A 72,089-nucleotide genomic window follows, 5' to 3' on the forward strand; every position below is an offset into this window, starting at 1 on the left:
TGCAGCCACAAACATTTCACTTGCACTGCACCATCTAGGCTTTTTGAGTAAAATTATCATGGCATCATTATACGCTACTTGAAGTTTCTGAATACTTGCTTTTTTGTAGCTTGACCACAAGTGGGCAGTGTAGAGTGGTGTACAGTAAGCTCTAAATAGAGTAATCTTAACTGCTTCTTAACACACTGAACTTGCGTGCGAGGGTGTTCGCCTGTGCATACATCATACGACACTGTCTGTGTATATCATCATCTGTCAACTCTTCTGTAATAAAATGTCCAAGATATTTGACTTTACTACAGACACAGAGAGTGTTAAAATATAGTTTATCATAATCAGGAAATGTTTGACTTTTGTCCTTTTGTTCTACAAATAAGAACAACACTCTTACTGGCATTATATTTGATATCATTCTCAATGCCATACTCAGTACATAGGCTATGTCGAGCAGCTGCTGTAGTCCAGCGCTACTTGGGCTCAGTATGACTAAATCATTTGCATACATCAAATGATTGACAAGATCATTACCCAGCATACAACCAGTGTTACAAGCATTCAACTGTTTCGACAGATCATCCATATATAAATAAAAAAGAATAGGCGACAAAATTCCTCCCTGTCTGACCCCATTGGTGACCCCAAATGGGCCTGATTCACTATTGCCCCACTTGACTCTCATGGTTTGGTTGGCATACCAATAGGCCAAGATCCTAACTATGCCCCCAGGCACCCCTCTTAGGCTTAGTTTAATAAAAAGCTTTCAATGATTGATACGATCAAAGGCTCTCGACGCATCAATAAAAGACATAAGGACTGTTGAGTTTTGCCCTCTATATTTGTTTACAATTTCCTCCAAAGCATATACACAGATCAGTGCCATGCTTGGGTTTGAATCCAAAATGATTGTCTGTGGAGTCAATGTACTCATTTATCTTGTCCAACAGGCTGGCTAAAGCTATAGGTCTGTATTGTCAACGCTACTAACTTTACCAGCCTTATCCTTTATAACTGGGACAAATACAACAGAGAGCATGGAATCAGGAAGTATACCATGAATCATAAAACCAGTAAAACACAATCCAAGGAGAGGAGATCATTTTACACTGGCATATTTAAGATGCTCAGCAGCAATGCCATCTAGGCCACTAGCCTTATTATTAGAGAGATTATGTATTGCTTTATACACCTCCTGTGTTGTAATAACCATAGAGTCATCACTCTTGACGTTGTCTGATTGATACAGTTCACTGTGGACACCGTTGAAAAGGTTACTATAGTGCTTGCGCCATACCTCAGCTATATTTTGTGCCCCTGATGTTCCATCTACAGAGCATGGCAATGATGCTTTACTTTTATTTAAAAGTCTCACTTCTTTCCAGAAGTCAATAACGTTGTTATTTAATAGTTTATTTGCCATGGAGTCAGCCCTCATGGTTTGTTCATTTTTTTTGAATGAATCTTACACCATACTTAAATCTGGCATGGGTGAGCTTTTTGTGCTCAAGCTCCCTTGTCTAGGTCTACCAGCCCTGTCCCAGGTTTTATAAGCTTCCCGGGCTTCTGCATGATGCTTAGCTACAACCTCATTCCAACCAGCAGGTCTGATGTTATATACACTATTTTTGTTATGCTTGTGATATGGTCTACTGCTTTCATGAGAGCACCCACTATAGGGAAAGAGAAATGGGCGGAGTTTGGGCAGAGCCTGCCTTAGAAGGACTCATTCTGGGCACCATGTTGTTTGTTGGCTTGCTCTGAGGCTACAGTGTTTAGTACAGCTAGCGACCAGTGACACCATTGACAGCTAGACTCACGACACAACAGATTAATACTCATTGGTAATGACAGAAGATGGATCGAGCAATTTATCACTATCTTGTTTATGGAATGAGGTTTTGCACCCTTGTTGACTTTAACAACAAAACAGCCAGAACCAAGCCAGATAATGGACATGGTGATATGGTGGCTTGACAAGCAGACATAGTAGTTGCTGCTGATGTTGTTTATTATTATTATTTGCAGTCTTTAATGCCAAGTTCACTTTTTTTTTTTTACTTTATTTGCATGACTAACACAGATTGTATTCATCAATACGTTGTACTTTCTGTAAATAAATGTGGCAACTTTACATTTAAAGCAGACCATTATTTGTTCACTCAAACTGAACACTTACCAAAACTTGTCAAAATACCACCACCTTCAGTTTGTGAGCTTGTGGATCTGCCATTTTCAACTGTGCTAATAATTTGGGAAATTAGTTTAATTTGTGTCACTGGCTGTCATTATTATCAGCTAATGTTTACAGATCCTCGTCCCATGCATTTACTGTACCTTCAGTGATACATGCAGACAAAATGAATTAATTGAATGTCAGTCTCCAGGTTTTCTTCAGAATACATATGACACTGATTTATACAACACACTGGCACATTAGGTCAACACAGTCAATGAGCATGCATGCAATATAAGAAGACTGCTATGGATTGAAAACCACTTTTATTAGAACCACAAGGTAAAAACAACTGAGTCAGAAGTACTTCAATTAGGTGCAGACAAAAATAATCGCCTTTCCTCAGCCAACATGTAGTTGATCTGCTCATCCTTACAGCATAACATGTCATCCTTACGGCGACATGTCACAGCTAGGGAGCCTCTGGTTCTGGTTCCACGTGTTGTTGTGCAGTGATGCCTTCAACTCTGTGTCTTATGACGGTGCTTGCCGTTGTAGACAGTTTTACCTGAAAAGAACAACGTTTTGTTGCTTAGTTGTGTAACCAAAATAACAAAACAAAGTGCATATTATCATTATTATTTCGTGTAGTAGGGGGCATGATGCCTCACGTCTCTCATGAACCACTTACGTGGCCGTTTAAGAATAAATGACGTTAGAGTTAGTGTAGCTACTGCAGTGCAATGATCTGATTAAATGTGATGTTGTCCCTTTCAGTGCATCGATAGCATTAGAACCACTGAACCATGGAAGCATGAGTTCAAGTCCGTTGCTCTCCCCATGTCCCCAATATATGGGGACTAGGTTGGCGGAGGGTGTGTAGAGAGCCCAGGATCACATTAGATAATTGGCACAGGGGTGAAAAAATGGGTTACAAAATCGAGGGATAAACATTTTAGAGAACCACTGAACCATGGCTAGAACCACAACAACCAAACAATATCGCTGATAACTTTATTTATTTTGGCTACATAAACACTACAGAGTTTATCTCAAGTACTGATTATTATCATGGAATTATTATCCATGCAGGAGTCTGAATAAGTAAACGGGACATGAGCTGTCTCATGAGCCAAGCTAGGCTAGCCCAGTAGAATCAGAATCAGAAGACTTTATTGCCATGACATGTAAACATGTTAGGAATTTGGTTTGGTGGACAGCAGAGTGCAGTTACAACATTAGGACAAGTGCAAAACAGGACAAGAATAGTGAATAAAATAAAGTGCAGAGAGTTCAAGTGATCAGTTCAGAGCACAAGTCAGTCCATTCCACTCTGAGTGGGGGTGGAGGGAGGATAAAGGGGGGTCAGGGGGGGACACCAGCAGCGTTGAGGAGCCGGATAGCTGTGGGGAAAAAGCTGTTTGAATGTCGGGCCTTCATAGTCTTTAGGGACCGCAACCTCCTGCCTGAGGGAAGCGGGGCAAAAAGACTGTGGCTTGGGTGTGCAGGGTCAGCCATGATCTTCCTGGCCCTCCTCGAAGCTCTACTCCTAAACAGGGCCTCAAGGGGGGGCAAAGGGCAGCCAATCACCCTCTCTGCTGATCGTATGACCCGCTGCAGCTTGGCCTTGTCCTTGGCCGCTGCAGCAGGGAACCAAACAGTGATGGCGAGGGTGATGATGGATTCTATGATGGCAGTATAGAAGCTAACCAGCAAGGTTCTTGGGAGGTGGAATTTCCTCAGCTGTCTCAGAAAAAACAGTCTCTTCTGGGCCTTTTTTGTGAGGGTGTCAATGTTGGGCCCCCACTTCAGGTCCCGAGAGACTGTCACCCCGAGGAAGCGGCATGACTCCACTGTGGCGACTGGAGTGCCTCCCAATATGATGATGGGGGGGGGGCTGGGGTCCTCCTGAAGTCCACGATCAGCTCCACCGTCTTGAGAGCATTTAGCTCTAGGTTGTTCCGGGTGCACCAGGTCAGCAGCAAGTCGATCTCACTCCTGTAGGCAGACTCATCCTCCCTGGAGATGAGCCCTACCAGGGTGGTGTCGTCTGCAAACTTCAGAAGTTTGACCGACTGGTGGCTGGAGGTGCAGCAGTTGGTGTAGAGGGAAAACAGAAGGGGAGACAGGACACAGCCCTGGGGGGAGCCGGTGCTGATGGTCCTCAGCTCGGAGATGGACTTCCCGATCTTCACCCGCTGAGACCTGTTGGACAGGAAGTCTGTGATCCACCTGCAGGTGTAGTCAGGCACCTGCAGCGCAGAGAGGCCACTCTCCAGTATGGGAGGCAAGATGGTGCAACACCGAGCTGAAGTCCACGAACAGAATCCTGGCATAGGTCCCCGCAGTGTCCAGATGTTCCAGGACGTAGTGTAGAGCCATGTCGACCGCGTCGTCCATGGACCGGTTGGCTCTATAATGCAGCACTGTCGTGTAAACAAAGGCTAGAACCACGTTATATGTAAATAACAGCGTGTAGCATTAACGTTTGGATTCTAACTTACCTGTCTGAAAATGCCATAAACACACAAAAATGTTGTTGAAAGTTATGTTCCAAGCGATACGATACGACGTTTCTTTGATAACTCCGACATCTCATGTCCTTGGTTTTGCTTCCACTTTGCATTCCATCCGACACAAGTAACACAACGCTGGACTGCCGTATGCGGTCGCGTACAATCTAAACAGAGACGTCAAAGATAGTAGAGAGATGGAAGATGGTAGGCCTATACACAATCCAAGTTTTAGTTTTTTGCTAAACATAGATAGTGGATTGATGGAAGATCGTGTGCACTGCCCGAGTTCAGTGCATTCAGTGCTTGCTCTGACTACAGAGTGACGTAACAAACAACATGGCGGCCGAGTTATGCCGCCGTCGGCCCGAATGTCAACCATCTCGTCACCTCGCTCTTTCCCTATACATTCATACATAAGACACAGGGCTCGCCTATGCTCCTCCTCTTTACAGTTAGCATCCTTGCACAGAATAGCGTCTTTGCATATTTCTACATTATTTAAATGTGTTTCTGTAAGAGCATACAATTTTATAAAATCTATTGTTGTGCCCATCATCACATGATACATTCTTAACTCGCTCTTATAACCACGTTTTCTATCGTAACCAATACCACGATCGCACACGGCGTACCTCAATGTCTCGGGTCACTCACGGCGAAAACAAAAATCGCATTCGACTTTTACTTTTTGCGACAGCAATTTGTTCGGACATACGTTCTCTCATTGAGAGTCAGTGTGCTTTTAACTTTCAATAGTGTTTTCATTTGCATAGACTAGCCCAGGTGAAAATGATACTTTGTTAATGATTCAAGGTCAAGTTGACCACCTCTCACACACGCGCACACACGGACGCACATGCACGCACATGCACGCACATGCACACATTGAAAGTCAATGGAGAAAATCGGGGAAACACGTAACTCTGTCATTTCTCAACCGTTTCGGACGCGGGGCGGCAGAACCGGGCCGCCCCCCTGAGCGAAACCAAATGGACCCCTTAGCATGTTAGCATTAGTATGTTAACATGCTAGCATTAGCATGTTAGCATGTTAGCATATGTTAGCATTAGCATGTTAACATGTTAGCATGAGCATGTTAGCATTAGCATGTTAACATGTTAGCATTAGCATGTTAGCATTAACATGTTATCATGTTAGCATTAGCATGTTAGCATTATCATGTTAGCATGTTAGCATTAGCATGTTAGCATTAGCATGTTAGCATGTTAGCATTAGCATGTTAGCATTAGCATGCTAGCATGTTAGCATTCGCATGTTAGTATTAGCATGTTGGTGGCAACGTAATGCGCAATAAACTTAGACAAAATAACCCATTAGAGACCTGGCTTACCAGGTCAACCAAATGGACCCTTACAGGGTTTGAGAGGCTAAATGTCATCACATGGTGGTCCGTGGCTCAAATGCTGCACAGACATGGCGAGCTGCAGGCACCCAGTCAAATTTCTTGAAATGTGTTTCTAGTTGCTTAATGTAAATCGCTCTGGATTAAGAGTGTCTGCTAAATGCCTAAATTGTAAATTGAAACTAGAGGGCTTATTCAGGTTATCCTGTTTGCATTATTTTGAATAAATCTGTTCCATTGTGCTTTTTTTTGTCAATCTGTAAAATTATTCAATCAATCAAAAAAAGTCACGCCAGGCCCCACAACAGGGGCTGCAATTGATTGGAGCAACAGTGTTCTAAAGGTTGGATCATGAGTTCTAGCACTGTTCTAAGACAATGGTAACTGTCTCATCAGCTTCTCATCTGACATATGGCCCCTACACACTGTAGTCGGCCAGTCATCAGATCGTTGTGCATTTGAAACTGCAGGAGTCTTTTTTTTAAAATCGGCTGTCATTATATCTTTGTGGCTTTCACACTAAACGATTGATCGCCGACCAGGGATCACACACTGCAAGAGTTCACCAAGATGCAATCCAGAATTCCAGACCCGATACATATAGGCAGCGGCTACATCATTTGTTTTTTTTATTCCAATTCATTTTGACATGCATGTGCAGGATGCGGTGATACAAGCGCGAGACCCACACAGGGCGCGCACACACACACACACACACACACAGCGCACAAGGTCCAAACCAAAAGTTTGCTCTGCACTGTTGATTCCGAATCCGATGCAGTTGTATCAACATTATCAAGTCAAATGCGTAACGGCAATATTGGGCTAATATAGGCTACCAATATGTGGGTAGCCTACAGGGATTTACCGACGGAATGAAGGTTATATAAAATAAATATATATTAAAAAATGCTCCCCGACAGCATAATCGGAGCAAATATTGGGCAGTGTGTACGAGCCATTAATCAACAGGCACTCATCATGTGACATGTGAATTCCTCTGATGACTTCAGAGTTGTACAGTATGTGTGTATGCCTATCATATAATGTATTGCAATATGAATATGATGCCACTAATGCTACTGGTCTGTTACAACTGAAACACCTCAGCTTAGGTATCCTACTCTTTGTTGCCTTTACGTCTGTCTTAACATGGTAGTTTGCAGGTTTCACTTTGGTTCCTGCCGCATCATTACTCTGGCCTCCAAGTTGGGGAATGACCTCTGACCTCACCAGTGTTGATTTTGGCAGCACATTTTTATTTTAGTTTTAGTCATAGTCTCTTGAATAGTTTTAATTTAGTTTTAGTCACATTTTAGTCACCTGGAATGTTTTAGTGTTAGTCTAGTTTTAGTCGACTAAATATCATAAGATTTTCTCAACTAAATCTACAGTTGATTTAGTCGAACAAAATGTATTTAGGCGGGCCTTGATGCCGTCGTAATGGCTTGCTGAAAATAGCTGATTTACAAGCCCACATCGTGTCGCAGCGTGATGCGTTGTTTTCAGCATGGAACTAATTGTAAAATGACTTATACTGGATCTCTTGTCCACTAGTCCCTTCCTAACATTTTAGTTTAGTTTTTATTTGTTGACGAAACTGTCAGTATATTTAGTCTTAGTTTTAGTCACCATAGTTTTCATTTAGTTTCCATTTAGTTTTCGTCAGTGGAAAAACGTAGTCGACGAACATTTTTCGTCTTAGTTTTAGTCGACGAAAACAACACTGATCATTACTGGGGGAATGCGAACATTTTTCGTCTTAGTTTTAGTCGACAAAAACAACACTGATCATTACTGGGGGAATGACCTCTGACCTCACTCTGGATGGATTATGACAGCTCCGTGCTGCACTCAAAAATGCTTTACATACAAATAAAAGTTAAAACAGGGTAATAACAGAGGTAATGGGTTTAAATCTGGTCAGTATGTAAAAGTAACACAATTAATTAAAATTGAAAATGATTAGTAGTAATAGTACTAGTAGTAGTAGTACTTGTTTACTTTACACTGTCTATTTATGGCTTCTTGTCTTTTGGCCAGTGATAGATATTTTATAAATTAACTAATTAGCCACAAGAGGGCAGCATTGTTTTATTTGTTTATTTGTTTTATTGTATATTTTTTATTAATTTTTTTTCACTTTGGTCGGTCTCAGCTGTTCATGCTAATATTTTTTCACCAGATTTATTACTGTAACTCACCAGTGGCCATGGTTGTTTCTGGAGTTGGCTTTCTGATGAGTATAAGTTGGTTGGAAGTTTGGGTGGGATGCTAAAGCAGATCGGCTTGGTGGTCAGGGGATTTTAGTATAATCTTATCTGACAGAAGGAATTGACTTTCTTTAAAGGGTTAGGTTTTTTTTATGTTGAATTATTGAGAGTAATCAAAATCTAAACGCAATATTCTTTGTGAAATGTATAAAGTTGATTATATTATTTTCAGCATTATTGGTAGTTGACATTACACATACACCTAACGGCCGGGCTCCACCGGGCGCGTCAGCGTCGCGTCTCCGTCACCGTCAGGGAATGTTCCCTTTTTAATCAATGAAGGGTGGCTCCACTGCCCGCGTTGACGGAGACGCGACGCGTGCATTAAAATTGAACCGGTGCGTTTTTTGACGCGACGCGACGGAGACGCAACGCGTCCGGTGGAGCCCTGGCGTAACCAATCATGATCTTAAAATATTGGTTGATACAGTAACTCACTGTCTTTGATTTTAGACAAAACAACCAGTGTTTCGGTAGTGACCACAGCATTGTCTTTACAATGCGGTGCTAAATATTAACTCTTAAGATGCTTTACATTTGCTCAAGCTACTACTAAACTACTACTACTGCCTGATCACTTCGGTGCTAGGTCGTGTGGAAGCCCAACAAACCTCTCCATCTCCTTTGCCTGCATTCTCACCCTCAGTCTTTCTCTGCCACACTTTTTACATTTGGTTTTGGTATTTTGGACCACATGATGAAATAGAAATCAGAATTAAGTACATTAAAAAGCATAAACATCCAATTTTGTCTTTCGGTAGTGACAATTTTATCTAGTTTTTAACTTAAAGGATCAGTTCGCCACTATAACATGGCCTTTGTCATGCTTTAGTATGACATTCGTTCATGAAAAAAATCTAAATATTTTAATTTGGCGAAACAGCGGCTGAGAACGAGTCATGTAACCAGCCGAGGCACTGTAATATAATTTCCTACAGTACCCACAGTGCATTGCGCGACATCCGCTCCCGCGAAGCAAAAAACGTGCCGCCCGAGTCCGCCCTTTGTAGCGTGTAGGAGTTTTGAGAGCAAAGTTGGAAGCCGTAGTTGGAAGCAGTAGTTGTGATAGAAATAGTAAGTTATACCTTTAGATTTAGACATTTAGTAGTAGTAGTTGTAGCAGCAGTAGTAGTAGTAGTAGGAGTAATAATAATAATAGTAGTACACTCATTCTTGAGATGAGGGACAAAAGTGGAAAAAATGTCCCACACATAAGAGCCTTATTTATGTTAAAAATAAATTAATTCATAAAAATAAAAGCACTTGCAAAGTTAAATGTAATACAGTTGTGTATTCTTATGCCATTAATTTCATTATATATTTTTTCATATGCCATCTAAATGAGTTAAAAGCAGGTACTGTACCCAAAAAGGCCTGTATTTAGCCTGTCCCCAGCAAGTTGTCACAATTTCAAACTGCCAAAAAAGTGTCTAATACTGTCACAATCACATAAATATAGTTAATATACATACTAAATTAAAGTAGATTGTCAACAACATAGCAAACAATATACACAGTTAATTTTAAATATCTCATATCAAATGTGTGTCCCACGTCTCCGTCAACTCCGTCAGGTTTTTTAAAAGTCTTAAATTAATCAGAAAATATTGTCGACAGATTTAGCCTGAAGACTCCTTTTCCAAGTCCTGTTTATATTTGTTGCAACAGTGGAGCACCTGGTCTGACAAGCATTCAATTGTTTGATATTTTAAACAAACAATGTTGATATCAATGTGGTCACAGCTTTTACATGTCAACTCCGTCAGGACATTATTATGATCTTTGTTAAGAATTCCAAAATAATGTTTAGTATTTTAGTTTAGGGTTAGGTTTAGCTAACAACTGAAGAAAAAACTAAATGGATAAATTGTACTACAGAGGGTTAAGATGAAAACAAATGCCATTTTGTCAACTCCGTCAGACGTCAACTCCATCAGGTTTTGTGTCTGACGGAGTTGACAAAAGTGTTCCCAAAACAATAAAATTATAGTTTTTGAATAATGGGAAGTATTCTAATTTGGCAGACAGTTAGAGCATGCCTTAAGGAACATTTTTGGCTATAGGGCCATTACAGATTTGTCTCGTGGTGACCATGGCAGCCATCTTCCAAAATGGCCGCCACCTGATGTTATTTTACAATAACTCAAGTTCTACACCACCTAGGATCTTGATTCTGGTGACTAATATTACATTTTCAAGGATGAGGGATACAGTGGTACAATATAGATTTTCCCTATGACCATGGCAGCCATTTTTCAAAATGGCCGCCACCTGCTGTTATTTTACAATAACTCAAGTTTTAGACCACCTAGGATCTTGATTCTGGTGACTAATCATACATTTTAAAAGATGAGGAATACAGTGGTACTATTTAGATTGGTCCTGTGACCATGCCAGCCATTGTTTTTCAAAATGGCCACCAACCTGCTGTTATTTTACCAATAACTCAAGTTTTAGACCACCAAGGATCTTGGATCTGGCGACTAATCATTACATTTTCAAGGATGAACTTTCTCTGGGAGGGGTCAGGGCTTATTTCAGGTGCAGGTTGAGTTGCTACTGACAGGACATTACAGGAGGTGGGCTTTATGGCCTTTGACTTGTCCCTTTCAGGCACAGATGCACAGTTTGACTTCACTGGCCACTGCAGGGAACTGTGGGGGAGAAACTTTGGTCTCTTGACACCCCGATTAGGTTCAGGGGCTTTTTGGTAGAGACTTGCCTTTCATGACATCGTTGCTGCAGCAGTTGATCTCCTTACTGCGAGCGGTGGCACACTCTGGGTCTCTTGGGCGTTGTATCTTGGTGGCCTCCTGCCAGTGTTTCTCCGTCCTCATGAGCTCTGTGTTCTGGGGCTCTTACATTGTCTTGGCTGGAGATTGCTTTCCTGCAGGGTCCAGCCCAGTCTTGTGCAGATGGCTGCTGGCCCACCTGGAGGACCCAACCTCAATTGTTCGGTTGGTGTGATTAGGTGGGGTGGTCTTCCCCAATCAGGATGAGGGGTTTGACCCTTTCAAACCGTTGTAGCGGCAGTCTGGCCAAGTGTCTGTATTTAGTTGTGAGCCCAATGAGTGTTTTCCGTGCATAGCTAATGCTTGGAATGCATTCAGAATCATGAAAACCCCCTAGTTTGACATGTCACATGCTATAAGCATAATGAACATTTTGCCTTATATTGGTTGTTGATGGTACCCCAACTTTCAGCAGCTGTCAAAAGTTCCCCTAGGGTGGTTGAATATAAAGCAATGTGGGATAGGTTAGTAGACACCCTTCCAAACACATTGGTGAAGAAAATTCTTGGTAAGGAATTTATTACCAGATTTTATTAATATCCCCATACTAAATAACTCATGTTCTAGACCACCTATAGACCCGACTTCACCAACAGAGACCCGGGTGACACCTAAACAACAAGTTTGGACAGCCCCACCAATTAGTGTTACGGAAAATAGCAAGTGTCTTGGAGGCAGCCGACATCTGTCGAGGCGATGGGGTGGCCTTTGAGAAGTTTGCGCTTCAAGTACAGTCGCTGGTAGGCATGCTAACAACCCTAGGCCCAGAGGGAGACACAGAACTTAGATGCGGCTCACAAGTTGCACGACTCCTCAACAATTGCTGCCACCAGAGATAAGAGTTGAATTCCGCCGCACAATGCTCTGCGGCCCAGGAGCAACCAACACCCTGTTGGAGTTCTCGGAGTGGTTGAAGCACGAGCCATATAGCCTGTGCAAAGGCAAACACCTTGAAGTCCTGCTTGAGGTGAACAGTGAGCGAAAGACTGTGCCTCAACGGAAAACCTGAAGATCTGCCTTCAGAACTATCAGGCAGGATGTGCAGACACTGAAGGCATCAGTGTCGTTCTCTGTGTCCCCAGCATGTCAACCAAAGCAATGTTACCAAATCAAAGGAGCCTTCACCTCAAGTCACCTGGGGCTGGGTGAGCAAAACACTGGGTGGGTGAGAAAAACACACCTTGGGCTAAAAACGGCCATAGCCGTCATCACAAATGTGATTAGGTCAACACATTTGGGCAAGTGGATATGGCCGAATTTAGCCCAAGGAGTTTGACCCCTAGTTTGGCCATAGACCCCCTAGTTTGGCCATAGCCACTTGCCCAAATGTGCCCAAATGTGCTGACCTCATCACATCTGTGATGATGGCTATGGCCGTTTTTAGCCCAAGGAGTGTTTTTCGTGCAAAACTAATGCTTGGAATGGATCCAGAATCATGAAAACCCCCTCGTTTGACATGCCACATGCTACTTAAAGCATAATGAAATTTAGAACATTTAGCCTTATATTGGTTGTTGATGGTACTCAACTTTCAGCAGCTGTCAAAAATTATCCTAGGGTGGTTCAATAGAAACCAATGTGGGATATGTTAGTAGACACCTTTACAAACAAGACAATTCTTGGTAAGAAATGTATTCCCAGATTTGACATTATTCTGATAATATTCCCTGACTAATTGGTAAAATAATAGCAGGTCCGCCATTTTTTAAAATGGCTGCCATTGTCACAGGATAAATCTAAATAGTACTACTGTATTCCTCATCCTTGACAATGTAGTATTAGTCACCAGAATCAAGATCCTAGGTGGTGTAGAACTTGAGTTATTGGGAAATAACAGAAAGTTGGCGGCCATTTTGAAAAATGTCTACCATGGTCACAGGACAAATCTAAATAGTACCAATGTATCCCACATCCTTGAAAATGTATGATTAGTCACCAGAATCAAGATCCTAGGTGGTGTAGAACTTGAGTTATTGTAAAGTAACAGCAGGTGGCGCCATTTTGAAAAATGGCTGCCACGGTCACAGGGCAAATCTAAATAGTACCACTGTACTATTCCTCATCCTTGAAAATGTGGGATTAGTTACCAGAATCAAGATCCTAGGTGGTCTAGAACCTAAATCAGTTCAACTTGTCAACTCCGTCAGATGTCCGTCAACTCCGTCAGACGTTGGTCACATGATGTTTTTGTTAATTTCCAAAGAAATAGATGATTTGATGTCAAATATTTTGTGCTTATGTATTGAAACACCAACTGAAATACTACTTAATGATGCTTTTTATTTTTTTTAACATGGTTTTTATGTTATAATATTGAAAGTAAAGGTTGAAAATGAAGTATTTGAGAAATGGGATATTTCATAATAGTGTGATATTGGAATAAAACAATATTAAATTAATTGTATTACTTAACTTGACTACTAAAAGCCATTATAAGATAACTGAGGACTTTATAGTATTGTTGAAATTATCAAATTTAAATAAAAGGGATTTTAGTGTGTCTGACGGAGTTGACATAAATCAGTTATAAAGTGCATAAATGTTCCATTTTAGAAATAAATGTTATGCGAAAAACCTGTTCCTTCTCAAGATTGGTAGTTGAGACCTGTGTCTTAAATACATCCATTTCATTGTAATGGTTCTTAAAAAAAAAAAAATCTGATTTGAAAAAGGTTTTGTCCCTTATCTCAAGAATGAGTGAGTAGTAGTAGTTAAGTAGTAGTATTAGTAGAGGAGACGGAGGAGTAGTATACGGAGGAGGAGGAGGAGACGGAGTAGTAGTAGTAAGTTGTACCTTAGATTTAGACATTTAGTAGTAGTAGTAGTAGTAGTAGTAAGTAGGAGTAGTAGTAGTAGACGGAGTAGTAGAAGGAGTAGGCAAGTAGGTGTAGTAGAAGGAGTAGGCAAGTAGGTGTAGTAGGAGTAGCAGTAGGCTAGTAGTAGCATAGTAAGCAGCACCAGTTTGTGTGTCGGTGGACTCGGTGATCAACAGACAACATGCCTATGTTTTGTGTTGTTCCTGGGTGTGACGACCCCAGAAAGAAGAAGAAGGAAGGAGTACTGTCGTATCACCATTTCCCTAAGTCGGATCGGCGGGAGCTTTGTAAGCAGTGGCTGAGAGCTATTAAAAACCCCCGGTACGACGAGAACACGGATGAAGGCATTCTCTTCCCTCTTCGCGTGTGTAGTCAGCATTTCACAGAAGATGACTTCACCCGCAATATAATGGCAGAGTTGATGGACAAGGGAAAACGTAGGAAAGCAAAGACATTGCTGAAGGACGACGCGGTTCCCTCAGTATTCCCCCACCCCCAGCCTGGGGCATCAGCATCCCTGCCCCTCGTCAAGAGAAGCACAACAGAGGTATGATTGCCATACTAAGATGTGTATTAGTAATGTAAAAGCAAAAGCTAGCCACTTGACTCGTGTAATGTAACACTGGTTGTTCTGTGGTTCTAACACTGTCATGTAAATGTACAGGTACCCTACGTGACAAACACAGTCAATAATATGTTGTATGAATTGATTCTTATACATTCTCTCTTGGGTTAACTTATAGCTTTTAAAATAATAGTGATTAAACTCTTCTTTATTTTGCTAGGACCTCCAGGGGCCATGGAGAGACCCTGTGCTTCAACTGCTGACCTGACCCTGGCCAAAAGAAGTAGGAACGAGGTATTTTTGGAGTTAAAATGCTGTAAGCAGCAACCTATGTGTGTATATTATAATGTGCATATATATATATATATATATATATATATATAATGTGTAATATACAAGCAAAGGCTAGCCACTTGACTCGTATAGCACTGATTGTGTTGTCAACCTCTTCTCTGTAGAGTCGCCCACCTACAGAGGCTTCAAATGAAGAGGTCCTCTTTAGAGAGGTAAGAAAGTCACTGTTTAAGTGTTTATTAGTGTCTATTTTGAGACCCACTGCCTAAGGGTGTGTAGAATGAACCAGGTAACAGACACTGGCAAATGGCGATTGCATAACCTATGGGTACATATGGTTATTATTGTGATATCTGTAAATGAATTTGACCTATCGAGAGTCTCTGATGCTGACTGTGAGAATGACATTTGAGAATGCTAATAACTTTTTTATTGTTGTTTAGTTTGTAGCTGGAACACCCTCCTCTTCGACACCAGGCACGCCAATCCCATATGGGCTACATATGCTAGGTCAATCTGTAAGTACCAGTTTACTTGTCTCAGTTTGAACTAATTCACATAGACTCTCTGTGTAAATGTGGAATCATGGATAAGTAGCTACGGTAATTGTTTTTCCATTGCACTTGGGAATTGTTGTTATTTTCCACATCAAGCTGCACTACAAACTGTAACTCTTAAAACCGGGAAAGCATCTGTGTAATTTTATGTATTTGCATTGGCTATTAAAATGGCAGATATATGTTATGTATATGTTCAAGAATAGCAGATGTATTTCTGAACCCCTGATTTAGAAGCCATTTGTAGAATCTGCCTCAGATGCGGTTAGAGTGAGACATTATCAACGGCCATTGTTAGTGTGGTCAGTGTGTTAGCTTATTTTTATTTTTTGCTCTACACTTTCTTTGTAAATTAGGCTCTTATGGACACCAGTAGCAGCAGTGTTGACCCCAACGATCCACCATATGTCACTGAAGATGACTCGAGCACCACTGCCACCCCAGTGTCATCTCAGGAGGTGAAGGTGGAGGTGAATGGTTGGCAGGAGCCGAAGGTGATCATATATGAGTCCAGGATCAAAGAGCTTTTTCGGATGTGTCAGGAGTGTGGAAAGCGCATCAACGACACACACGTGACCTATGTCGGGGCACAGATGAAGGTTCGATGGGACTGCCTTGGAGGACACTCTGGTACTTGGACTTCATCTCCTGAAATCAGAGGCATGCCTGAGGTGAACTTGCTCAGTGCTGCCTCTGTGCTGTTCACAGGGAGCACAATCACAGAGTTGGTGGATTGGGCCGCACTAATGAATCTACATATGATCCAACCCACCACCTTCTATGACGTGCAGAAGTCATACCTCGGTCCTGCCATAGAGGCACAATATACAGCACAGAGGGACGAGATTCTGGCCAGACTCTGTGTTGAAGAGGAGGAGAGGAAAGATGGAACCGGACCATCCATACCAGTCCACCTGTCCGGAGATGGAAGGTGTGTACGAAGAATATAAAGGAAACATCAGAAATAGTAGTACTTGTGTGTATATAAAATGAAAACAGTATTAGTTTTAGATTCATTGCATTGATTTTTTTTTGTTTGTTTTGTTTTTTTACTGCATCACCTCAGATGTGACTCACCAGGGTTTTCGGCCAAGTACTGCCATTACACCATGATGCTGGATGGCACACAAGAGATTTTGCAGACTGACCTAGTGCAGGTAATTTAGGTCGTTATTGCATAACGTAATCGACTGTTACTATATATTTTTCCCCGCCCTTCATCCCTCTAACTTCTTGTGCTTCTTGCAGGTTACAGAAGCCTCCAGTTCAGTGGCCATGGAAGCACTTGGCTTCGAACGGGCACTCAACACGCTCCTAGATGTGGGACTGCAGGTGGAGGTGGTCGCAACTGACCGGTCACCATCGGTGAGGAAGATGATGAGGGAGCAATATCCAGACATCGATCACCAGTTTGATCTCTGGCACACTGTCAAAGGCAAGTGCAAGATAATGTGTAAATGGATTGTGATTCATAATCTCTGATTTGATATTTTCTATGTTGTATTCTATGTTTTGTATTTTTAGTCTGGAGGTGATGATTCATAAAATAAACCCAACATTGTTTTCATATTTAAATTACTATTTCAGGTTTCAATAAGAAGCTGATGGCCAAATCCAGGAAGAAGGGTCGGGGAGAACTGGCTGACTGGTCAAGGTAAGGACAGATGTTCATAAGACACCCATAGCTACACAAACACTCACGTTGAGTAGAGGCAGACATCTGTAGCATGTAGCGTACAGCGGCAAAGTGTTGTCTGAACTTCCAAAAATAGTCAAATTTGCAGATCTACAAGCTCACAGTGCGTCTGTCTTTTTTCCTCTGTAGCATAATAATATGAAAATAATTTATAGTTGCACCGCTTGTGTGTGTGTGTGTGTGTGTGTGTGTGGGGGGGGGGGGGGGGTTGGGGTGGTGTCATAGGGCATTATATCTACGTTTTCAAGCGATCAAATGTACTAAGGTATATTGCCTAAGGGCCGATTCATACTCTTATTTTACCACTGTTTCGGCGTTGTAGTGCCGAAATGATTTCGGCTCGTCAGAAGTTTTCAGTAGCACCGAAGAGCCGAATTTAGGACGGTCCCCGCCCCCCCCGAACCTCAAATTACGTCACATTGTTCGGCTCTAAAATAGGAGTATGAATCGGCCCTAACACTCATGTGTCGCACACTGCAAAGGAGTGCAACTTGTGTATTGTTTCACCAATTAGGTCTCTGAACAACCACCTGTGGTTCTGCTCTGCTTCATACGGTGGCAACACACAGACTGTGATCATCATATCGTTGCTGTTGGGAGGAAACGACCCTTTACGTCTGTGTTGAAAATATTGAACCAATAGAAAGTAGTACATTCTTTGGATAATTATTTTATAATATTTTTAATTTCCTGTAAAATTAACATATTGGTCACAGAGGTCCATAATTGCATAATGTTTTTGATGCAGGAGCTAAAACGTTGATGGCTGTCCATACTGCACCACGTCCAAGATGTGCACAGCTGGACTGAGGGAGAACAGAGCTACAAGTGTCTCCATCGCCCTCTGATTCCAGAGATGCGGAAGAAAAAAAATGGCTTTCAATGGACTCCCCGGTATAGTATTTAGATACAATTTACTTTTTGTATGTTACTGTGTTAGGGCTATAAAGAAAACTACACACAGTCTGGATTCATAGTTACATCAATGTGATCTCATTTTAAAATATTAGTACTACTCTCTGCAATTATAATGTTGCAACAGAGACATGCGATGACACAAGTAAAAAAAATAAAAAATAAAATAAAGGTGTCTGAATTGAAATTGCAGGTATACCAGGATCTGGAGAAATTGGTCTGTGACAAGCGCCTCCTGAAAGACCTTGATCAGTTGGGCTTATTCAAACATACAGGTAAAATAAAAGCTTCATGACATCGTCATACTGGTGAAAAGTAAATGTAGTGAGTAATGTGAACAACAATATTATATTGTATCCATGCTTACATTATGTGTACATTTTATAATGTTCTTACAGGTGCCTTGGAGGTCTTCCACAGTGCGCTATTAAAATACATGCCCAAGAGACTCCACTTCTCCTACACTGGGATGACAGAACGAGGCATGCTGGCAGTCCTCGAACACAACGAGAACATTGTCAAGAGAAGACAAGCCACCCTTGCCACAGGTTATTGTAATACATTTTCCGGAATGTTGTATGGGACATTTCATACATTTGACTGACTTCTACTCGTGCAAGTTTGTTATAATCTTTCCACCAGCAGCACTTTGTCTATTTGCACAGCACATGTGCCTTCTTTTCTGTCCATATCATTGTCAGTAGTATTGTTCTGTAAAGATACATGTCTACCTGTCCTTTTATTTCTAAATGTGACTTAGCTAGGACTTTACAAATAATCTATGTCTTGCTCAATTTCAGGTGGACCCCGCACCAAACAGGCGTTCTGCAAGAGAACAAAGGGGTGGGTTGTGAAGACAGTCTACGAGCCTCACACACACACCAATCATGCCATTTCCCTGAGGCATGATCCAAAGGTGAATTACCAGGTGCTGACGTCATCGCTGGAGCGGAAGGCTGTAGCACCAAACATTGCTGCAACACCAAAGTCCCCGAAGGAGCAGGCAATTCTTGCCCACAAGTCAAGATTTGACCCGAGAACCTGAGTCATCCGATGCAGTGCTGCTATTTATACCCCAGTGTCCCATCTAGTGAGTGTGTGCCCCATCTAGTGAGTGTGCATTTTTAGCATTGTAGCAGCAGGCAGGCCCTTTGGTGCTTTACTGCTCAGGGTCATTCTGCTGCCTGCTAGTACCCAAGGGGCCAGTGAGGCGCTCCAACGTTGAAGCACTGGGCCCTAGTGGTAAGAGGAAGGACTGCAGGCGGACTCGTGCTTTAACACGTAGGACCATCACTCCCTACGTCACCCATACGTCACCCGGACCTCAAATTTGAGGCAGTCTTCCGGGTGCTTCAAAACGCCACTGAGCAACTTCATCGAAATGAATAGCTTGGGGGTGGGGCTAGTGCTCCAGTTCGATCTCTATCCTTTATATACTCTATGGCTAGTACTCGCTCTCTACTGTAAATGTAACAGAAGCACAAGCAGGTGCTTCCCACAAACACACACACACACACACACACACACACACACACACACACACACGTGAACACACAGCTTGATGTCGAGCTGTGAGTCACGCAAAGCTGGCTGTGTTGGGTGTTTTGTGTGAGGTCATTGTGTTCAGAGTGCGACAGGGTGGTTGTGCTCTTGGGCAGTGGTCAACAACAGCAGGCTGTTTGTTTACCTCTATGCTTTAATTGTACTGTTCCACATGTTTCTAATCCACACCATACTGTCCATGCCCAACAGAAACAAACTTTTCAGTATTACCCGTATTGCTTCCAAGATAATCAGACTTCCTACACCCAAACTTTCTTATATGAACAATAAGGCCATCACACGGTTAACACTTTCAATATCAAATGACACTGATCATCCCCTGTATCGCTTTTTTAACCACAAAGATACAGAACCTTGCCATGGAAATAGGTCGGATTTATGTTTTAGTAGGAGTTTTGTCCCCTCAGCCATCGCGGCATTAAACAAACTCTGATCGGATGGTTCTGTATACAGTGGGGACCTCATGTATTTGTATTGTCTGTTTTGTGCTCTGTTGTTTTGATGTGGGTGTTTGAACAGATCTGTGAAGACGAATATCCTTCGGGACAATAATGATTATTATTAGCGCTAGCAGCAGGCTGCTCATTTAAAGGTATATTCAGTGATTTCACTTAATTAAAATATCACTTATTTTTTCTTATTTTTTGGATAATCCTCCCTACTATAAAGTGCGCTGACCATATAAGGAGTTCCTCTGTGTCCCCAGTGAGCCCCTGGGGGTCAAGCAACCCTAGTTTCGGTTTGGGCTTTGGGTGGCAAAGCCTTCATCCAATCAGGATGAGAAGGGCCTTCCTCCAATCATGATCGAGTGGGGCGGGCATTGGTGCACATGCTGTTGGTCTGTTGTACTTCCCCCACTGTAGAGCGTGTGCATGTGCACATCTTGTTACCGGGTGGACCGGGTATTTTTCCAAATCACCCAAATCACTGAATGCTCCTTTAAGATACAAATTGATTTTTTTATTATTTTTTCCAGAGTAGTCTAATAATGACAAATATCGATGATGTCATGTGAGTGACAGCAGCCCTGGTGATCACATGACATTTGTGGAAATGTACATGTTCAAATATTTCACATTGAAAGCTTCCAACTTTTGATCAGATCGCAGCTTTTAACTAAAAATGTAATGTTCCCCAGTATTGTAAATATAAATTGTTGGACATTTATTTGATTGACTTTCCTGTAATTAATCTCAATGGCTTCTCAAGTCACTTTTCGATGCATACGTACACCATGTATTCTTCTTCCATATAGTCTTCTAAATCTTGACAGTTTTCTGAAAAACCTCATATTTGGTTCTCAAACATTTTCATGTCAAGGACCCCAAATATTATATGCAATTCAAGTTTTGCCTACATAACAGTCCACAAGGGCACTTCAGCAGGTAAACCACAAATTTGTAATGCAGGTAATAATACTATTGACATCAATCTTTTTACCTGAATGTGGATGTAGAATATGATTCCCTCTAATCATTGCATTGAACACAATTATTACATGGATAATTACCCGTAGGTAATTCTGACAGTGGGACGGAGGAACATAACAGTCTGCTCTCACTACAGTCTCTCTTACATTCTTGGCACGTTTGTGCAAAAACTTTGTACATGTGCCCCACATGAGGATCACTCGATAATATGTACCAGTACTTCTTTATCGCATTTTTAATATCCTGACAGAGGAGAATAAGTTGTAGATAAAACCATTTTAGACTCACCTGTCTGAGCAGGTTTGGGAGTCAACAAGCTAGCTCTCTCTTTTTCTGTGGCTCTCTCTAAGTTAGTATTCAGCACTTTGTCACTAGAACCTTTGGTTTTGAATCGCTCACAGTAATTCACTGTAAAGTAGACTCCTCTTTAATCCCGAAGGATGATAACTTGAAAAATGTAAGTCATTGTTTCTGTCAGTTTGTTTTCTGTAAACACAAGTAGTTAGGTTCTCTCCCTCTCTTTGTATTAACACATCCAAAAATGACAGACTCTCTACTGTACTCCAAAGTAAAGGCTATTGAAGCAATTCTAGTATTGACATAGTTTTTGAACTCCCCCAACTGCTCTGCTGTACCAGAACAAATAAAAAACACATAGTCAATTAACCTAAACCAACATTTTAACCAAGGGTTAAAGGGGTTGTTGTAAATTAAATCTGTCTCAAATGTCCCCATAAATAAATTTGCATAGTTAGGGGAGCAGGGACTCCCCATACTCACACCTTGACATTGTAAATAATACGATTTTTCACATTTGAAGTAGTTCTTATTCAACACAAGTTGTCATGTCAACGAGAAAAGCAGGGGGGGGGGGGGGGGGGTCTGAACCTCACTGATTCAGAAAATAAGTCAGGGCCTCAAGGCCCTCTTTATGAGCCATGTTGGTATATAAACTAGTGACATCCATAGTAGACAGTAAATCAGAGTTAGTCGTATTCTGTACCAAATCTAGTCCATTTAAAAAGTCTGTCTTTAATGAAAGACCAGGTTGGATACCAATTGTTTGATTTGTAGATCAATATATTTAGACAACGGCTCAGTCAACGGCTGAGTCCCTGCAACTATAGGATGCCCAGGAATGGGCTCCACCAACGTTTTATGTATTTTTGGGAGTGTATAGAAAATCGGCCGAACAGGATGTGTTTGAACCATAAAGTCATGTTCATTTTTCGTAATCAATTGATTGTCCAACGCACCCTTGAGAAACACTTGAATCTCCTGTGCACTTGAATCTGAGTGTACAATAAAACACAAACCTTGAAATCAAATGTATTTTAATTGTACTGTGCATAGCAGGCAGGTGGTCTTGCAGGCCACGGAGCTGGAACAGGAGTCATGCTGTGGCAAAGAAGAGGTGGTGAAGGTCAATTCACTGTCTGTGTACAAGTGTGAAACAGTATAATCTTAAATCTTCTCATGTCCCTTGATGTATATGACTATTTACAGCACAGTTAACTACAGATTTGATCTGACTGTAGAGCACTTTGGTTGACCACTGGTCTTTGTACAGAGTTTGAGTTGATTTACTCACCATCACAGTCCATGAAAGAGGTCCTCAGCGTCAACGAATCCTCTGTATGTACCATCTGGGCTCGGGTATTTCTGTCTCACCTGGTGAATGGACACGGGAAGAATGGGGTGTTAAATTGGCATGTTTTCCAAAATGTAAAAGGAAAAAATATATAACAATAGTGTGAAGTAATGTAATACATCATACCTGGTTAATTACACACGCTGGCAGAGGAATGCGGTTATGTCTGCCGAGCCGTACCCTAGGTGAGGGCATATATGAAAAAAAGGCACCTTACCCTAAAAAAATTGCAACAGAAGGTTTCTCAACTGTTTTGTGTAGTATTAGGTGTCCTTAATAACATACTAAAAGTTTACCAAAGTTTGACCATGCGAAAGGTGTTATTTTAGCATAATATGCATAATATGCCCATAACATCCTATATAAGGCAAAAAAGTCCAAATTTCATCATTCTTTAAGTAACATGTGACATATGAAACTAGGGTGTTTGCATGATTCTGAATCCATTCCAAGCATTAGTTTTGCACAAAAAACACTCCTTGGGCTAAATTAGGCCATATCCACTTGACCAAATGTGCTGACCTCATCACGTTTGTGTGGCCGTTTTCCTCCCAAGGAGTGTTTTTTGTGCAAAACTAATGTTTGGAATGGATTCAGTTGTAGTCAGTGGGGTCCTTGCAAATAAAATGAGAACCACTGTAGGCCTACTGGTAGACTCCTAATGTGCCATAGTGTGTGGTAGTAAATCAGTGTCATACAGAAATAAGTTATGATTCCAGTAACGCCAAACTGGGAACACTTTTGCACTGGGTGACACACACACACACACACACACACACACACACACACACACACACACACACACACACACACACACACACACACACCACTTACTTTTCATTCAGTGTCCCTCCTGGTCCAGCAGGCTTCGGCTGTCTCTTCCAGTTGATTTTGGGGATCCTAAAGTATGTCCCGAGTACACCGCGATCTAGGTGGGCATGAAAGCTGGTGTGTGACCAGAGCTTCCCTCTTCTGTGTCAGCAGCCAACTCGGCAAAAATAAATTGGGCGCGGGTCCACTCTCTGCAGCACAGCGACTCCGGTTCTGTTGGCATCGCGGGGCAACGTCCACACAGACAGTGAGCATTACTGTTAGCCCTCCTGGGTCTGTCCTCAGCGGCAGCAGTCGCTGCAGCGGTGGCCGCCTCAGCTTCCCTCTGTGCTATGTCCCGCTGCTCCATTTCCTCCTCTGTGTATTCTGGCTCATACAAATAAGGCTCTACAGTGGATTCTGCCAACATGTTGAAAAACTCCTCGTCGTCATCCATATAGTCCTCTGCAGCAGCCATAGCCAACAACAACAACAACAACAACAACATGTTCTAATACTACTACTATGTCTCCTACTACTACTACTACTACTACTACTACTACTACTAAAATAATATAAATACAAGCTACTGATGCTTTGTTTGCTTCCAAACTGTGCTTCCAACCAAGCTATGCTTCCAACACAAACAATGCTACAGGTGCAACAATGCAACAGCGACGACGAGTCCCGTTCGCTTTTTTCTGCTAGTACGGGGAGCCTACCTGTCCATAGTACCTGTAGGTCCTGACAGCCTACCGAGTGTCCACCACCTACGTCATTTTTGGACAAATACGTACATGGTGGACAGCTTTGGAAGTGCGCCCACGGAGCTACAGAACACCAATCATAATAAACGGGCGCATTTTAGCATATATGCTAATGATTAAAAACACACAGACTAGGTTGAATAGTGGCGAAGTGGTCCTTTAACTCTACAATGCTTGGCAAAAAATGGCTAAGAAAAAACGCTTTGAACTGATGTACATGGATAGAAACATCACATTTAGCAGAACAAACTAAATTGTTTATAATTTAGGAGAAACTATGTGTTTCGGTAGTGACACTCCTTAAACCACACACTGATTTTCAGACTGGAAGACATTAATTTCAGACTATATCATTTGGCCATGATGAACATGAAGTCTGTCACTTCTTGGTGAAGAGTGTGGGGGTGTGGCTCCATCTATGGACTTAAACTCTTTCTGTTTCGGTAGTGACATGAAAACATGGGACAGCATTTTTTAATAACGTTTTTTAATTTAAAAAAATCTACAAAATCAATTTCATTATTTCAACTTCCCTATAAAAAAAATCAAATGGGGGTATTAAAAATAGAATTGAAATTTTGGGGTTAGAGATTGGGACAGCCACCTTGCATTGTGATTAATTAGACCATACTATGACATTACTACAGTGAAAAGTCTGAACACTAAATTGTTTTTCATTGTGGGACTGCAATTTGAACCAATTCGGTAGAATGGCCCATATAGATCATGCCGCCTCTACGGAACGGTATGAAGCGAAAAGGAAAGTTCGGGTAATCGGATTAAACCCCATTTGCTGCTATGGGGTGATGAACTGAACGAGCAAATGGAATCGCGCACGCCGCACAATGCCTGGCACAATGCCTGGCACAATGCCTGGCACAAATAACTTCTTTGACTATACAATTATATAAACACAATGGACACAAGGAAGTGGCAGGCACTCACTTCTGCTGATTATAGGAAAATTACAAATGACGCAGCCTGCACTACGCACATCTCCATGCAGGCTTTTAAATTCCACTATGCACCTTCCCAAATGTGTGTGACCAAAATAGCAATTTAGGGGAAAGCGTGCCGGCACGGCCATGACCACACCTCTAGGCGCAAATACCGGTATCGGCAAAATAGATAGCGGGTGACACTGGACCAAAATACCATTAAGAGACAGAGCAAGCTCCTATATTCGGAATTTTCGAGCAGCGGCTGAATTGCGGGCCACGTCGTGGGTAAAGGCGTTGACAAAAATGGAGCCCTAAATATATATCTGAAAATATCAGATCTACAAGCTCACATGTTGACGATGCATTGTGTTGTGTGCTTGTAGAACTGCTATATTCTGTTAAAGGTTTCCACAGTATACGGATGCTAGGTTAAAGGTTATTCTTTCCTCATAGTTTACATTGCAATAATGGCTCAATAAAATCACACCCGTGTGAAGTGAGGGGCGCTAATATATTAAAGTCTAACTCATGTTGATTAGGTGATGTAATGGTGATGCAAAGCAAACGGTGCCAACACAAACATTAAATGCCATTAACAATAAAAAAGACAATATGACGTAATGAGGTAAATTATTACATAAATGTTCCCTTCATTGTCAATGGTGTTTACAAAACAAACATTGAACTAAAGACAAACATTAAACCTGTAGGAGGGGCTAGCGCCCCTCAAAAATAGTGTCACTTGTCTGCTGCGTTTTATTTTGCTGTTTTGGCAAGAGCTGAACTCTCTTCAACAGGGTGAATAACGTACATTGTGTATATGAGAGCCTAATTTAAAATGATTCACTAAAATCAAAATTGTTTATACCATCCAGAATTTATTTCAAGGTCCCTGCAGTATACAGCAAACATTTGGTGGTATGTCCTTTATATGTCGGACATTTGTGCAGGCTCCAGACCACACACACATAAGCGAAAAGAACATCTCTAGATGTACTTTTTCCTCTAAAGCTACTGAATATCGTCGCTGTCAGACAGAAATCTTGTATCTCCATATTGTTTTTTCTTGTTTTTTAAATTTACAATATCCTACAAGCGTGTCACTCAAAAGTAGCGGAGATCTAAACGTCTATTTTCTTGTCTATTTTCAACGGTATTGGATATATGTTCAAAATGTAACGGTTTTGGATATATGAAGTTTCCACCTGACAGCGACAAAATATCTTAGAAAAATCAAATAAAGCAGTAAAATATTCTTCCATAGACAGCAACATTCCCAGTAAAATCATCATAACAGGTTTTAAAACTCGCTCAGTAAAATAGTGAAAACAGACCACAAGTTAAGGAAATAAGTGTTATAGTGTGCTGATGGGGAAACCGTATCAGTTTGATTCTTTAGCATCTTCTCAAGCCATCCAGTTTGAGACTTTCTGAGGTCCATTTTACTTGGACATTACGTAGTCCATGGCCTTCTGAATGCTGGGGAGAGAGAACATGTAATGTAAAGAATTAGTAGAAAGTAGAAACAATCACACTTTAGATGAAAGGGTAAAGAGGAACACAATGGGAATGTATGTTTTCAATTGCTGATTATAATAAAGTGACTAGAGAAAGTATGTTTTGTGCTTTTACTAAACTTAAACAGAAGGCGGTGAAAACACATGCATTCATGCACGCACAGTAGCCTACCTGTCAATGGAGTATCCTCCCTCACAAAGGTTGACCAGAGCATAGTGGTGCGTCAGTGCATGCTCATACTGAAACACAAGATTATAGCCCTATATTAACATCACTTCATAAAGTCCCATACAACATGCCACAGTCAATTACAGTAATTTCAGTTCAAAAGAAAAGTACAAATTAAAGGAAGATAACTTAGATTTCCCCTGTTGTATTGGGCTGAATTAAATGCCAGGCAAAGAGAATTGTACCTTGCCCAAATAAACAGCTACGGGACGGACGAGCAAGGTGTTGCCTAACAACAACCGCTGTCCAAAAATGGATTTTAGTGATCGAGTTTTATTTCATTAAAAAGGACCTAAAGTCGTGTATACATCTGAGGTATTATTTGAGAGGACTTAGCATCCTAAGTGTTTGGTTGTGTTATTAGACGTTCCTGTTCTCCCTTTGAGCTTCTTCGGTAGTGGGTACTGTATTTATGAACGTTGCATGTCTGTCCTGCTATTGTCTTGTATTTATTGTTACTGGCAGAGCTGTGTTACTTATTTCGCCTCTTCTCTTGGCCAGTTCACACTTGTAAAAGAGACTTTAGTCTCAATGTAGATTCGTAAAGGTTAAAAGAATGTTGCTGCTGTACCTCCATTTTGTTCCAGTTGAAGCAGCTGTGCTTGTAGTGGGTGACTGCAGATTTGTAGCACTCATGCTGGGAGAGCTCCATTCGGTCATTGAGAATCTTCTGAGCCTTGAGTTTATCGCCAGTCACCCTCTCCACCACTCTGTGCATAGTCTCTTTTAGCATCTCCCTCACCTAAACAAGATTAATTTTAGTATACACTTAATGTTCTTGTTTGTACTACAGTTACGAGCACGCATGTTGATTTTCGTTGTTTCTTACACATAAAGACGAACCGTACGCGTGCACACTTGCACGCACGCTCTAACACACACACACACACACACACACACACACACACACACACACACACACACACACACACACACACACACACCTCGCAGGGCTAAATAAAACAACACACTAATTCTCCATTTACCTTAAGATGGGCGTCGATCTCCTTAAGCAGCCCTCTCATAGTACTCATGTCATCGGAGGCCATCAGCGTCCTCTTGAGGATGCCCAGGGGAACATCACGGCTGGGGATGATGTCATCACTCCCCACCTTGTGCAAGGTCATTGGTTCAGCTGGCAGGGCACCTGCGAAGCTGTTACCTTGGAACTCCATCAGTGTCATATGGGACACAGTCTACAAAGCAAGCACATGAACCACTTACACCCTACTGTATATACACTAAGTTGACTGGGGTCCACCAGGGCCCCGGTGAAATTACAGGCTTTGCGTAGGAGGAAACACCTTTAAATTACTTAGCAAATTCCATCTTAGCCTGTAGCATTTGCCGGAGCACTTTCCCTAGCCTTGACAACCTTACAGATGTATGCAAAGGCTCAACTTATCTAACTTAGATAGCCACCCACCCCTTTTCCCCCTCACTGTATATGTTTCTTTTCCCTTTTTACCTCCTTTATGATGAATTCCTGTTCTGTTCTTTGGCTATATAGAAGTGTCTATTTGTACGTCTCTAAATGTTTTGATGAATTGAACAAGATCGACCCTCTTGTAAACACGTGTAATGCTTTATTGGGTCGTCCACTCACAGTTAACAGTCTTTGTATTGAGTTGTGCTTGAAATGTACTGTAATTCTGCAAACTGTTTTCAGTCAATCAAATATTTCAATCAATCAATCAACCAAGCATAACAAACAAAACAAAAAGTGTTCTATCCTGCCTTTTTTCATCTTTTAAATTATTTGAAAGGCCCAAAACATTGTGTTTATTGTCATGATTTGTCACAACTCGAGTTGGCTTTGTCCGCAGCTTAAACGTCTTTAAATAAGGGGAATATGAGGAAAATGAAGGGGGAATTATTTTCCGGGTCTCTCGAGGGGGCGGGACTGCGGCGCTCTATAGTGTACAGTATATTGTGGTGTCTCAGTGGTTAGTTATCACCCAATATGCAAGCGCCGCTCTGGAGAGAGAGGGAGACAGAGAGCGCCAATAAGCCGCCGCCTTTTAGGTCGGGTGATTGACAGCAGGTACATCCCTCATCATCAACTCAGACAACTAGGAGCACCTGCATTCATTAGCGCACCTGAGCAAAGCAGTATAAAGGGGCGAGCTCTCTGTCTCTCTAACAGATCCACTCTCCAGAGACGAGGCGAGGCTGAGGGCAGCAGCATTGGGCGGTAAGCTAAGACACCACTATTTCAAATACCATTCTATGATATATGATGAAATCCTTAGACTGACGAGTGTATTCTCTGTATCTCACTCGCAGGCAATATACCGGGCACGCGCTCCATGGCCGAAAGGCGCGTGCATGAAACCGGCTAGAGACAAGTGACTATCGGCCTATGGAAATGGAAAGGGCAGTAACCAGAGTACAGGAGTATGGAAAAGGAGTAGAAATACGACCCCAGTACACAGCGTATACGGAAGGAGTACATCTACTCAAGTACAGGCTGAGCAGAAATACTTATCCCTCTGAACCCCCCCTTCTGAGGGCGAATATTGACTGTTATCCATCTGTCTGGCTAGACCTGTTGATACCCCCCTGTGGGAGAAGAGGAACTGAGATTAAGAGCTACAATAGGCCTGAAACTATCTGTGTCAATCCCGTATACTCACCTGTGGAATCCCTTGCAGGAATACTTACCCGATCCCCCGGGGAAAGTACTCCAAACCTACCTGTGACGTCCAGCGACGAAGTCCAGCGACGAAGATCCTCCTATTAACCTGGAAATGAACTATGTGTTGAAACTTACCTTTGACTGCATTCCCCTGCAAAGAAAAAGAGACAAAGTTAATTTCTGATTTCTGATATCTGATTTCTGTTTCCCGATTTATATCCAATAAATGCCCTAGTGAATGGGCAAACCTGACTCTCTGCTCCTGAGTTGTGTATCAGTCGCCACATATGGTGGAGAAAGCGGGCACGACTGATTCACGCTGAAACTCACGCATTATGGAGCATAATAATGCGATCGCGGTTCTCCTGCACAACCAGGCCGAACTACAAGCACACATGATACAGCTAGCGAGACAGGGCACCAGGAACAATGACCAGCCACGACCACCAGGGGTCGTAATCACCAAGCTCTCCCCCGAGGATGATGTCATCGCCTACCTGGACCTGTTCGAGCGCACGGCCACCAGAGAGAGATGGCCAGAGGCAGAGTGGGGCGACATATTGACACCGTTCTTATCCGGAGAAGCACAACTGGTATGTAGAGACCTACCTATTGATGAAGCAGAAGATTATCAAGCATTGAGACATGCTATACTAGCCAGTCAGGGAGACAGCCTGCCTGGCCGGGCACAGAAATTCCATGATTGGGCGTATGACGCCGCACTACCCCCCCCCCCCCCCCCCCCCCCGAGCCCAAGTGGCGGCGCTGTCGCGGATCTCCAACCGGTGGCTGGGGAACCACGGTGAGCTCTCCGCCCCTGACAGAGCCACCATTGACAAATGTATTAGAGAATTGCCGCCCGATGCCCGTAAATACGCTGCACAAGTATGCCCATCTACAGTAGAGAGATTAAGTGAATTGCTAGAGAATTGGCAAGTAGCATGTGAGTTAATGAAACCTTCCCGCACAGAGAAGAAGACGTGTGATGACCGGCCGGGACGGAGTAGGAGGAAGACCCCGAGCCCCGGCCCCCCCACTCAGCCCCGGGACCGTGGCCCCGCCCGCAGTGAGCAGACCCGCCACTGCTACGTATGTGGAAAAGTGGACCACATCGCTTGGGCCTGCCCAGAGAGGATCAATGGACGAGACACCCAGGCGATGCTAGACTCAGGAAGTGCTGTGACGCTGGTACGAGCGGACCTGGCGGGGTCCCTCTCGGGAGAAACCATACCAGTGACCTGTGTACATGGAGATGTGCATCACTATCCAATCGCCACACTGAGGATCCAGACCCCACGGGGCGATGCCGTGGTAACTGCAGGGGTGATACCCAGGCTCCCCGTGCCTCTCCTCATCGGATACGACTGCAGCCTCTTCGATCGATACTGGCACCCTGGCATGAGAAGCGGCCCGCCGCGCAGACGACGCCGACAGCACATCCGACGCCCGCCGGCCGCCCCACGGGCCGCCTTCCCTACCTTTGGCGAAGTGGAACCCCCGGCAGAAACAGACAGCAACGCAGCTAGTGCAGAGACGAGCGGTTCTGACGCGTCGCTGCCCGGCGAGGGGGAGATCCCACCTGGGGAGGACCCCCCCCGGACACCGAAGAGACGTTCGCCCGAGTTCCCCGAGGCCAACGACAGCCCCACCCCAGGACGTGGAGAGTTCGCTACCCTCCAATGGGAAGACCCCAATCTGAAAGGCGCTCGTGAGCAAGTGAAGGCCATAGACGGCAAACTCTGCGACGGGGTGAGTGAACTACTACCACCCTACTTCTGTGTCCACAAAGGTCTATTATATAGGGGATGTAAAGATAGAAGCGGAACTATTATTGAGCAATTGTTAGTACCGAAGTCACATATAAATAGAGTATTATATCTGGCACACTCACATCAATTGGGAGCCCACCTAGGAGTACAAAAAACCTATGACCGAATTCTAGAGAGGTTTTATTGGCCAGGCGCAAAACGAGCCATTGAAGAATTCTGTAGAAGCTGTCCAGAATGTCAACTCACAGCCCCGCGCCCGGCCCAGCGCAGCCCACTAATTCCGCTTCCTATAATTGTAATACCATTCTCTCGTATAGCAATGCATATAGTGGGACCACTGCCCAAGTCCACACGGGGGCACAAATACATATTGGTGATTGTTGACTACGCTACCCGGTACCCCAAAGCCATCCCGCTGCGTGCTGCCACCGCCAAAGCAGTAGTACACAAATTATTCATGCTGTTTAGCCGGGTCGGGATACCGGATTCGATCCTGAGTGATCAGGGAACTTGTTTCATGTCACAAGTAGTCACCCTATTATATAAATGGCTCAAAATCAAACGTATCAAAACCTCAGTATACCATCCACAGACAGACGGCCTGGTAGAGCGATTCAATCAAACCTTAAAAAAAATGTTGGAAAAACTACCAGACCTAGATGGGAAGGATTGGGACAGATTGATACTGTTTGTCATGTTCTCTATCCGTGAAGTAGTCCACAGGGTTCTCCCTGTTCGAGCTGTTGTATGGCCGAAACCCCCGCGGCCTATTGGACTTGGCTCGGGAGAGCTGGGAGAGCCAACCCTCGCCCCATCGAAGCGTAATCGATCATATAGAGCATATGCAAGCAAGGGCGAAGAAAGTCTGGCCCATGGTGAGAGAGCACATGGAGCGCGCACAGCAGGAACAGTGCCGGGTATACAACAAGGGCGCCACCCCGCGGGAGTTCAAGGTTGGTGACCCAGTACTCATATTGATACCAACTAGTGAATGCAAATTCCTAGCTAAATGGCAGGGCCCCTACGAGATTATAAAAAAAACGGGTCCTGTCAATTACAAAGTCCGACGGCCGGGACGAAGAAAAGGCGAGAATATATATCACATCAACCTGTTGAAAAGGTGGCACCAGCCCGAGGAGATACCGTTACCTGCGCTACTAACCACTATCTCCCCTCAGAGCCCGCTGGAGGTACCCATCGGGGACGAGTTATCCCCCCATCAACTCCAGGATGTGAGAGAAATATGAAGCCGGTACCGAGACCGTTTCTCCGACCTCCCGGATCGGACTCACATGATACGCCACGACATACAGATAGAGGCGGGACTGACGGCAAACGCGAAGAAATGCCAACTCGGCCTGACGGAGACCGACTACCTGGGGCACACCATAGGGAGAGGCTGTATTAAACACCAGACGAGGAAAGTCGAGCGCATCCGCAACTGGCCGCAGCCCATGACCAAGAAGCAAGTGAAATCGTTTCTGGGACTCATGGCGTACTACCAGAAGTTCATAAAGGGCTTCTCGACGATCGCAGCCCCCCTGTATGAACTGACACGGCAGAAACGGCCAAACCATGTGAAATGGACCCCCGAGGCAGAAGAGGCATTCCAGCGCCTGAAGGCGGCGCTATGCGCGGAGCCGGTGTTGAGGGCACCCGACTTCGCGCGGCCATTTGTTCTGTACACCGACGCCTCCGGCACGGGCCTAGGCGCGGTGTTAGCCCAGGAGATGGAAGGAGACGAGCACCCCGTCACCTTCATCAGCAGGAAGCTCCTGGACCACGAGAAGAACTATGCCACAGTGGAAAAAGAATGCCTGGCCGTGAAATGGCCGATCCATCACCTCCGATACTACTTATGGGGACACCAGTTCACGGTCATCACTGACCATGCCCCCCTGAGATGGATGGCCAGCAACAAGGATACGAATGCCCGAGTGACAAGATGGTTCCTAGAACTACAGAACTACAAGTTCAAGGTGGAACATAGGCCAGGCCGTAACATCCCCCATGCTGACGCACTGTCTAGACGGTATGAAGAACCCGGGGAAAGCCCGGGCCCCAAGCAGAATCTAAGTGGAGGGGTATGTGGTGTCTCAGTGGTTAGTTATCTCCCAATATGCAAGCGCCGCTCTGGAGAGAGAGGGAGACAGAGAGCGCCAATAAGCCGCCGCCCTTTAGGTCGGGTGATTGACAGCAGGTACATCCCTCATCATCAACTCAGACAACTAGGAGCACCTGCATTCATTAGCGCACCTGAGCAAAGCAGTATAAAGGGGCGAGCTCTCTGTCTCTCTAACAGATCCACTCTCCAGAGACGAGGCGAGGCTGAGGGCAGCAGCATTGGGCGGTAAGCTAAGACACCACTATTTCAAATACCATTCTATGATGTATGATGAAATCCTTAGACTGACGAGTGTATTCTCTGTATCTCACTCGCAGGCAATATACCGGGCACGCGCTCCGTGGCCGAAAGGTGCGTGCATGAAACCGGCTAGAGACAAGTGACTATCGGCCTATGGAAATGGAAGGGCAGCAACCAGAGTACAGGAGTATGGAAAAGGAGTAGAAATACGACCCCAGTACACAGCGTATACGGAAGGAGTACATCTACTCAAGTACAGGCTGAGCAGAAATACTTAACCCTCTGAACCCCCCCTTCTGAGGGCGAATATTGACTGTTATCCATCTGTCTGGCTAGACCTGTTGATACCCCCCTGTGGGAGAAGAGGAACTGAGATTAAGAGCTACAATAGGCCTGAAACTATCTGTGTCAATCCCGTATACTCACCAGTGGAATCCCTTGCAGGAATACTTACCCGATCCCCCGGGGAAAGTACTCCAAACCTACCTATGACGTCCAGCGACGAAGTCCAGCGACGAAGATCCTCCTATTAACCTGGAAATGAACTATGTGTTGAAACTTACCTTTGACTGCATTCCCCTGCAAAGAAAAAGAGACAAGTTAATTTCTGATTTCTGATATCTGATTTCTGTTTCCCGATTTATATCCAATAAATGCCCTAGTGAATGGGCAAACCTGACTCTCTGCTCCTGAGTTGTGTATCAGTCGCCACAATATGCATAGTTTCATTATATAAATGTCTCTCTTCAACAATAATAATTTCTTTCCTGACCTTGTCTCCATACTGCTGGACGTGGCTGCCGTTGGTGTGCTCCTTCACAAACTCAAACTGCTGGAATAGGGTATTCTTTGTCAGGTCAAACTGTGAGCAAATAGTGAAACACAAAACCATCAAAAACATCCCTATTCTGGAGGAAACCTTGTGTCGCAACACGCCACGTTATGAGCTTGTAGATCGGCTATGTATGTTTGGTGAAAGGATTTGAAAAGAGTGGACCGAGTACAGGTGATGTTTACTACGTATAGAGGCTTTACGTGGTTAAAATATGTGGGACATGCTGGTTGCTCAACCAGTCGGTGCATCAACCATTCAATCACAATGTGTGCCTGTAATGTATTGCATGTCAACACTTCTTTACCTCATCACCTTCCTACAATATGTCCAAATAATGTGCCATGAGAATATTATTAAAATAAAACAGATGTGTAGCTACACAATATGATCTAAGGCTTCAAAAGGCCCTTATTGAGTTTCATGAGTGTCAGTATGTAGTAGTATCTGTTGTAGGCCTATTGGTGGGGGTAATACACTGGACAAGTTGACGCACCACATCTGAATACCCCATCCAGTAGTTGCTGTACACACTTCCCAGGTAAGTCCGCCTCTCCGCATCATAGTAGCAAGCATAAGCAGGTTCAGACGCATTGGCAGAAGTGGTGGCATAGACTGTAAAAGGATAGTTTATAGATTATGATTTTATTATGGTCATCATATATAGTGACAAAAACATGTTTTACTGTCACATAAAAATAACAATGCTTTAATATCCTTTGTTACTACATTACATTACCTGCCAATGCATGGGTTCCCAAACCTTTCAGCCCGCGACCCCAAAATAATGCTGCCCTTGACTCGCTGACCCAACCTAACCCCGGAAGTAATTTTATGCGCATAAACGTGCACGTTTGGTGCACATTTGTCCACACACATAATGTATTAATCCTAGGACTATAGAGGTTTTGTAACAATAATTATTAAAATTTATTTGTAATCAATTTTGCATTGCATTTCACTCATTCTGTTGAATTCTATTCAGGTGTGAAAAATATTGTTGATGACACAAAATCATTTTGCAACCCCACCGTCAGTGTCCCCATGTACTGCTCATCTACAATGACAAGCTCATAATGTGTCACAACTCACAAGATTGTATACCTGCTACTTGTGGTGCACAACAACATCATTGATGAAGTATACATAAGCATTAGCCGGTAGAGGGGGGCTAGTAGCCTTGTTGCGACCGAAGGTCGCAGTTAACTATGCAATTGTGCATTTCCCGTCAGGGTGTCGGGCACCAGTGTGTGTTGGTCTCATGTCTCATCATGTGGCATCATCAGGGATGGAGATGTGGAGACCCTGATGTCATAGTCCAGTTCCCTATGTTCAGCCATATGAGTTTGTAGGCTGAAGACGAAGATTTTTAAAACTATATATTTTTGGAAACCTTATAGCCTAACGAATCAGAAGGTTCGAGGTCGGTAAAGCAGCCATCTTGGAGCTTTAAAAATGGCTACTTTCAAAAACGAATTTCTCAATATCTCGCCTCCTAGATGACCTAATATCAAGATTGCAGTGGTTAAATCTACATTTTTGGGGGCAAGTAATCCAATGGAGCTGATTACATTCTATATGAGGCATGTATGGGTGGGTATTTCACATTTTTACATGATATATCACGTACAAATGCTAATTTCCCACATTTGGGAACCCCCTTTTTTAGATTTCTTCATTTGCCCTGCTATAAAAGGTTGGCCACCAGAAATAATATCCATGAACCAGTAGGAACACAACCTATATGGACAACCCGGTCAATCGGTCATCTTGCTGCTGGAAATCCAATATGGCCGCCTCAATATTGGCCCCTATCAGAAAGTACCTTTGGTGATAACTTTTGAACCAGATGGGATAGAAATGCAAACTTGGTAACTATTTCATAATTTATGAGCATGGGAAACTCATTGGAATACTTATCTTTATGATTGGGTGTGCCTGTACCCCTAATTAGCATATTTCCAAAATGGACGCCACCTAAAAATGAGTTTTACTGTGACTTTTACAGTGACATCCGACTGTTATGGCAAAAAGATTGCTTTTTAAGCAATGTGAGCACATATGGTCAGTTTGAACTTTCATTTCTATATTGACAATATGGCTGCAGTCATAAATAATGTATGGTATTGTAGTCCGGCAGCCGACAGGCTTCTTTTGTTTAAAGCGGGAAATTTGGTATATAGTCTTTTTTATTGGCCTAAAATATTGTCTACATACATACATACATACATACATACATACATACATACATACATACATACATACATACATACATACATACATACATACATACATGAATCCACTTGCTGACCGGCTGTTAGTATTGGGCAATCTTTTTTTATAGGGGTTTCTTGTGTGACCCTACCATTAACATCCTATGGCTGGCAAAAATGTCAAATTTCCCTTTTGCTTTAAGTAGCATGTGAATGTCAAACTAGGGGTTTTTCATGATTCTGAATCCATTAGGGGTTTTTCATGATTCTGAATCCATTCCAAGCATTAGTTTTGCACAAAATACACTCCTTGGGCTAAAAGCAGCCATAGCCACTTGCCCAAATGTTCCCAAAATGTGCTGACCTCTTCACATTTGTCATGATGTCTATGGCCGTTTTTAGCCCAAGGAGTGTATTTTGTGCAAAACTAATGCTTGGAATGGATTCAGAATCATGAAAACCCCCTAGTTTGACATGTCACATGCTTGAGATGACATAGAATCCACACAACAGGAGGCTGATACAAGAATACTCCACACCCTACAGTGTCCAGAATGGCAATGTTGACAGAGTTGACATCCATGCCAATGATACAGACATCATCATCATGTGCCTTTACTATGCAGCAACCCACCTCAGATGCCTTCCAGAGCAATATGCATACCTTCCTGTCCATCAAATGGTATCAGCACTGGGGCTTGCACAGTGTCGTTGCCCTGCCCTTTATCTAAGTGGTAACGACACCAGCATTCACTGGCAAGAAGGCATACAGTAGTTCAAGGCCAGCATGTGTCTGGATCTCCCTGCACCTGAGGAGTTTGATGACGTCATCTGAGAGGGAATCAGAATAGTTTTCACCAATCAGGCACAAAACCTCACAATTGCTGTATATACATCCAAAGCTGACCACCCAGAGGATTTTGACCTTGGGTAAGCTTATAGTGTACACGTTCCTCAATAATAGATCAACCCTCTGAAAGCTGCTACCTCTCTAGGTCTCTCTTGCCCTCCATGCAAGTGCCTTCCTCACTTTAAGATCTTGCTCTGTTGAATTGACCCATGCGTGCAGGTACTTGAAGTCCTTGACTTCCTTCAAAGCAGTGCCTTCTGTTGTTGTCAGAAGTGGATGTTGCAAAGGGATGTTATAGTTGATAACTTCAGTTTTCTTGGCATTCAGCCGAAGGCCAACCATGGCGCACACTCTTGTCAGGAGTTCCTGAGCTTGTTCCACGTGGTCGGAGAGCAGGTTGATGTCGTCTGCGTAGTCAGGTCTGTCTGACAGTGGGGTGTCTCTCTCGTGCTCTCGTCCACTGATAGCCTTCCTTAGCGCGTAGTCCAGGACTATGACTAAGAGGAAGTACCCCAGCCAAGATGTCAAACTCCTCGCTGTTGCCATCTGGGGTCAAAACCTTGGCCCTTGTTGCTGTGTACATGGTCTCTATTGCCCGGAGTAAGGTGGGAGGGACACAACAGAGAATGCCTTTGACCTGCACCTGAGATGCCATAATGGATAAACGTGCACACATCGCCATGCCAGATAATCCTTCTTTCACAGAGTATGGATCGTCTCTCAGTGATGGCAATGCAGTCCCCCTTGCATACCGAGCCAACCTGACCTATGTCAATGAACAATGCAATATCCTGCAGCTGTATCAAAGGCTGACAGAAAAACTGTTCCTGTGCAAAGAAGGTAATTTCATGCTACTTAGGATGCCATTGCCAATGAACTGGAGACACGATGCAGCAGGATCAGTGCAATACATGACAACAGTGACCGTGAATAGCATCATATACCATAGTATAATTGGCTTTAGAAGCAGGCAAGACAGCACCATAGAGGTAAACATGAACCTTTTGTAGGCAACCTCAACACCGCTTCACTCAGTTTGTCACTAAGTAGTCTATCTTTTGTTCTGTTACAAGCATAACACTGTGTGTGTGTGTGTGTGTGTGTGTGTGTGGGCCATCTTAAAGTTACTGTAACGAAGACTCTGACTAGGACGTTGGGCTATATGATATATGACATGTTTAGTATGACAATCCCTATATTTGGGCCCGAGCCGACCTAGTGCTGATATCGATAGATATGGTAGAACCATATATGGATAGAACCATATATGGATAGATCTAACTGGCTTAGTCATCGTGACAAGCCTGGTCGGAGAATATATAGAGGGTCGGCTTCAGGGAGAAGGCAGAAGTCAAAGCATCCTGGTTTAAGTTCTAACCGGACACCACTGCGGGGGTCCTAAGCTAAGTAATCAGCAATACAGCCTTGAGCTATTTTATAGTTACATTGTGGGCGTTTTCAGATTTTTCTTTGCAATCATCCCCACAACTCTAGATAGAATCAGAGGGAAGAAGACAATACCATGCATTATGACTGCAGCCATATTGTCAATATAGAAATGAAAGCTCAAACTGACCAAATGTGCTCAAATTGCTTAAAAAGCAGACTTTTTGCCATAACGGTCAACTAACACTGTAAAAGTCACAGTAAAACTCTTTTGTGTGGCATCCATCTTGGAAATATGCAAATTAGGGGCCCAGACACACCCAATCATAAAGGTAAGTATTCCATTGAGTTTCCCATGCTCATAAATTATGAAATAGACACCAAGTTTACATTTCTATTCCATTTGGTTCAAAAGTTATTGCCAAAGCTACTGTACTTTCTGATAGGGGCCAATATTGAGGCGGCCATATTGGATTTCCAGCAGCAAGTTGACTGGTTTGTTCCTACTGGTCCATAGATATTATTTCTGGTGGCCAACCTTTTATAGCAGGGCAAATGAAGAAATCTAAAAAAGGGTGTTACCCAAGGTGGGTATTTTTACATGATATATCATGAAAAAAAAAGTATCATCGAAAAAAATGGCAACAAACATTTTCTGATTCGTTAGGCTATAAGGTTTCCAAAAATATATAGTTTTAAAAATCTTCGTTTTCAGCCTACAAAATTACATAAGGAACCTGACTAGTAAATGCGACCTGCTGTCATAGTTAAGCCCATATATGGAGATCCCTGATGTCATCATTATGGCCAGCAAAACCCTTAGATCTCCATATATGGATATATGTCATAACTTTTTTTGGATGTGCAGGAGTCACCTTTTTTGTCTCATATGTCAGAACCTGTTCTGATCCTTCCCTATCCATCTGAATAAGCCACTAGGCTTCTGAATCTTAATAAAAATCACACCCCTGTGAAGTGAGCGGTGCAACTGTTCTCTACAGTTGCACCGCGCAACTGTAGAGAACAGTTGCACCGCTCACTTCACAGGGGTGTGATTTTTATTATTACAGTAGAAGTTTACAGACCAAACTGTAAATAAAAGGTTTACATGACTTTCTGCCTCAGTCCGTATATAGCGAGCTGTATTGAATAAGCAGAGAACAGAATATGGGACAGAGTTGCACCACTCACTTCACATGGGTGTGATTTTTATTATTACTACAGTAGAAGTTTTTGAGTGGTGTAAACCACTCGTACAACTGGCTTTTGTGTGCAGAAAAAATGAGCATGGTTGCTATGTTCAAAAAAATTTCTGACGTAATTAAATCACACCCGGGTGAACTGGATGACCGTAGCAACCATGCTCATTTTTTCTGCACAAAAAAATCCAGTTGTGAAATCACATCCGGGTGTGATTTACGTCAGATCAGAGCTGATCAGGCTATATAATACCTTACACCACTCAGTTCACACGGGTGTGATTTTTTACTTATGAAAGCAGAGAGTCTTCTGTTTCATACGGTATATAGTATTTATATGTCGCTATAGGCCTTATTTTGTGAATATTGAGGAGTTCACGTCCATGTCTTCTCTGAAGTTATCTGGTGGGCACAAGCTGCATTCAATAACCAATTACTGTCTAACTGTACATGGGATCAATGTTTACTCTTTTCCTCGTAAAAGTACACATTCAGGGCTTTCATTCGGTGTATAGGATGTATAGGATATTTATTGGGTTCAATTTTATATCTGCCTGTCAATGTCTCTGACTTTAAACCATCCATAACTCTGCTCGCTGTTCAAGATAACCACTTCCAGGCAAATGCAGGTGTTGCAAAAAGGTCAATATCTCCAGAATGGAACATGGTAAAATCAAAATGTATTTTTTAAATTGAAGTGGACAAGTTCAGCTTTCTTTTGATGTATGCGTGTGATTCTCGCTATAAGAGAACATTTTGCTGTGGGCCCCCAAACAAGGCCTTTGTGCAATGTTAAGCGGTAGCAACATCCAAATAGGCCTGCCGAGATCTTGTAGCAATCAAAGTGTTAAGACCCACCTACTCCCTGGGGGGGGGGGTAGGACATGTATATAAGCTGAAGTCTGACTGAGTTGTGTTGAGTCAGTATGGCGTTCCATTGCAATGCTGAACCTGACTCCGTATTCGAATACAAGATTCTAATACTCTTAAACTCTGAATTGTGTCTGTCTCATTATTTTGTTTAACTGTTATAAGTGCTCTCCAAACAGATTTCCTTAACACCACCCTCAGGCGTCTTACTGGTACATGTCTAAATGTGGATCATATTATGTGGATATGTGGATCATAATTTAAATCACTGAATGTGTGCAGGAACCTCCCACATTCTAGTGTAAGATTTGAGGGTTATCAATTAGTAAATTAATCCCTGCATTTGTGTGTTCTTTGGGTGGAGCACACATGTTAAATGTGAATATTGGCAGATCATGTTAATTTCATTGTGGGAAGCCAAAATCATGATCAAGATTGAAATGTGAATACTGCAGCCCTAGCATTGTTACATGACTGCAGATTGTTTTATTGACTTCATCATCACTATGTTTTGTTTTGTTCTGGGATGTGATTGTGATTCTGAGTAGGAGAAGTGCAACTCACTGTCAATGTCACCAGGCAGGTCGGTCATCATTGATCCGGAATCACATGCTTCAATGTAGATCACCATCTGTGCATGTGTGTGCAGGAGGAAAGGGGTGGGTGAGGAGGAAAATCTGCCTCAGCCAATTGATTGACATGGCAAGTTGGCAACCCCACACCTGCTATTTGATTACTTAACCAGTCCACATTTCACAGTCAGGAATTGCATACTAGGTTCCCAACTTGCATCGTTCCCAAGTAGGTCGGTGGTTGACGGGCACAGGTCTAGTAGGTCTAACATTTAACCACTTAAGCTCTATTCATAAATTAAATTATGTCGAACAAGCTCTACAAGCTCACAATGTTCACATTTATTTTAAGAAATATTCAAAAAATGTGGCTACCACATAAATTACATGCACCAAATAGGCTTTCTCACCTCTTTGTACTTCTTGTTTTCATGCATGTACTTTATGGTGTCCTTGAAGTCTTTAACATGGAGCTGGGGAGAAAGAGCGAAAAGCCTTTGTAGAATTCAGTCACGTCACTCAATCACAATTTACAATTTAGGCATTTAGACACTCTTAATCCAAAGCGGGTACAGGTGGGTGATGGCCCCATACAAAGCCATAAATTTGCATTTATATGGCCATGGATCCCTTCACTGAATGGACAGGCGATTGTCTGTGTCCGTGACGTGATGGACGAGGCGTCAATGGACGGCAGCTCCAACAGAGTCCAGCCCAGCTATTGTTGTCGGAGGAGGGGTTATATTTGTTGGATTTCTTTGACGGCACACACTTGGGCATTTCAGACGGCACAGTAAAGTGCCGCGGCACACAGGTTGGGAAACACTGCACTATAGAATGCTATAATGTATACATAATAAGCTATCTAAATTACATAATTTTGCCTTTGTATATGACTATATGCCTGCAAGGACGTCGAGGCAAGTGCTACGACAAGTGCTGCCATGTGAATCACAATATCACATGGACAGCTCTGGAGCAGGTACTGTGTGGTTCGGTATCTTGCTTTATGACATGCGGATTGAACATGTGACTCAATTACTTAACACTTCCTCAAATCTTTCCACAAGTTTTTAAAAGTGCAAACTAACTTGAAAACAACAGTATTTATTTACAGTCTGGTTTAGATTTCTGGGTAAGAATTGGGTGATTCTTTCTGTGTGGAAAGGTCAGGGAACAATAACACTGACCAAATCAGGACGTAAACTAGAAAAAGTGTCCCTCGGGGCACAGGTCACCAGGATAATAGCGTTTGTGATGTTTGGACAAAATGTGTAGGAGTATTACAAGTAAGATGCGTAAATGCGGGAAGCGAACAAAGCTGTTGTGGCAGTCTGACACACACACACACACACACACACACACACACACAAACACACATGCAGAGACCTGTATCCTTCCAATTTCGTATTGGTTTGCTCCCAATCTTTTGCCCTCTGGTGGCGGACGGGTGGTGTTACAGCGTGACACAGACACACACACAGACAGTTTTGGCCATCTTCTATAGTTAGTGCTCACTTCGTTCGCAATCACTTCGTTCGCAATAAATGTGTTTTGTTTTGTTTTTGTTATTTTTCAATAATCTGTCATCTGGTGGTTGTATAACAGCCAGGACAATACAAATAAATATATAACACTTAACAGAGTATTCATATTGTGTAGTGTGCATACAAAGTTGTACACAGATCGGTGCAGTTATAGGTGTAAAATTTAAGTTGTATTTCTTCCTCTGCCTAGTGGGAATGTGTGTGCATAATGTCACCGAAATTACACGCTGTGTTCAAGATTTGAGGCGTTTTGTTCAAAATGGACCAATTCTGCAAACTTTGGAAGGCAATCTTAGCCAATCAGGATGGAATATGGGAAAGTGGACAGATGTGTGTTGATCACATGACTATGGAGATAGTTTATACCGATTTGCGTGATGTATGGATAAAATGTTTGCGAGTAATGTACATAAATGTGTTTTGCCAAAATCGGCCTCATGGTGGCGCTATAACCGGCAGTTGTGGGATTTCTTCTTCGGCCTAGAGAGAATGTGTGTACATACTTTCACGGAAATCGTACGCTGTGTTATGATTTAAGGCATTTTGTTGGAAATGGACAAATCCTGCAAACTTTGGAAGACAAAAATATGAAAACACTGTGACTTACGTGAGCATGAGGGAAGACTAGGATTCCAACTGCGCCATGATCAGCAAAATAAACAAACACATGATCGTTGGGGCCGCTGCCATGAGAATAAAGAAATGGAAACCGTGAACGACCTGATAAACCAGCAAGGTGATATTCTACACATACGTTGCATTCAACCATTCACTGAAATAGGAATTCGTTCAGATAATCAACCCCTTTTCCAAAGGAAGTAAGCTCCGTTTTCAAATGAAACACTTTTTTTAAATTTGTATTATTATTATTAAGCTTAGGCAGATACAGGCTTTGTGAAAAAAATATTCAAAGAGCCTATCGGTGATCTGCAGCTATACTCAGTCGGGGGTAAATAGAAACTGAATGTTGGATGATTAAAAGTCCTTGAGCTTTTCAGTTGCCTTCGTTTTCCTCCTCACTCACCTATTCAGGACTTTGCGAGAGCCACCTTGAGAGTCACCTTTCAGCACTGCCAGGAAGTTTTCAGGAGTCACAGCCTTTCAGGGCACCATTAACACAAACAAGAGAGAGAAACAAAGCAAGGGAGTGGAGTTTTAAAATAGACCTACTGACATCAAACCTATCAAATGGAAAATCTTGTTTAATGTAGTGCCTATTCTCATGCCATTTTATGGTCGGTCAATCAATAGCTATGATTTGTACTGTACTACAGTATGTGCATGCACACTATTTGCACTGAATTACTCACATCCCCAGTGTAGTCTTTGGGAACTCCCTTGTACACATCTGGACCATTTGGCCTGTTGATTATGATTCCTGGTGTGGGGTTTCTGAAAAAAAAAGACACAAAAGTTTGTCTGGGGAAGTGAAAGTCAGGTGACAATTAAAGCATGAAGACAATGACATTGCGAAAAGGTGGATTATTCACCAATCAGGTAGCCTCGGAGACTGCAGGTAGTCCGGCAGTCGAGGTGGAACGGGTGGGAAATGTGGTATATAGTCTATTTTATTGGCCTAAAATATTGTCTATATTATATATATATTAATGAATCCACTTGCTGACCGGCTGTTAGTATTGGGCAATTATTTTTTATAGGGGTTTCTTGTGACCCTACCATTAACATCCTATGGCAGGCAAAAATGTCAAACTTTTCTTTTGCTTTAAGTAGCATGTAACATGTCAAACTAGGGGTTTTTCATGATTCTGAATCCATTCTAAGCATTAGTTTTGCAAAAAATACACTCATTGGGCTAAAAACAGCCACGGCTGCGCGTCGCTTCCTCCTCCGTCACTGACAGAGGGGAAGCGAGTAAGCGACGCCGTCAGAAGCCCCCTCGCTCAGGAAGGCCCCCTCTCTCAGACCAACGTGTTGTTGTTGCGACAATAACATACAGCCTATAAGCCAAAAGGAATATAAAGATCTTGGGTCTTCATATTTACCCTGCTCTAATGCAACAAAAGTGTGTTCTTACATCCTCCATTTCACGATTTCAGCACTCGTGAGTAAATTAATTTAATTGCCATTATGAAAGTTTTCAGTGACACCCACAACTTGGTTGCATTGCCGTCAATAATGAATCTGTCTTTAAAATGTTCTAATATTAATATAGCATATTGGCATTGTCTGTTGGTGCACAAATGTTATGTGGACCATGTAACAACATGGTGAACAGCACTGTTTGCAAATGTAGCTACATTGTTGGCCACAAAGACAATTTAGACAAAATATGCTGCTGCCTGCTAATGGAGCTTGTAGATATAGGCTAATAATTTTTCGGGAAAATTGCAGATAGTTGAGTGGACCGGTTCCATGCCAGTCTTGCCAGAACAGATATGGTGACTTGTTTAGTAAATCTGAAAAACGGTATTAACAAAAGAAGTGGAGCTTTTCAAACTCTTTCTCAACCGTCCGGTTCTGTAAAAGAAAATACATGAAACAGCATAGTTTTTTCCACATGTCATCATTCATGCCATGCATGTTTCTTGTTAATGACTGTATTAATAACCATAAAGTAATATCCTAGTCCTTACATAATAGTTTAGCAGAGACTGAAGTTGGAAAGGCTGTGCCCAGTGCATGGCTGTGTCTTGTGTGTCAGCAGGCAGCACAGGCAGTGGCACGCTAAACGCATGCATGTTAATTAATTAATTAATTAATTAATTGGCTGAATCTGTAGGGCCTTTTGATTTGGTGAAGCGCCAGGGCCTTGAGAGGGGTTGATCCGTCACTGCACACACACACACACACACACACACACACACACACACACACACACACACACACACACACACACACACACGTCCCTGAGGATTTGTGAAGTACAAAGGAAAACTGAACTCACCTTTCATTGTACGCAATGTCGTCGTACATCATGACCACGATCTGCTCATCAGGAATGCCATTCTTATGAACGATCTGATAGGCATGGCAAGTTTCGGCCTGCATGGGAGGGAGTCAAGTCATTCATTATAATCAACTTATGTGCCTATTTTAGATTTCGGTAACTGTAAATGGCACTTTAGATGTGCCATTTACTTTCATATTTGTCTGTGCCTACTGTAATTATGTGCACACGTAGCACAGGTACCGTCCTAAAGTCGGCTCTTTGGTGCTACAGTGGTAAAATAGGAGTATGAATCGGCCCTTAAAGGCTCAAGAGACACACCCACATGCACAGAGCCGAGATTCATCTGAAACATCAAACGGAATCTCATATTTCCTCAGGCCTAAAAACGATTTTCATATACCTCTCACATTTTCTACCTGTGATTTGTTATGAAATGAGGAGACAGGAAGTTCTACAAGCTAAACTAGTTTTGTGTTTGTCAACGTAGCTTAAATAGTTGGTGTCAGTCCATTAAGGTGTGGTACTGTACTCTATGTTGATGAGAAAACTGAGATTCCAAACAGATAATTAAGTACATGATGAGTGATTCATGAAGGCCATGTCAGGATTTAAAGGAATGCAGTGTCAATAGTAGTTTGATTAGGGTGCCCAACCTTGATCAGAGCTGAGGAGGAGGTATGATTTAGTTGTTATTGTAATTTGACACTTTGAAACACTTTCTCTCAACTGACAAAAAATATAACTATTTACTTGTCCAGTTCTGCCCTCTTTAACAATCATGTCATGCCATGTTCTTTTCCACTGTGGTCATACAGTTGATTTGACTCACACATACCATGACAAATGTGGTACCGATATCGCATACAATACCACAAATCTCCTGCAACATATTTCATGTCACCCTGACACTATATATTTAAAATTGTGAATATTAAAAAAAAATCACACCTGTGTGAACTGAGTGGTGTAAGGTCTTATATAGACTGATCAGCTGTGGTCTGACGTAATGTCTGACGTAATGAAATCACACCCGTGTGAACTGGGTGACCATAGCAACCATGCTCATTTTTTACGAACAGACAGACAGACAGACAGACAGACAGACAGACACGTAAACTAACAAAGCCAGTTGTAGGAGTGGTTTATACCACTCGAAAATATATACGGACATACGAACAACGTTCACTGGAGTTCACTGTGTTGTTGTGGAGCATTTGCTATAACCAAGTAGTGTCATTGCTGTAACTTGGTATCTGCAATGTGTTCTGTTGCTGCAGGGTGAACTATGGGTAGCATTATAGTATAATGGCCTTCATTTTTTCCAACACATTTTTCCAGTTGGCTTCTTGTCATTATTTTGGAGGACAACTAAGGCGCGATTCATACTCATACTATTTTAGAGCCGAATAAAAGTCGGTTCGGCTCTGTAGAGCCTACAATGTGACGTCATTTGAGGTTCGGGGGGGGGGCAGGTACCGTAAAGTCGGCTCTTTGGTGCTACAGCGGTAAAATAGGAGTATGAATCGGCCCTTAAAGGCTCAAGAGACACACCCACATGCACAGAGCCGAGATTCATCTGAAACATCAAACGGAATCTCATATTTCCTCAGGCCTAAAAACGATTTTCATATACCTCTCACATTTCTACCTGTGATTTGTTATGAAATAGGTTTGCATTCAGCAGTCAGCAAGTTTTTTTTGTTTTACCATATTTTGTCCCTGTGGAGCATAATTGGTATATTTCTTTGCATTTAAAGTTATTTAATTATTTAGTATACTGTATAAAAAGATCTACATTTGCTGAATATGTGTGTGCCTTTTTCTCATGCACTTTGAGAATTCTGCTATTACCTTCCTTAAGAGTAACCTTGTGCATTGTCTTTATTTCAATTTTTATCTTATCTATTATTTTCACTGTATTTTTGTCATTGACATTGTCAAAGATATATTTTCTAACATGTTTCATCTTTTCAAAGGAACCAGTGCCCAGTCAGAACCAACTTCAAGCCTAAGTGGGTTTGCCTGTGGGATCCACATGGGCCAGTCTTAGCCCATGTGGATCCCATGTGTGGGCTTGTGGCTTGCAGAGGTGGAGCTATCTCTCTCTGCATGGAGTTAGTTGTAGAGGAGTCTTTAGAGACAGAGAGACGTGCTGTGCCTGGCACTGAAGCAGAGAAGCATTGAAGCAACATAATTATTAAAGTTTCTTAAACGTAAATTTCAAGTGAAGTTTATGGGAGGAAACTTTTAAGAGAGGGGACAGAAGTCTTGCGCCTTTCCTGAGTTGCCTCACTGCATGTGCGCACTGCGCAGCACGAGCATTGAATCAACATGAGACGAGAGAGGAGGAGAGCGAAAGTGTGTGTGTGTGTGTGTGTGTGTGTGTGTGTGTGTGTGTGTGTGTGTGTGTGTGTGTGTGTGTGTGTGTGTGTGTGTGTGTGTGTGTGTGTGTGTGTGTGTGTGTGATCACGGCGTAGGGTCCAGAGGCCCAGTCAGTTTAGACTAGCTTGCCAGTCTAACTTCGAAGAGAGGTGGTGAAAAAAACAACAAATGATAGCCTACTTTGGCAGCCCATGTGCATGCAAATTTCTGTTAGTAGCAAACCACAGCATGCAAGCCGCCTTTGTTTTCAATGATTCGCACGTCGGCAAACCCGTTCTCACATATCAGAGTGTGTGTGTCTCTCAGATATGCTTTTATTTGTTATTGTCAGTAGTTAGTAGTAAGAGAAGTAGCCTACAACACTATTGCCATGGGTAAATGTAGAATAGATATATTATTTAAAATAATCACTATATTCACTATATTATCCACAAAATGGCTCAATAAAGGAGAGGATGTTACAATATTCATTATACATGTCTTAAATTGACATTGAGCTTTTTTGTTAAATAAACATTTGACATCTTTAAGTTATTTTATACAATTTTGGAACCAAAATAGGGAACCGTTAAGAACCGGAATCGATAAGCAGAACCGGAATCGGTACCGGACTCGTAACGATACCCATCCCTACTGATCATACATATCAATGATATTGATTCAGTTTAGAAAGGTACTAAAGTTGTGATTGTTTTTATTCAGTTTGTTCAGTTTTGTATTTTTATGCCAGATGCAATCTTATCATCCTGTGGCATCTAGTTGCACATGTCAAGTTCCACTTGATTTACCTGGTGCCTGTAGTTGAACCAGCCCCAGGAGCCAGCTACAATCACCACCCAGTTCTTCCCCTTGCAGTCAGTCCTCTGTGACATTCCGTCTTTCAGTGTTGTTTCCTTACTGTAAGTGGTAAGTTGACAGAATGACAATATAAACATTGTAAACATACACAAAAACACACAAGCTAACTGTACGATGTCACATGATGTCGACGATGATACTCTTCTTTGGAAATCTAACTAGTAGTATTAGAAAGTCAACCTCTAAAACCCTATGCTAAAAACCCTGATGTGGTGGGAGAAAAGTCGTTATTTACAATTTATGCATTTAGCAGATGCTCTTAATCTAGAGCACTTTACAAAACATGGTAATAATAACAATGTAATACAAATACAATGAGAGAATTATTTTATTCACCTTCTGTTTTACAGAGTATCTAGATGAAGCCGCTGCATGTATGTACCAGTCACTGTCGTCCAATGGTGAATATATATAGACGTGTGATGTCGGGAAAACAAGAGACTAGAGTTGGAAAACCAATCCCGTCGCTGAGGAGGCGGGACTTACTGTAGGCTACCTTTGCATGGGACTGTCCTAGCCTGGTTAACCACTCCCTCTTGAGAAATAAAATGTTTTCAAGAGGAAGTGGTTTACCAGGCTAGGACTGTCCCTCATTTCCAAGACTATTCAGGCATCCCACAAATTGAGACCCTGTCCCACATTGTGACTGGCAGGCATCAGCGTTCAATAGTTGGTCCCCTAATAGTTGGATTTATTTTTGTAAAGTTCTCCTATTGTCTCTTTTCCTGACAGATGTATTTTTAAGCCTGTTATAACATGAGAAATATTCAGTTCAGTTTTATTTTCGCAATGTTGGACATGCAGTTCATACATGCATAACAAACATCATTTTCATAACAAACATCATTTTAATTTTTTTTTATTTTGAGTGTTCGTTGTTGTATCCTGTTCTTAAATATCCAAAAAAGTAGCCTATATTTAGATGCCAATGTATGAAAATATAAATAAGTCAACTTTTGAATACCAGGCCCTTTACTTGTAACAGTATTTTATATTGTGGTATTGCTACTTTTACTTTAAGTACTTCCACCACCAGGTGGACATTGGGTTTGATGATATCATCATCTACATGCTAAACAAGGTATTCACACACATTGACACCCTGGGCAACACAGTTAAAATCATGCTTTTTTAACTTCTTCAATCACAATTAACTGCTTGCAGAAGTTTGCGTTGATGGGGGTGGACCATGGTTTGGTGGCATGGATCTCAGGCTATCTCTCGGGCAGACCACAGTATGTGAGACTGCAGGGTTGTCTGTTCGGAGGTGCTGGTGAATATCACTAGGGCACAGTTCTGTCACCCTTCCTGCTCACCCTATAAACATCTGACTTCCGCTTCAACTACAAGAACTTTTCAGATGACATTGCAGTGGTCAGCTGCATCCTTCCATCTCAGGTCACAACACTGTTGAGCACACATGGTTAAGGAGGTTGTGCACTGGAGCAAGGCCAACCGCCTCTGGCTCAATGCTAACGAGACCAAGGAGATGGTGGTGGACTATATGACACGACCAATAGGGTACCTCCAACATAAATGCCGAGGTAGTGGAGAATGTAGACAACTACAAGTTTCTAGTTTCCTTGTGCACCTGGTTTAGGTGCATACAGCGAGGAAGCTGTACGCCATAATGACAAACCTGAGTGTTCTAGATAGATTTAATCATGAATGAATCATGAACATTCCAATGTTCCAATTCCAATGATAAAAAAAAATCGACTCCAAATTTGCCAAACGTGTCAAAAGTTATAACTCGTTTTCACATAGCCCATGTGAAAACGCCCACATAGCACATCTTGGAAATATGAAAGTTAGGGTTCCAGACACACCCGATTGTAATGATAAGTATTCCAATGTGTTTGTAATGGTCAAATAACATGAACTAGACACCAAGTTTGCATTTGTAGCTCATCTGGTTCAAATCCGTTTTAGGTGGCAGCCATATTTGATTTGGCCGCCATGGTGACCCCAAAGGTCACAGGCTCTGGCGCACTAGCTTGATCATTAGAGCATGCCCTGGGCTACATCTGGGACAAATGTCAGATGCTGTGACACTTTGTATGTATGAAACATAAGCTTTTGGCTAAATGTACTATGTGTATGTTTCATTGTGCTAGGTGCCAATCACTTTAGTTGAAGCGTTCTCTTTAACAAATTTGATACATTTCATGGTCTAGATTCACATAATAGTAAACTAAGGCACCAATACTTGTTTCAGATGTTAGGTATATGTATTTATGAGATTTGAGAAAGATTTTGTGTTGCCAAAATCAATATGTAATGACAGATTTTACAAGCAAAAACAGCAGCACAAGATTTTCGTTTTTTGGTTATATACTTCTATTTACATTTCTGGCTTGTGACAAAATACTGCAGGATATTATGAGTAGAACTTTTAACCCAAAGTCCAGAAGGGTATTATCTATGCAAAAATGCGTAGTGCCCATGACGCGGGAACGAAATTCATTTTCTAGGCACTTTTTCTGGGGTCCCAACAATGGGGGGTGAATAGGGGAACATTTTAAACTGAGAGATATTTCCACAAAACTTCTCAGGTTGATCAATGATATGAATACGAACATTTTTTGTATTGCAAGTTTCCATGAAATCCAATATGGCCGCCACATTATTAGCACGAGAAAATAAGCTGAGGCTTCTGCCAACACTCCCTTTTGGTCAACAAAAAACCGAATACATTGTATATGAAACACATGGGTAGTAGCCTACCAGGAAATTACCAGTTGTTACTAGGTAATTTCCTGACAACTACCATGTAATTACCTGATAGGTATCCAGTAAGAAAGGAGGAACTGTACTGTGAAAGGAAGTGTGCTCTATTTCCATGATATTACCATGTACCTACCTGGTAATTGTAGATTATTATAATAACTAGAAACAAATTTCAGGAAATTTGACTGGGTGCCTACAGCTCGCCAAGTCTGTGCAGCATTTGAGCCACGGACCACCATTTGATGACATTTAGCCTCTCAGACCCTGTAAGGGTCCATTTGGTTGACTTTCAACGGGGTATTTTGTCTAAGTTTATTGCACATTACGTTGCCACCAACATTCTAATGCTAACATGCTAACATGCTAATATTAACATGCTAATGCTAACATGCTAATGCTAACATGCTAAAATGCTAATGCTAACATGCTAATGCTAATATGCTAATGCTAACATGCTAATATGCTAATGCTAATGTTAACATGCTAATGCTAACATGCTAATGCTAACATGCTAACATGCTAATGCTAACATGCTAATGCTAACATGCTAATGCTAACATGCTAATGCTAACATGCTAATATGCTAATGCTAACATGCTAATGCAAACATGCTAACATGCTAATGCTAACATGCTAACATGCTAACATGCTAATGCTAACATGCTAACATGCTAATGCTAACATGCTAATGCTAACATGCTAATGCTAACATGCTAAGGGGTCCATTTGGTTTCGCTCAGGGGGGCGGCCCGGTTCTGGCGAGCCGCCCCGCATCCGAAACGGTTGAGAAATGACAGAGTTACGTGTTTCCCCGAATTTCTCTATTGACTTTCAATGTGTGTGTGCGTGCACATGTGTGCATGTGCGTGCATGTGCATGTGTGCGCGCGTGTGTGAGAGTTGGTCAGGTGACCTTGAATCATTAACAAAGTATCATTTTCACCTGGGCTAGTCTATGCAAATGCAAACAGTATTGCAAGTTAAAAGCCCACTGACTCTCTATGAGAGAACGTATGTCCGAACAAATTGCTCTATCGCAAAAAGTAAAAGTCGAATGCGATTTTTGTTTTCACCGTGAGTGACCCGATGCATTGAGGTACGCCGTGTGCGATCGTGGTATTGGTACGATAAAAAACGTGGTTATAAGAGCGAGTTAAGAATTGTGCTTGTGATGAAAAAATTGCTGACTCATTCAGGAATTTAACATGGAGTTTATGACACATTATGATGGTACACCTGTCGCTTTCAGGGCTGTAGTTCACGTACTGTATGTATCTGGGCTATGGTTGTGACATTGGGTGAAAGAGGACGAGTGGGGCTACAAAACTACCGAAACCCATGCGTGTAAAGTGAATATTTTGGCCGTGAGGACGATTTGTTCGGAGAATTTCGGTATAGTCTTCACATTGGCTTCTCACTCTGATCCGCTCTCTCTCTGGGCGTGCGACACTCTGAGTCGAGAATATTGCTCAGACCACACACACTTTGAACTGCGATAGCGGGCAAACCGTGCAACGTATTCGAATTCCGTCTGAACAACCACAAAGTCGATGGCCTCGTGTGCTGTTTGACGTTTAAATCGTGTTTCTACGTAACAGTATGCCAGAGCAATGTGGCTCCAAAGTAACGTGTCGTTTTCTGTTTTTACCCGCGTCTCCCCATCGACTTTGAATGGGGCATTTTCGCGTCGTTTATTGCGAATTACGTCGGCACGGTAACACGAATCGGAAAGAAAAGCACAAGCACACCATTCCCGGCCGAGCCGCACGTTTTGATGTATATATTGCGGGGCTTTGGCAAACCGTGCGGCCGGCCATAGACGTCGAAGTTTCGCGTATTGGTGATTATAATAATTACGATTAAGTATGCGTTTTAGATTTCAACCTGTGTTTCTGCCATTGCATGGCAGGCACCCAGAATTATAATCAATACGCGAAACTTCGACGTCTATGGCCGGCCGCACGGTTTGCCAAAGCCCCGCAATATATACATCAAAACGTGCGGCTCGGCCGGGAATGGTGTGCTTGTGCTTTTCTTTCCGATTCGTGTTACCGTGCCAACGTAATTCGCAATAAACGACGCGAAAAATGCCCCATTCAAAGTCGATGGGGAAACGCGGGTAAAAACAGAAAACGACACGTTACTTTGGAGCCACATTGCTCTGGCATACTGGTACGTAGAAACACGATTTAAACGTCAAACAGCACACGAGGCCATCGACTTTGTGGTGGTTCAGACGGAATTCGAATACGTTGCACGGTTTGCCCGCTATCGCAGTTCAAAGTGTGTGTGGTCTGAGCAATATTCTCGACTCAGAGTGTCGCACGCCCAGAGAGAGAGCTGGTTAGAGTGAGAAGCCAATGTGAAGACTATACCGAAATTCTCCGAACAAATCGTCCTCACGGCCAAAATATTCACTTTACACGCATGGGTTTCGGTAATTTTGTAGCCACACTCGTCCTCTTTCACCCAATGTCACAACCATAGCCCAGATACATACAGTACGTGAACTACAGCCCTGAAAGCGACAGGTGTACCATCATAATGTGTCATAAACTCCATGTTAAATACCTGAATGAGTCAGCAATTTTTTCATCACAAGCACAATTCTTAACTTGCTCTTATAACCACGTTTTTTATCGTACCAATACCACGATCGCACACGGCGTACCTCAATGCCTCGGGTCACTCACGGCGAAAACAAAAATCGCATTCGACTTTTACTTTTTGCGACAGAGCAATTTGTTCGGACATACGTTCTCTCATAGAGTCACTGTGCTTTTAAGTTTCAATACTGTTTGCATTTGCATAGACTAGCCCAGGTGAAAATGATACTTTGTTAATGATTCAAGGTCACCTGACCAACTCTCACACACGCGCGCACACATGCACATGCACGCACATGCACACATGTGCACGCACACACACATTGAAAGTCAATAGAGAAATTTGGGTTAACACGTAACTCTGTCATTTCTCAACCGTTTCGGACGCGGGGCGGCTCGCCAGAACCGGGCCGCCCCCCTGAGCGAAACCAAATGGACCCCTTAGCATGTTAGCATTAGCATGTTAGCATTAGCATGTTAGCATTAGCATGTTAGCATGTTAGCATTAGCATGTTAGCATTAGCATATTAGCATGTTAGCATTAGCATGTTAGCATTAGCATGTTAGCATTAGCATGTTAGCATGTTAGCATTAGCATGTTAGCATGTTAGCATTAGCATGTTAGCATGTTAGCATTAGCATGTTAGCATTAATATGTTAGCATGTTAGCATTAGCATGTTAGCATGTTAGCATGTTAGCATTAGCATGTTAGCATTAGCATATTAGCATGTTAGCATTAGCATATTAGCATTAGCATGTTAGCATTAGCATTTTAGCATGTTAGCATGTTAGCATTAGCATGTTAGCATTAGCATGTTAGTATTAGCATGTTGGCATGTTAGCATGTTAGCATTAGAATGTTGGTGGCAACGTAATGTGCAATAAACTTAGACAAAATACCCCATTGAAAGTCAACCAAATGGACCCTTACAGGGTCTGAGAGGCTAAATGTCATCAAATGGTGGTCCGTGGCTCAAATGCTGCACAGACTTGGCGAGCTGCAGGCACCCAGTCAAATTTCCTGAAATTTGTTTCTAGTTAGTAATGTGTTCTACAAGCTTACAACACATCATAACATGTTGTGAGCTTGTAGATCAGCTATTTGGGATGTCAATAATTGAGTCTTATCAGTGGAGAACGTATGTGCTTCCATCGCTAAGCGGCCACTGAGTGGGTGCTGATGACGAGTGATTAATGATGGGCATGACAGGACTTTAAAGGAGCATTCAGTGATTTGGGTGATTTGGAAAACCACCCAGTCTGCCCCGGTAACAAAATGTGCACATGCACGCGCTACAGTGGGGGGAAGTGCAACAGGCCAACAGCATGTGCACCAAGGCCCACCCCACTCGATCATGATTGGAGGAAGGCCCCTCTCATCCTGATTGGTTGAAGGCTTTGCCACCCGCCACCAAAACTGAAACTAGGGTTTTTTGACCCCAGGGGCTCACTGGGGACAGGGAGGAACTCCTTATATGGTCAGCACACTCTATAGTAGGGAGGATTATCCAGAAAAAAAGAAAAAATAAGTGATATTTGAATTAAGTCAAATCACTGAATATACCTTTAACTGAGTGCAGTGTCACAATAGTTTGATGCTCTGAACTGTGATCAGGGGTTGTGTAAGCTGAATACCTGCTAAACGACACATGAACATGTTGTGGTACTTTTACTTTTCTGGTCACAACTTACTATAGGGTAAATGGAACCAAAATGGAGCTGTTAGGGTCCATTTGGTTCCATTTGTACACTCTCAGAGTTACAGACCCATAATCCATTTGGTTCCAAACTATCATTTAGCTGGGGACCCCCTGGAACTCCCGCAGGTACGGTACCCCTGGGGGTCCCCGGACCCCACTTTTGGAACCACTGCTATAGGGAGCAACTTCATACAACTTCAGACACATCCTCCTGGGTGACGGCAGACTGCTGGGCGAGCGCTGGCGCTTTTGCATGGGGGGGTCAGATCAACATACTGTATGGAATGAATTTTGTACTGGCCATAAATGGAGCGTGTCTTCTTGAGTGTATAGGGTTTGATGAGGTCAGATCAACAAATGGAATGTCAGAACAAGTGAGCTCCTCTCACTTGCAGGACGCATTTATTAGCAAACAAACAAACAGACAAACAAAAAACAATCTGTCTTGTAGTCCGCACCTGATGCAATAATGTGGCAATGTTGTCAGTTACTGGGAGGTCTGACGTTAGATAGATTCTCAAGAAGAGAAGGTGCACCGCAGTACCGGATCCCCTGGCTGACTCATCAATCATCATAGGAAATGTGCCCATTAATTATGGCATGTGTCTGCTCGCTCATACATCAGATATGATCAGTATCATATCAGTCAACATTAAGACAACAGCGTAACCGTGGGATGGGATTAGATCAGAGGTTCTCAGTCTTTTATGAGCTCTGGACCACTATCATATTTCACTTAAAGAATGACTATAAAAGGCTTGATTTATTATTATTATTTATTATAAAACCCAAACCCACAATAATAAGAACACTTACATTATGTATCTGCAGTTTCTGCACTGTACACATCCAACTTTGTTTAGTGTGGTAATAATGCTCCCGCAGTATTTAAATTGTTTTTATTGCGGACTGCAGAGCTCCTGTGTGTGTGTGTGTGTGTGTGTGTGTGTGTGTGTGTGTGTGTGTGTGTGTGTGTGTGTGTGTGTGTGCGTGCGTGCGTGCGTGCGTGCGTGCGTGCGTGCGTACACAGCTGCGCTGCATAATAAGTATGAGAGAGAGAGAGAGACAGAGAGAGAGAGAGGACGGTGCGTCGGTGCGCCAGACAGAGAGATAGAATGTAAAACACGTTTCAAAGTCTATAGTTTTTTGTATGTGTGTGTGTGTGTGTGTGTGGGGGGGGTATTGTCATGTCACTATGGAGCAGACAGCAGCATGCTGCCGCACTACTGAAGCAAGCTGGGTGAAATTCACATCGGAAAATTTATATAACGGCGCGTGAGTCCGCGGCCCGGCCCGCGGCCCGTTGGTTCTGACCAACGGGCCGCGGCCCATTTTGGCAGGCCGGGCCGGGACCCATCGGGTCACGACGGGCTTGCAGGTCTCTAGTCCCCAGGTTGATTCTATAGTCAGGGTGGTGGTCCCCAGGTTGATTCTATAGTCAGGGTGGTGGTCCCCAGGTTGATTCTATAGTCAGGGTGGTGGTCCCCAGGTTGATTCTATAGTCAGGGTGGTAGTCCCCAGGTTGACTCTATAGTCAGGGTGGTGGTCCCCAGGTTGATTCTATAGTCAGGGTGGTGGTCCCCAGGTTTATTCTTACTTCTTAGTCAGGGTGGTGGTCCCCAGGTTGATTCTTATTCAGGGTGGTGGTCCCCAGGTTGATTCTATAGTCATGGTGGTGGTCCCCAGGTTGATTCTATAGTCATGGTGGTGGTCCCCAGGTTGATTCTATAGTCAGGGTGATGGTCCAGGGTGGTGGTCCCTATTTGATTCTTAGTCAGGGTGGCTGTCCCTTTTTTTATTTTATTCTGTTCACAAAATGTTTATCTAACTTTGCTACTACAAGGAAAACATGCACATGTATACGTTACTATTTTTGAGTGGCCTTACGGAGCTATGTGTGTGGGTGGGTGGCTAGGTGTCTGGGTATGAGCACGAAAACAGCATGGTTGTTTTTCACACACAAACACACACGCACGTATTAACTGTATATATGATGCTTTCGGGGGTGCCAGTACATTACAGTACAGTAGAAGGTACAGTAGAGGGACCGCCACACGGTAACTCTGTCATTTCTCAACCGTTTCGGACGCGGCGCGGCACGCTGGAACCAGTCCGGCCCCCTGGGCGCGTTCCTGGGGGTCTGGAACTCCCCCCCCCCCCCGGGAACCCCCACACGGAGTTGCACCACTCACTTCACACGGGTGTGATTTTTACTTTACTCTTACTTTACTTTTTGATTGCTCTTTCTTGCACTCTTAATTCCTTGTTTGCTGTGCTTGCTGTGGTTTTGTTGTTTTGAATGGTACGGTATCTATGCTGCTGCTGCATTGTCTGTAAGGAAGCCAAACAAAAATAAGTTTTACTCTTACCGTATAGGTACATACGGTAAGAGTAAAACTTATTTTTGACAAGATGGAACAATAAAGTTTTATTCTTATGTACCTGTACACAAGATATAACAATAAAGTACAACCTTGAACCTTTGACACTTCTCCAGGCCTTTGCTACTGAGGCCAGGGACGTGCACACATAGACATCAAAGGGTGCTTTAGCCCCTGCCCAACGAATGCAGCGTTTACTACGGTGAAAGAAATGCAGATGCCACTCTTGTCTTTTCCATGCCATATCGGAAGGCAGCATTCAGGAGAATTGCTTTTTTTTCCCCGAAGTCTCCTGAACTTGAACGCAGGCAGCATTTTGCATTGAACACATTTGTATAGAAATCCTCCACGGCATCTCCACTAGCTAAAGAGTACTGGGTTTGCGCCCCGAAAATAGCTGATCTACAAGCTCTCAACGTGTCGTGTTGTGAGCTTGTAGATCGGCTATTTTTGCTATTTTTGTCCAAAATTGCCCTCTTACGGGATTTCAGCCCCTGCCTCTCTAACACTCTCTGCACGTCCCTGACTGAGGCCTGTGTTGGCTACTGTTCTCTGGAATGTGTCCAACAGCACCTGGTAACCACATGTAGTCTGACCTTGGCTGGAAACGTTATTGCACCGATCCAACCATAGATGTTGGATACTCAAAATGACACTATTCACTCTGGGCCATATTTACACCAGTGACTTCCCCGTATCCTATCCATAAACTTTCCACACAAAAAAATGAATTATTTAAAATAGCCGATCTACAATCTCGCAAACATGTCGATGTAGAGTATTTTAAAATGTTTTCCAAAATAGTAAAAGTAAATAAATGTAGGGATAAGGCACCGCAACTGGCAAAAATAGAGCGATGTCTTTTACTATTCCGAGGCGAGCAGAAACGGGTTGGCAACCTTTTTGACATGAAGTGCCATGTTTTCATTTTTTTGATAGTCATCGTGCCATATCAACATTAGGTTTAATTATGACACCACATCAAAATGAAACATTTGACAACCTTTTTGGCTGCCTGTCAGACTGGGCATCTGTCATCCAGTGTATACCACTGTACGGCCCGGGGTGGTTGTTTTCCCAGTATACATTCCGCTTACTTTATTGTTCCGTCTTGTGTACAGGTACAGGCATGCGCCTGTCTGTTTACTTTCAACATCCAAATAGCGTGTGGGTTTTTTTGTAGTATTGCTGTACTTTGAACTGTATCCATTCTACAAACTGTGAATGCAATCAATGAAACAGAGACCAGGGCAATTATTAGTGCTGCTTGGGAAATTATAATCAAACTATATCTACAGGTCCATCTCAATGAATTAGAATATTGTGTAAAAGTTAATTTTCTTCCGTAATATAATTCAAAAAGTGAAACTTTCATATATTCTCAATTCATTGTGCATAAAGTGAAGTATTAAAAACGTTTTTGAGGGGCTCTACCTCCTCCTATATACAGGTTTAATGTCTGTTTTTAGTTCAATGTTTGTTTTAAAAACGCCATTGACAATGAAGGGAAAATGTACGTCATATTGTCCCGCATTACGTCATATTGTCTATTGTTAATGGTATTTAATGTTTGTGTTTGCACCGTTTGTTTTACATAACCATTACATCACCTAATCAACATCAGACTAATATATTAGCGCCCCTCACTTCACAGTCACACGAGTGTGATTTTTTGGTTTTAATCTTGATTATGGCGTACAGCTCATGAAAGTCCTATCTCAATGAATTAGAATATTTTACGAGACCACTAACATTTTTTAAACAAGAAATGTCGACCATCTGAAAAGTATATTAATGTAGTTAATTTGGTCTGGGCTACTTTTGAACAAATCATTGAATCAATGGGGCGTGGCATGGAGGTGATCAGCCTGTGGCACTGTTGAGGTGTTATGGAAGCCCAGGTTTGCTTTGATAACAGCACCACAATTTGGTGCCCAAATTGCAGAAGTGCAAACGGGCGCTCAATGTTAAACCCCGGCTGCACGGGGGTTCCTAGTCATAACTCCATGGGTCCGCATGCAGTCCCACCTCTTACCACTAGGGCCCAGTGCTTCAACGTTGGAGAGCTGCCCTGGGGGCTTGGGATCAACACCAGCAGATAACATGGCCTATAGCCCTAGATCATTGTCAACATTGACAAGCTTTATGTTGATGATGATCGTCCTTTTCCAGCAGCACTTGGCACCTGCCCACAGAGCCAAAACTACACAGTGTAAAAGTGTCCGTTGGACAAGTAGAATTTGAATGCACTTGTCTGGAAAGATTTATTACATGTCCCGGACAACAGGACAAGCCTTAATGTCAAGCCGTAGTCTGAAAAGTTGAAAATAGAGATGGGATTTATGGCTCTTTGAAGGGAGCCGGATCTCTGGGATCCGTTCCTTTCAGAGAGTTGTTCAAAAGACTGGCTCTTTTGAACGACGTTCCCGATGGGTGGGGGGAGGGGGGGGGGGGGGGGGGCAAAAAAAAACTCTGTCTGCCCAGTGTCCCCCTAGTACCTCCCCAATATCTGCCCAGGGCCTCCCTAGTGACTCCCCACTCCCCAGTGCCCCCCCCAGTGCCTCCCCAGTGTCCCCCCAAGTGTATCCTGCTTAGGGCGCCAGCTTGCTCATGACCGACCCTGGTTGAAACCCCCCTGCCCCCCTCCTCCTCTAAAAAGGAACGGCTCCCTACTGTGAACCGGATCCCATCGTTCCTTTCAAAGAGCCGTTCAAATGATCCGACTCGTTCACGAACGTCACATCTCTAGTTGAAAACCCACCTCTTCAGACTCCATCATGGCCTGTAGCACTTGCTCTAGCTCCGACGACCTTACAGGCATATGCTCAACTTATGTAACTTAGATACCATTTTATGTAGACTTAGATAGCATTTTATGTAGACATAGCACTATAATAGCATTTTATGTACACACAGCACTTTAAAGTATATATGCATAGTTTCATTATTATATAGATGTTACATTCTTAGCTTACGTATGATTCATTAACTACTTTTTATGTACAGTAGGCCTATGCAATGTATTGCCATGCTTTTGTCCTTGCTTAATGTAAGTTGTTCTGGATCAAGAGTGTCTGATAAATGCCTAAATTGTAAAACTGTAAATTGTAATTGTAAAGCCCTGCGACTCATTACTGTACTCTCTAGACGTTAAGGAATACCAACCCACTAATGTCTCGCAGGTTGCTACATTGGTATATCCTCACTTATAAAGCCAGCATTCTTAGCCCATTTCCCGCCTCCATTAATGAATCCCTCGATCGCGTATTGCCATGGTTTAATCGCACGTAACACTTACTTTGAAGAGCCAAATATCCGTAACCGGATGTTACAATGACGAACTGCTGTGTGTGGTGTCATGACCGGTTGTTGTTGTCTCGCTCGGCGGTGGAAAAACCCAACCACGAGTGTCAGCGCGCCTGCTACAGCCCGTTGAAAACCCTTGTTTTCACCAGAAACGGCCCCCTCAATGTCGTGATACAGGTCTTTGAATGCAGGGCTTAGAATTGAAGTGGATGCGCGCGCATCTTTAAACTGTCCCACTTGATGTTGTTGGGTTAGCAATAGTAGCTAACGATGCGAGCGGATTAAAACATGGATTAAAGAATACATCGCTGTTAAAACGAGAATTATTTCGCCTCTTCTCTTGTCCAGTTCACACTTGTAAAAGAGACTTTAGTCTCAATGTGTTTTTTACTGGTTAAATAAAGGTTAAATCAATTCAAATGATTGCGACTGCAGGTCGCATTTACTATGAAAACGTTCATTTCCTGTTAGTTAGTTAGTTAGTCTGTCACCCCAGGCATGACCATTATGGTCATCACGTCACGTGACATCATCAGGGATGAAGATCCCTGATGTCATCTATATTAAGCCCATATGGGAATGACCATGTATGGAGATCCCTGATAATAATAATAAACTTTATTTATAAAGTTTATTCGAAAACAATGTTTACAAAGTGCTTTACAGTGTCAAGGGATAACCAATAACAATCAAATGAAATGCATAAAATAGACAGGATAAGACAATAATAGAACCAAAGCATATACATACTGTACATGGACATGAAAAATGAGCAACATGATAAATCTAAAGAAAGGCTTTAGTGTACAAATATGTTTTCAAAAGTGACAAGCCATAACATCCCTGCATCACGGGGGGGCGGGGTCATGCTTAAAACGGGGGGGGGGGGCATGCTTACAATGGGGGCATGAATAAGACAAACAATTCCACAGGCTTGCTTCCACATTGGAGCTTACTATACAAGACTACGTATTTTATTTGATGTTAAGTTGACTAAAGGCCTATTCATACTCGTTTTGGTGATCACCGTATCACCTAAAACTGCAATTAAACTAAATGGTGTGTTATTCAATACTAAGACTAACTCAGAATTTGCTGTAAAATATCAGACTGCTGGCATATGTGACTTTGCTGTCTCCTGAATGATGCTGTGAATACCAAGTTCTTATTATGTTGTAAAACTTTTTTCTTCTTTATAAATATAGGCTTTAATACACATGTTTTTGTAATGGCTTGTTCAAAATCGTTATAAGCGTTGAGAGAGACAGCTGTTCTTGTGCTCTGTTGTGTTTGTGCCTGTCACAGTGTGCATGGGTGCGCGCATGTGTGTGTGTGTGTGTGTGTGTGTGCGCTTGCGTGCGTGCGTGCGTGCGTGAGTGCGCGTGTGTGTGTGTGAGTGTGGGTGGGTGTGAGAGAGAGAGCTTGGAGGTTAACATGCATACGTTAATACGGATTAAACAACTGTTATGTGGAGGGATGTTAATATTTAACCGTAGATTGATCAATTGTCATTAATAAATCAATTAAACCTAACCGTTTAACAATTAATCGCAAATTATGCGGTTCTATCATTGGGTGGTTTTCTGTGAATGTAATGCTGTCTGCGAGTGCACATGGCCGAGGAACGCACATGTGGGCCGGTTAAAAAAGCCCCTTCAAATAAATTACTCTGGGAGCTGTAGAACAGTGTGCAGACTTCCTTTCCATGTCTACACCAGGGGTTCTCAACCCGTGGGTCGCGACCCCTCGGGGGGTCGCCAAATTATTTTAGGGGGTCCCCAAATTATTTTCAAATAATCACGATTTTTCAAAAATAGCAGACCTACAAGCTCGTAGCGCGCCACTCGGTGGCGCGCTATGAGCTTGTAGATCTGCTATTTTTCAATAGCTAAATTATAACAATGCTTAAAACACCAAAAGGGGTTCCCGCCCAAAATGGTTTAAGGTTATTGTAGCAGTCAATTTATATTGGGGGTCGGGAGGGGGTGGGGCGGGGGTCCCGAGACGTTGCCAAAGCATTTCCGGGGGTCCCCGGCCAAAAACGTTGAGAACCCCTGGTCTACACGACTGTCACATATGACATATGCCCCCTCCCACACACACCGTGGTAACCTTGCATGTGATGTGACAGACCAGACACTGCAACTTTACATTTCATTTGATTCCTCATACAAAGATATCTCAAATGGTCAAATAAGTATTTGACTAAGGAATATAATATGCCCTTTGTAATTCGTTCTGTATATCAGTTAAATTGAAACTTTTGTGTTAGAAATTGAGGGAAATTAAGATTCTCAGATTTGTTTTTTAAGCGCCGCTCATCTAACCGGTTAATCGATCGATAAGGTCATCAAAACATATCAATTATCAATTAATGACTCAATCGATAAATCCCTAGTTCCGTGTTCAATAGACCAATAATGTGTTCACAAATATTGGGACTGGGGGTGACTGTTTCAATCAATCAATTGAAACAGTAATCAATTCCCAACAGATCTCCAAACCTGTTGTTTTGGGGAGCGCTGGTTTCAGTTCATTCAAACTCCTCTTTTGTGTTGTGAGGCGCACCCTAGGAGACATTTATACTTCATTGCGCAACAGTATTGCGTGCAACAGAGAACATCTGATATACATGCTTACACAATTTTCTGAGAGGTGGGGTTCATGCTGTACACGCATGCTGGTGCTTATCAGTGCTGGTGCTTAACAGTGTGACGTCATCTGATAAGGCGTCTATTAACACGTTACCACATGAAGTCTAATAAGGCTAAACATGATGGGTGCAGCCAGAGGTTGTGGTGCTTAAAGGAATGCAGCACTTTGTTGTGTATAGCAACAACATAATAATAATAAAAGAAAAATCAATCGACACGTCAATAAATGGCCTCGAGACTTGCAATGTATACTGAGTCATTCACAGTCGCTCTGGGAAATGTCCCAGAAGATATCAAGTATCATATCACAGTAGATATTGCTGTCATTGAGAACAACCTGCCTTCTGCTCGGTCGCCCCCGAACTGTGGAACGCTCTCCCCGCCCACCTGAGAGCCCCACAGTCGGTTGACACTTTTAAGAGAGGACTAAAAACTTTCCTTTTTACCAAAGCATTTTTATAGCCTTGCCCTTATGTTTTAAATGTTCCTTATGTTTTAAATGTTCCTGTTTTATTAGATGTTTTTAATGGTGTGTTGTTTCTTCTGCTTTTATTTTCTGTAGCACTTTGAGATTCCTTGGAATGTAAAGTGCGTTATAAATAAAATCCATTATTATTATTATTATTATTGTTGATGTGAGAGTTATCAGCAGCCATGCCTTCCAGCACGAAGGGCCGTTCACATAGAGCACGATAACTATGGCGATAAAAGGATGTGGTTTTAGATGTTTTTCCTCTGTGAGCCTTAACCCTAACTTCACAAAATAATAACCCCAAAACCCACGCCCTCCTGGGCCAAAGCTCTGCAGCTAAGGGGAGAGACCCAATAGTCTCCGTGGGTCTCTATCCCTGTTCACCTCTTCCTGTTGTTTTTTGTTTTAACTGTTGAAACTATGTAAATTAAGTATAATATATAAATAGGCCTATCTTAAAAAAATTATAATAATCTTGACATTTTGAATTGTTCGCTGATACACTGCTGATACACTGCTCATCGCCATTTTTGTTCCAATGCATTGACTGTTTTGTCCGAGTCAGAGATGCCATGTTTAAAAAGCAGTTGTTGGTTTTAAAATGTTAGACATTAGAATGTTGGAATTCTGTAGTCAAAACACTTCCGAAATTAACTCACAAAACTGGTAGATAAGTAGAATTGAAATCTTCTGCCCCTGCCTTCATGTGTGTCTTATATGGGTTAGGGTTAGAAATGAATTCTACTGCGTCACCTTTTCAAAAGGGAGCTGTGAGTTTGGCTGCACAAGTCATGAGACACTGCCATAAAAGTTCAAAACAAAAGAGGAGAGAGAAGAGAAGACAATTTTTCTAAACCACACCTTTTTTGTAACACAGAACAGGCCCTCTTGTGGCAGTCTCGTGACGTGACGTGACGTGATGTTAGTGTGTGTGTGTGTGTGTGTGTGTGTGCGTGCGTGCGTGCGTGCGTGCGTGCGTGCGTGCGTGCGTGCGTGCGTGCGCATGCGTGTGTAGATAAGAAGCAGTGTCAGTAATGCAGTGTTGCATAAAGCTGAACCTCCATTATACCACCATCATAACATTCACTAGTACAGACCACACATTCAATCGAACATCGTTTGACATAGTTTAGCGTTTATTTAGAAGAGAGGAGGAACATGAAAAGGAATGATAGAAATGAGGTGCATGTTGACATGCGTGCATATTGATATGCGTAGGATGGCCTTGGACTGTCCGTGGGGATGAGGGGGAAGGGAGGAGGACGAGGGGTTGGGAATAGGGGAGGAAGGGGGGAGTGAGGACGAAGGGTAGTTTCCGAGGGGCTGGGTGACGGGTGAAAGGGGGGGGGGGGGAGGTTCGAGGGGTGAGGAAGACATGGATGATTTGGCGTTACAGGAGGGGGGAGGGGGTGAGGGGGAGGGATGAAGGGAGAGCCAGCTCGTTGCGAAGCTCTGTGAAGACTAAGCCCCTGGGGGAGGTGAAGGAAGAGCCAGCTCGTTGCGAAGCTCTGTGGGGGGGGGAGGTGGTGGACGAAGGCCGGGTTCCAGGGGGGGTAGGATACCCTGGGTGTTTGGCATGGGGTCTGAGTAGCGGGCGTCCTGATCGTACGAGGACACGCCCCCAATCCGAGACCCCCGTCTGGAACCTGAAACTGGAGAACGAGAGTTAGTAAAGAAGAGGGAGGGAGGGAGGGGTACGAGATACGGTGCACGAGTGACAAGTGGAACAGGCTGGCATATATACTCTTCCCTTTAATGGAGCGAGGGTGGTGATAGGGCAGAGCGCCAGACAGTTGCCATGGCAGCAGGGCCTCGGTGAGTGGCGAGGGTGGAGCTGGCATCGGTAGTCATGGCAGGTAAGTGGTGGAGTTGATTGTAGCTGTGGGGAAGGAGGTAGCTAGATACCTGAGGCTAGGAATAGAATTAGCATGGCATGGTGGCAGGGGAGGTCACCGATCTTAGCTTGTAGGCATGGCCTTCCTCCTGAACCTACGTTGTACCAACTCCATTTCACTAGTACAGACCACACATTCAATCGAACATCGTTTGACATAGTTTAGCGTTTATTTAGAAGAGAGGAGGAACATGAAAAGGAATGATAGAAATGAGGTGCATGTTGACATGCGTGCATATTGATATGCGTAGGATGGCCTTGGACTGTCCGTGGGGATGAGGGGGAAGGGAGGAGGACGAGGGGTTGGGAATAGGGGAGGAAGGGGGGAGTGAGGACGAAGGGTAGTTTCCGAGGGGCTGGGTGACGGGTGAAAGGGGGGGGGGGGAGGTTCGAGGGGTGAGGAAGACATGGATGATTTGGCGTTACAGGAGGGGGGAGGGGGTGAGGGGGAGGGATGAAGGGAGAGCCAGCTCGTTGCGAAGCTCTGTGAAGACTAAGCCCCTGGGGGAGGTGAAGGAAGAGCCAGCTCGTTGCGAAGCTCTGTGGGGGGGGGAGGTGGTGGACGAAGGCCGGGTTCCAGGGGGGGTAGGATACCCTGGGTGTTTGGCATGGGGTCTGAGTAGCGGGCGTCCTGATCGTACGAGGACACGCCCCCAATCCGAGACCCCAAAAGGATAGATGAGATCGAGAATCGATCGTGGAGCATTTACTGGACCGGAGATCCGTGAGCGGCTCTGAGGTCCTGAACGCTCGTTCGGAAGTAAGCGTGGTACGCTTGAGATGACCAGCGCCCTAGGAGTTGGGCGGTGTGGTCAGTGATACCTTGTCTGGAGGCCGTGGAGGCGGCGCCGATCCGGAATGAGTGGCCGGGGAAGTCGGATGCTGAGTATCCGGCCTTGGTCGGGATCTGGCGGAGATGGTAGAGGAACCTGCGTCTGGTGGCTGAGGTTCCGGTATCTGTAGTAAACGGAGGATCGAGAGGAGAGGCGCGGGAAGAGCGCCTGCTATGTAGACTCGGATGGTGGATGGAAGCATGACCCGTGATGAATGGCAGTGGCTAGCTGCTTGAATTATGAAGTTATGGGTGACCGAAATCCGTGTGAGGCGTCTGAGGAGAGCCATGGGGGGGTAGTGAGGTGGAGTGACCTTTATTGATTATTTGGACAGTGGCTTGGTTGTCTGAGTGGATGAGGACTGGGCGGCTGGTCCAATCGTGACCCCAAAAGAGGCCGCGACTATAACGGGGTACAATTCAAGACGGGATTTCGAGGAAGTTGGAGGTGAGGAGTGAAGTGCGGTCTAGTTTCTCTGGGGTAGTGAGGCTTGGAAGGTGGCTGAGTCTAGATTGGTGCCCAGGAATTCTATTTTTGTCAGAGGCCCCATGGTTTTTTAATTGGCGAGGGGGATGCCGGGCGCTGAGGAGGTAGCCTTGAGGCGTGTTAGGCTGCGAGCGGGGGGGGGGCTGATGGCGAGGAATCATCCGGGAGGTGGACTAGGTGGGGGATGTGGTTGGTGATGGGGAGGAACCAGCATTGGCTATTTTGGGGGGGTTGTGGGGGCAGCTGGGCCGATTGTGTGCTCCGCCGCAATAGGAGCAAACGTGTAGCATTTTGCAGTTGTTCATGCTGCAACCCAGCGCATTAAAATTGTTGCAGAGCATGCGGGAGCCGATAAACATTATTTTTCGGCCCCGTTTGTCCAGGGCTTGGGAGGAAGAGGGGAAGGTGGTCGGGCCGGTGGGGCGGTTGGTTTTTTGCTTTTTTGCGGGGGATGGTTGGGAGTGCGGCGTGTACGTGTGAGCTGGGGCGGATGAGGCGGGTTTGGGTGGTGGTTTGGTGGCTGAGAGGACGCACTCGGTGGTGGGGTGGGAGGGGCAACCGCAGATGGTGCAGGCGAGAGCTCTACTGCCGGCGAAGAGCCGGCAGTAGAGCTCTACGTCGAGGGCGCCCCAGTACGTGGAGACATTCCATTGCTGGAGGCGGGCTGCTGCTCTCGCCGCAAACTGTCGGTGGTATTCGTAGAATAGAGATCCGCTGAAGCGCGCTGCGAGGTCCGTGATGAGGTAGAGATAATGATTTAACTCTTGCCTCCTGTGTGGGTACTGGGAACATATGACGTCAGTGAATATGGAAAATGCTAGGGTGAATTCTGTGTGGGTGAGGGGGGAGTGGGCTGATGAGGAGGATGTGAGATCGCGGAGGGTTATTGAAAACCCTCCGCAGTCAATAGCTCGTGGCTGGAAGGAGTGAGAGGAGGGTTTGAGGATGGAGGAGAGGTCAATATCGTTACCCAGTAGGATCTGCTGACGGAGGTGGGTTGACACGGGAGGTGGGTTGAGGGCGAGTGCGTTTGGAGGCATCATGGCAGCGGCTGCGGAGGAGAGAGAAAAGGGGGGGGGGAGAGACATGGGGGAGGGGGGGGGAGGGAGGGGGAGGGAGGGGGGAAGGGTGCTCTGGGGCAGCTGGGCACCCGGAGGTGGGGGAGGTGCTAGCCAGCTTGGGTCGGTGGCCCTGGGAGCGTGGGGCTGGCTAGCGGCCTGGGGGACTGAGGGGGAGAAGGAGAGAGCTGGGGGGGGGGGGGTGAGAGAAGTGTGCAGGGGGGTTGGATGACAGTGCGGCCTGCAGAGACGGGGATGTAAGCCTTCCGAGGAAGGCTTGGGAGCGGGGGGGGGGGTTGAAAGAGGGGAAAGAGGGGGGAGCAGGCACGGGGGGGTGAGAGGTATGCTGGGGGGGAGGCAAAGGTAGTCTGACCTGGGTGGCTGGAGGTCCGAGGCGGCTTTGGATAGACCGGCCTGGAGGTACAGGTGGGAGGTGTTGACCGGTGATGATGTGATAAGCAGTATTGTGATTATCATCATTATTAATATTACTGCGGATGGTTTGCTCACCTAGAGAGTAATGGACAGGCAGCGCAGGGACCTCTCTCCTGGTGACGCGTCGTCTGGTGGAAGGACCCGGGATGACGTCATCGGGACGCGCCGCTCTTGTTGTTGCTGGTCGTGCTGGAGTGGAGCACTGGATGAGTAAAGTAAAAAGCTGGCCTTTGTTGGCCTTTCTACAATGGGGCTCGTTCCGCTCGAGGAGAGCCCTTCTGAGCCCGGCGATGGTCCACTCATTATATGGGCGGATGGTCGGCCTGGTTGGCGTGGCGGAGGAAGGTAGAGCCGAAGCGGCGGCCGCTGTCGGGGACTCGAGACGAGGAGGGGGTGGAGGTGGGGGATCGATGCGAGACCGGCGTTGGTGAGGCGGAGGGAGAGGGGGGAAGACGCGGCGGCGAGAAGACGAGTACCGGGGGGGGCTTGGTTCCAGCCGGGTTGCCTCCGATGCCCTGAGGAAGCTGGGGGCGGACCGAAGCAGGACGCCGGCAGGCAGGAACCTCTGGACGGGCGGCGCCGGCGTCTCGGGAAGGTCCTGGAAGTCATCGTCAGAGTCGGGGGGATGGAGGTCGAGACGATCCATTGCGAGTAACGAATTGCTGCAGCGAGTCGTTAGTTGTGCTGTGTATGGTACGAGTTGTACGAGATACGGTGCACGAGTGACAAGTGGAACAGGCTGGCATATATACTCTTCCCTTTAATGGAGCGAGGGTGGTGATAGGGCAGAGCGCCAGACAGTTGCCATGGCAGCAGGGCCTCGGTGAGTGGCGAGGGTGGAGCTGGCATCGGTAGTCATGGCAGGTAAGTGGTGGAGTTGATTGTAGCTGTGGGGAAGGAGGTAGCTAGATACCTGAGGCTAGGAATAGAATTAGCATGGCATGGTGGCAGGGGAGGTCACCGATCTTAGCTTGTAGGCATGGCCTTCCTCCTGAACCTACGTTGTACCAACTCCATTTATAAATCATGGACTGTGACGTTGACGTCTCCAGCTAAACCACCCCTATTGAGTATTGCCAGTTTTTTTTAACACACACACACACACACACACACACACACACACACACACACACACACACACACACACACACACACACACACACACACACACACAGGCACTGACATGATGAAAGGCTTTTGGGGAACAGGGCCAGGCCCTCAATAGGAAATGTCAGGGTGACTGAGTACCACTTTTCATCATTGGGGAAGAAAGCTGGAATTTGTTAAATTAAGCCATTTAGACCAATAGTCTAGTAGTTGCGAACGCAGTGATTGCGAACGCAGTGAGCATTTACTATGAGACCCAGCAGATCATGTCTGTGTGTCTGTCACGCTGTAACACCACCCGCCCACCACCAGAGGGCGCAGCTGTATCACACACAAAAACACACACACACACACATGCACGCACACACACACGCACGCACGCACGCACGCACGCACGCACACAAAACTTAACTTAAAAAAAAAATAACTTAAAAAAAAACTTAACTTAAAAAAAAAACTTAAAAGGAAAAACTTAAAAAAAACTTAACTTAAAAAAAAAATTAACTTAAAAAAGTCTTAAACACAAAAAAAGAGAACTTAAAAAAAACCCTTGTTTTCGCAATTTACGAGCTGCGTTCGCTTCCCGCGTTCGCGCGTCTTACTTGTAATAGTATAGTCGTATACCTTATGGCTCGGAACACCTCTGAGTCATTTTAGCTGTTGCTATATCTCCACTTTAGCATTTTAGTTGTTGCTATGTTATACTGATTATCTCCATTAGGGATGGAGCTCGTTATTTTTTATTGATAACAAGCTTACGAGCACCTTATGATCAGACTTATCGAGCCGGGTTCTTATTGAGCCCACTATCGAGCATTTTCTATTATTTTGTGGAAAGACAGGAGACAATAAATTCTGAATAGGACCAGTATATTTTACTAGGGCCTTCAAATAGGCTACAGAATGTTTCTAAGTCACGGCAGGCAAATGAGGCAATTGACCTTTTTACCAATCAAATATTATTAAAGAAACTGTTAACTGGTTAATGTGTATACCGTCACTTTAAAAGTATAATTTTGTCTTCACGGACAGCGCTGGTTGGTGTATCAATACACTTTTAGACTGACATGTTTGTGCCAACACATGATTACATTTATTTCTTGATCGCCTCTTTTCTTGATTTTTTAAACATGACGTCACAGGCCGCTATGCTCGATAACAGCCTTAAGC

The 72,089-nt window shown here is 43.6% G+C and overlaps 1 protein-coding gene and 1 long non-coding RNA gene across 2 annotated transcripts; one reads left to right on the top strand and one right to left on the bottom strand.

Annotated features, from left to right (window-relative positions):
- The first annotated feature begins 16,947 nt into the window (after window positions 1-16,947).
- Window positions 16,948-17,909, top strand: LOC306940415. Its single transcript, XR_013792013.1, has 3 exons — window positions 16,948-17,000; window positions 17,557-17,614; window positions 17,794-17,909. It is a non-coding gene; the product is annotated as an uncharacterized lncRNA (long non-coding RNA).
- An 8,305-nt stretch (window positions 17,910-26,214) lies between these two features.
- LOC306940948 (legumain-like) lies at window positions 26,215-49,674 on the bottom strand. The gene is made up of 14 exons (XM_079526230.1): window positions 49,594-49,674; window positions 49,188-49,296; window positions 46,012-46,109; window positions 44,417-44,498; window positions 44,131-44,204; window positions 43,714-43,789; window positions 41,970-42,032; window positions 41,552-41,618; window positions 34,966-35,084; window positions 34,410-34,499; window positions 27,852-28,061; window positions 27,437-27,607; window positions 26,809-26,876; window positions 26,215-26,598 (listed from the first exon to the last, which is right to left on the bottom strand). The coding sequence occupies exons 2-14, from the start codon at window positions 49,269-49,271 to the stop codon at window positions 26,562-26,564; spliced, it is 1,239 nt and encodes a 412-aa protein (XP_079382356.1). The 5' UTR covers window positions 49,272-49,296; window positions 49,594-49,674; the 3' UTR covers window positions 26,215-26,561.
- Between the last annotated feature and the right edge of the window lie 22,415 nt (window positions 49,675-72,089).

This window comes from Electrona antarctica, assembly GCF_951216825.1.
Source record: "Electrona antarctica genome assembly, chromosome: 17".
In the NCBI taxonomy this organism is placed as follows: Eukaryota; Metazoa; Chordata; class Actinopteri; order Myctophiformes; family Myctophidae; genus Electrona; species Electrona antarctica.

Coding starts and splice junctions, on each gene's coding strand:
- LOC306940948 (XM_079526230.1), bottom strand. CDS start 49,271: ATGTCACAGAGGACTGACTGCAAGGGGAAGAACTGGGTGGTGATTGTA. Junction 44,499..46,011: donor GACATTGCGTACAATGAAAG/GTGAGTTCAGTT, acceptor TTTTTTTTTCAG/AAACCCCACACCAGGAATCA. Junction 26,599..26,808: donor GGAGGATACTCCATTGACAG/GTAGGCTACTGT, acceptor CTCTCTCCCCAG/CATTCAGAAGGCCATGGACT.